At 45.0% G+C, this 71,925-nt stretch overlaps 2 protein-coding genes across 2 annotated transcripts; one reads left to right on the top strand and one right to left on the bottom strand.

Annotated features, from left to right (window-relative positions):
- Window positions 1-38,873: 38,873 nt before the first annotated feature.
- On the top strand, window positions 38,874-41,747 carry LOC112628406. Its single transcript, XM_025391144.1, is given in 3 exon segments — window positions 38,874-38,903; window positions 41,134-41,478; window positions 41,481-41,747. Coding segments are annotated over 3 exon segments (642 nt in total).
- A 12,988-nt stretch (window positions 41,748-54,735) lies between these two features.
- Window positions 54,736-59,958, bottom strand: LOC112628405 (non-histone chromosomal protein HMG-14-like). The gene is made up of 3 exons (XM_025391143.1): window positions 59,901-59,958; window positions 55,112-55,277; window positions 54,736-54,913 (listed from the first exon to the last, which is right to left on the bottom strand). The coding sequence occupies exons 1-3, from the start codon at window positions 59,956-59,958 to the stop codon at window positions 54,736-54,738; spliced, it is 402 nt and encodes a 133-aa protein (XP_025246928.1).
- Between the last annotated feature and the right edge of the window lie 11,967 nt (window positions 59,959-71,925).

Below are 71,925 nucleotides of genomic sequence, written 5' to 3'. Positions count from 1 at the left end.
CCCACATTGACTTTTTAGCTATCCTTCTTCGCATTACTTTTTATAGTGGTTGTTTTAGGGCTACAAATATGCATCTTTAACTTATCACAGCCTACTTAGAGTTAATATTGTACTACTTCATGTAACATATAATTCCTCAACACTATAGTTCCATTTACCTCCCCATCCTTCATTTTATTGCTATTCTATATATTTTATCTACTTACATGATAAACCCCACAATACAGGGATTTAACTTCTACTTTACAGCGTCATATGACTTTTAAAAAATAGGATAAGAAAAAAATTAATCCTAGTCTAGTGGCAGTCATGAGAGTGAGTCACTCAGACCTCCCTTCAAGAACCCTGCTGTGAGGAGAGCAGCTGGTGGATATCTTCCAGTTGCCACACTTGTAGGTCTGCTGGGGCATTCATACCAAGGCCATACTATCCCCCAGCCAGTGACTGAGCATAGCAGAGGTACTAGAGCCAGGCCATTCTTGGCTGATGTGGGACTCTCATGGATATTCTTTACTCCAGAGATTCTGATTGGCTGGAAAAGATTTTCTCAGAGCTGCACTGCAGTAATACTTCTACACAGTCTTCCTTCCTTCCCTGTCACTTTTCAGATGTCAGACTTACATTGCCATCTGAGGTTCTCCACATTCCTCCTTCCACTTCCTTTTATCCTTCATAGGCTTTCCCTCAGTAAATCTCATGCATGTCTAGGTCCATCTTGGCATCTGCCTTTTGGAGGACCTGAACTGACATAAGTCTGTTTTACATATTCATAGTTTTACTATTTCTGGTGCCCTTCTAGCAAGTTTTGTTTTGTTTTGTTTGTTTGTTTTTATAATCTGAAGAAATACCTCATAGTGCAGGTCTGTTGTTGACAACTTTTTTCATTGAAAACAAATCTGAAAGTCATCAGAATTCACCTCCATTTTTGAAGGATATTTTTGCTGTATATAAAATTCTGGGTTGGAAGATTTTTTTTCTTTCTTCAGCTTTTGAAATGTTGTTCAATTGACTCTAGCCCTCATTATTTATTTAGTTTTTTTTCTTTTTAGAGACAGGATCTCGCTTTGTCACCCAGGCTGGAGTGCAGTGGTGTGATCGTAGCTCTGTGTAGCCTCAAACTCCTGAGCTCAAGAGATCCTCCTGCCTCAGGCTTCTGAGTAGCTGGAACTATAGGCACGCACCACCATGTCCAGCTAATTTTTTTGTTGTTGTTGTAGAGATGGGGGTCTCTCTATGTTGCCCAGGCTGGTCTGGGTTATGAGATTAGCTAACTTTTGTATTTTTAGTAGAGATGGGGTTTCACTATGTTGCCCAGGCTGGTCTCAAACTCCTGGCCTCAAGCCATCCACCAGCTTTGGCTTCCCAAAGTGCTGGGATTACAGGTGTGAGCCCTCAGGCCCGGCCCATAAATATATTTTTTAACTTGATAAGGTACATATTAGTAAAGACTGGGTCTAGTGATTTTTTTAAAAAGAGGGATATTTATATATGCTTGTATATTTAAAAAAATTAACTCTGGAAGGCTAGACAAGAGATTGGTTATGGTGGCTGTTTCTAGGAAGGGGAACTGCCTGGCTAGGAGCAAAGAGTAGGAGAGAGACTAACCTTATCCTATATTGTCTTTCGTCCTCTTATATTTGGATAGATTTGTATTACGTATCCCCCTCCCAAATAATTCCTTTTATTTTTGGAGAATTCACATTAAAAAAGGAAACTCATCTGTTGCTATGATCAAATATGATCATGAAGTTCCCTCGTTCTTTGGGAACTTCTCTAGATCCTTGCTTCTTTGAATATGGTCCAGTACCTGCAGATTAGGCATTACCTGAGTGCCTCAGGTTAGACATGCAGACAGGCCTACTTAAGGAGAATGCGCTTTTAGCAATATGCACAGGTGATTCTGCATACACATTAAATTTAAGAAGCATAGCTCTAGACATCAGCATACTACCTATCACACTATTGTGATATTTTCATTTCTTCTCCTTCTAGGCTGTGAGCCACATAGACACGTTATCTTTTATAACTCCATTCCCTAAACTCATACAGTAATTGGTACAGATTACACACTCAATAAATGCATATAAAACGCATAAAATAGGGATTATGGCACACCTTCTAAGAGGTTGTTTGCTTTTGGAAGAGGGCTGCGCCTGAGGCTGGCTGGCTGTTTCATTCCTAGGTTTGCATTAACTATCACCCTCTAGCTAATGACAGGAAGCCCTTCATCTTGGGCCTACCAGGACTATCTGTCGTCTCAACCACATAGCAAATGCTTTTTCATCTCTTGATGGAACTGTTAACTTGTTAGGGAATATATATGTATTTTTAAGTCAGAGATCAGAGAGTGGTTTATTTGGTGACTTAGGCTGGGATGTTGGGAACATCCCAGAAAATCCTTAAAAATAGGGCAAAGGAGAATGAAATTAGATTAGGCTATGGCCATTATTCCTTGCCTAGAAGAGAGAAGGCTAGAAAGAGATCTGAAATTTGTCAGGCATAGAGTGAGAAAGTGGAAGCAAGGGGATAAGAAGGGTGGCAAGAGTAGAAAAAAGATAACAAAGATCCATATGGGAAGAATGGGCATTCTCCAACACCATCAGGCCCAAGGACAGAGAAGAGAAGGAAAGTTTGAGTCCCATCTAGTGCTTGATGCCTGCTAAGTGCCTACCAAATTAAGTGCAAATGCTTTAGCCTGCCATTCGAAACTCTCTACATAATGTCCAGATCTCACCCGTCAGCCACACTTTCCATTACCCCGTGTGTACTGCATCACTTAATATTTGTCCTCGCTGATCTGGATCATTGCTAACAATGTCCTATTGACCTGGACTGTCATCTTGTCTGATCTCCTTCTATAAAAATCCTACTAACCCTTCAAGGCTCTTTCAAAATGCCCTACTTCTTTGAAGGATTTTTTCTTTTTCCTTCAATGGATGCCTGGTTCTGCTCCTTTGTAGAGAATACGCTTTTGCGACTTTTATCTTCAAGTCTAGTTATTTGTGTACTTGATTCCTTTTATTCAACTGAAAATGTCACTTGCTTTTCTGTCTCTTTCCATTTCCTGGAGCAGAGTCCCAAAATGCAGATCAATGCCCAAGACATTTATTGGATAAGGTAGGTGAAAAGCATTTAGTTCATTGCAGTGAACTGATAGATACCTTACTGGAGCGCTTTCCTTCTAAGAAATCATCTCTCACTCTATTTTAAAACTTTGAAGACATTCTTTGTCAGGCAAATCAACTTCCTTTTCTATCTGCTGATCTTCATTGAACCACATCTTGGTCCCATGAACAATTCAACCTCCATTTCTTACTGCCAATAGCTCATCTTCAAACATGCATTTAACCTGGTGTACCAACACAGCAAACTGTTCTTACCCATGGTTTTAATCATTCACAAGTGGCCTAGGAAATTGATGACATGCTGTAATTTATAATCTTCCTGAGACGTGAATTTGTAAGAGCTTCCCCAGTATACAGGAGTGTCATTTGTAGATGAGTGTAACTAGCTGACATCCTAACACATCTCAATACAGACTTGTTTGCTATTCACTCTAGAATCAGTCACACAGGAGTGAAAGCTCAAAGTCTCAGAGAATTAATGGCCTTAGATAAGTTTGTTTGGCTCCACTGTTGGCTTATACCATATTTAGAAAAATACATTAGTTACCAACATTTTTTTTTTTTTGAGATGGAGCTTCACTCTTGTTGCCCAGGCTGGAGTAGTGCAATGGCGTGATTTCGTCTCACCACAACCTCCACCTCCCGTGTTCAAGCGATTCTCCTGCCTCAGCCTCTCAAGTAGCTGGGATTATAGGCATTCACCACCATGCCCGGCTAATTTTGTATTTTTTAAAGTAGAGATGGGGTTTCTCCATGTTGGTCAGGCTGGTCTCGAACTCCTGACCTCAGGTGACCCACCCGCCTTGGCCTCCCAAAGTGCTGGGATTACAGGCGTGAGCCACCATGCCTGGCCAGTTATCAACATTTTTGGGATACATTTGTATTAACTAATCCACAGTTTACCTTAGCATTCACTCTTTGTGTTGTGTATTCTATGGGTTTTCACAAATGTAAAATGTCACAGACCCACCATTACAGCATCATACAGAATAGTTTCACTGCCCTAAGAATGCTCTATGCTCTGCCTGTAGCCCTTCCTCCCTCCCCCAGAACCCCTATCTCTACAGTTTTGCCTTTTCCTGATCTTTGAACTGTCTCTATATTTTTGTCTTTCCTTGAAAGTTATGAAGTTGGAATCATAAAATATGTAGGCTTTTTCGATTGGCTTCGTTCACTTAACAATATGCATTTAAGCTTCCTCCATGTCTTTTTGGGGTTGAATAGCTCATTTCTTTTTATTGCTGAATAATATTTCATTGTAGCTGTAACACAGTTTATCATTCACCTGTTTAAGGACATTTTGGTTGTTTCTAGTTTTGGGCAGCTAAGAATAAAGCTGCTTCAATACCAGCCTGGGCAACATGGCAAAACCCCGTCTCTACAAAAAAATACAAAAATTAGCCAGTGTGGTGGTGCCCACCTGTAATCTCAGCTAGCTACCTGGGGGGCTGAGGTGGGAGGATCACCTGAGCCTGGAGAGGTTGAGCCCACATTGAGCCATGATTGAGCTACTACACTCCAGTCTGGGTGACAGATTGAAAGCCTATCTGAAAAAAAAAAAAAAAAAGAATAAAACTGCTATAACATTTGTGTTTAGGTTTTTGTGTGGACATATGTTTTTAACTTCCTTTGGAAAAACACCTAGGTTTTGCCTGCTGGATCATATGGTAAGTCAATGTTTAGTTTTTTAAGGAACTGTCAAACTGTCTTTCAAAATGGCTGTGTCATTTTGCGTTCCCAACATCAATAAATTAGAGCTCCTGTTGTTCCACATCTTAGCCAGCATTTGGTATTGTCAGTGTTTTCGATATTGGACATTCTAATAGGTGCATAGTGGTATTTCATTGCTTTATTTTGCAATTTCCTTATGATATATGATGCTGAGCATTTTTCATATGCTTAATTACCAACTGTATATAATCTTTGATGAAGTATCTGTTCAGATCTTTTGCTGAGATTTTACAATGAGGTTGTTCATTTTCTTATTGTCAAGTTCTAAAAGTTCTTTGTAAATTTTGGATTATAAATCCTTTATCAGATACATATTTTGCAAGTATTTTCTTTCAGTCTACAGCTTGCCCTTTTCATTTTCTTAACAATATCTGTCAAAGAACATATGTTTTTAATTTAATAAAGTTCAACTGATCATTTTTTTCTTTCATGGATTGTGCTTTTGGTGTCGTATCTAAAAAGTCATCACCAAGCCCAAGGTCATTTGGATTTTCTTCTATATTATCTTCTAAAAGTTTTGTAGTTTTGTGTTTTACATTTAGTTCTGTGATCTACTGTGAGTTAATATTTATGAAAGTCGTAAGATCTGTGTCTAGACTTGTTTTATGTTGTTTTGTTTTGCACGTACACGTTCAGTTGCTCCGGCACCATTTTTTAAGTAGACTATCCTTGCTCCATTGAATTGCCTTTACTCTTTTGTCAAAGATCACTTGATTAAATTTTTATGGATATATTTTTTATGGATATAGGCTCTGTTCCATTGTTCTATTTGTCTACTTTTCTACCAGTATCACACTGTCTTGATTATTGTAACTTTATAGTAAGCCTTCAAGTTAAGTAGTGTTCGCCTTCTGGCTTTGTTGTTGTTGTTGTTGTTTTTTGGTTTTTGGTTTTTTTCGATAGCATTTTGCTCTGTCACCTGAGCTATCAGGCAATCTTCCCACCTCAGCTTCTCAAGTAGCTAGGACTATAGGCACACACCACCACACCCAACTAATTTTTTAAAACCAGTTTTGTAGAGATGGGTTCTTGCTATGTTGCTCAGGCTGATCTTGAACTCCTGGCCTCAAGTGATCCTTCTGCCTCAACTTCCCAAAGTGTTGGGATCACAGGTGTTGGAATCACAGGCTACCACACCTAGCCTGTTCTTCTTTTATATTATGTTAGCTGTTCTAGGTCATTTTCCTTTTCATATAAATTTTAGAATCAGTTTAAAATAACTTGCTGGAATTTTGATTGAGATTGTGTTGAATCACAACACAATATATATCAGGTTGGGAAGACCTGACATCTTGACAATAATGAGTTTTTCTATCCATGAACATCAAATATCTATCCATTTATTTATATCTTAATTGATTCCTTTCATCAGAATTTTATAGTTTTTCTCATATAGCTCTTATACATATTTTGTGAGTTTTATACCTAAGTATTTCATTTTTTGGTACTAATGTAAATGGTGTTGTGTTTTCAATTTCAATTTCCAGTTGTTCATTGCTGGCATATAAGAAAGCAATTGACTTCTGTATATTAACCTTATGTCCTGCAACCTTGTTATAATTATTTATTCATTTCAGGAAATTTTTTGAATTTTCTACATAGGCATGCTGACATGTAATTTGCAAACAGTTTTATTTATTTCATCTCAATCTGTATACATTTCATTTTGTTTAAAAAATTTTTTTACTTTTTGTGGGTACATAGTAGGTGTATATATTTATGAATTACATGGGATACTTTGATGCCGCCATGCAATGTGTAATAATCATATCAAGGTAAGTAGAGTAACAATCCCCTCAAGCATTATCTTTTGTGTTTTAAACAATGCAATTATGCTTTTAGTTATTTTTAAATAAACAAATTATTTTTTACTGTAGTCATCCTATTATGCTAACAAATAGTAGGTCTTATTTATCTTTTCTAACTATTTTTTTGTACCCATTAACCATCCCCACGCCCCACCACCCTTCCCAGCCTCTGGTAACCATGCTTCTACTCTCTATCTTCATGAGTTTAATTTTTTCCATTTTTAGCTCCCACAGATACTTGAGAACATGCCATGTTTGCCTTTCTGTGCCTGGCTTATTTCACTTAACATAATGACCTCCAGTTCCATCCATGTTGTTGAAAATGACAAGATCTCATTCTTTATTATGGCTGAATAGTACTCCATTGTGTATATGTACCACATTTTCTTTTTCTATTTGTCTATTAACAGACACAGATTGCTTTCAAATCTTGGCTATTGTGAATAGTGCTGCATTATTTCCCTTTCTTGTCCTATTGCATTAGCTAGAACTTCCAGGATAAAATAAAAACACACCATATTAAGATCTGTATTTCTGGTTTGTCTTAGGAAAAAAATTAGAGAACTGGGCATGTTGCCCATCTTGGCAGCCTTTGGCTAGAATTGAGCAGTGATTACCCTTTTTAAATGGGGTATCTTCTTCTAGTTCACTGCAGTCATCACCACTTCCTTGTAATAAACACTTTATCTCTTTGTGAAAAATGACATTTGAGATTAAACTTTCTCTTTAAATTGGAAAACATGGTCCAGGGATACCAGGATCTGCACAAAAATCAGAGAAAACTCTCTATGGACATGTGACTTGGAAGAAAGTCAGGAGCCTCCACAGACAGCTCCCCATTATAAATTTGGGGGTTCACTAAGATCTCCAAATATCCCCTGGTATATGTTTATGATCTCCTAAACAGGCAGCCCCCATTTTATCTCACCTCTGTCACAGCAACTCATTCTATCCCCTAGATCTTAAAACTCAGCTGTTATGCTCCCTATCTTTGGTCTACAAAGCCTCACTCAGGTCTCACCCTTGAGCTTGGTCCATACCTTTGCCTTGCCCTCTATCATTGCCATTTGGTAGTTGTGCCACATGCATGTCACTCTTCCTGCCTCTGCAATTGTTGTTGTACAGAATACCTCAGTGTCATAGGAATCCAGTGAGGCGAACCTATGTTGTTAGTGCTCTAACTCCACCGTGATTACTCTAGAATACATTTTGTACTTCAGTTCAGTTGTACTATGGAAATTTATCACCACGATCACACCATTTATTTACGGGAACATGTATTGGAATTCCAAATGAATAACTTAAGATGAAACACCACCTGTTGCTGCATTGAGGCCACCTGCAGACCAGTAAGTGCAGGAAGACCATTTTGACAAACAGACGTCAACTGCTTCAGAGCTTGGTGCCAGGTGGGACAAATCTGGAGTTTGTGTGTAGAACTGTATCATGTCACTGTGTGTGTGTGTGTGTGTGCACGCGCGCACATGCAGCCTGTGTGCATACATGAGCATTCTCATGGGTACATGTGTAGAGGGGAAGAGAGAGGAAGCATCATCACATCCTCACAGTTCACCCACCTAATGTCCTTTGTTTTTTTGGTTTTTTTTTTTTTTTTTTTTGAGATGGAGTCATGCTCTATCACCCAGGCTGGAGTGCAATGGCTTGATCTCAGCTCACTGCAGCCTCCACCTCTTGGGTTCAAGTGATTCTCCTGCCTCAGCCTCCCAAGTAGCTGGGATACAGGCACCCACCACAATGCCCATCTAATTTTTGTATTTTTAGTAGAGATGTGGTTTCACCATGTTGGCCAGGCTGGCCTCGAATTCCTGACCTCCAGTGATCTGCCTGCCTTAGCCTCCTAAAGTGCTGGAATTACAGACATGAACCTGTGCACCCGGCCTACAGTTCACCCAATGTTCTGATTGGAACATTTTGCTTCTAAGAACTTTGGCCCTTACAGGTTTCATTTTCTTCTTTGCAGTGCCTTTTTTTCTTTGCAGCTGAGTGTCATCTGCTGCAAATAGCCAACTAGCTTCAAGGATCCCCTTTTGAATTTCAGAAGAAAATTAACTGGGTCATGGGATAATGAAGCTAAGTACAGGCAAACTTCTTGAAGCTCTAAGCAGTGGTTCTCAATCTGGATGCACATAAGAATCACTAGAGGCTGGGCATGGTGGCTCACACCTGTAATCTTAGCACTTTGGGAGGCAGAGGTGAGTGGATCACTTGAGGCCAGCCTGGCCAACATGGCGAGACCCCATCTCTACTAAAATACAAAAAAAAAAAAAAAAAAAAAAACTAGCTGAGTGTGGTGGCACGTGCCTGTGGTCCCAGCTACTTTGGAGGCTGAGGCAAGAGAATCGCTTGAACCCAGGAGGTGGAGGTTGCAGTGAGCCGAGGTCGCACAACTGCACTCCAGCCTGGACAACAGAGCGAGACTCAATCTCAAAAACAAACAAACAACAAAACCTACCAATGCCTGGGCCGTACTTCAGACCAACTGAATTAGATTCTCCAGAGTGGGGCCCAGGAAATAAGTGTGTATGTGTGTACACACACACATACACTCTCGCTCGCTCTCTCCCCCCAGGTGATTTAAATGTGCAAATTGGGTTGAGAACCACTTCTCTAAAGGTGTGATGCTCAAACCTGTGCCTTTTCAGGTGTGATGCTAGCACCCAATGAACTTACCTGAGCAAGGATCCTATGCCCACTCCCACAGAGGAACAGTTTATAGATGCCTTTCTTTTGTGACATTACAGGCATTACATTAGGAGAGAACTAGGTTTCCTTTCTCAATGTTCTTTCAAAGGAGGAGGAGGAGGGACAATTGAAACCCAGCAAAGTAATTGAAGCAAATAACTCCAGGCACAGATAACAAAAAGTTCTCCCACATATCCATTAAATAAAGGCAATTGTTGCTTCTAGAAGAAACATAATTTGTACTAAATCTTCTCCTCTCTGAAATTACCTACACATTTCTAAATTAACTTGCAGGTGCTGAGACATTTCTTGTTGAAAGAACAGTCTCCTTCCCCGACCCCCTCCTCCAAAATGATTTCCTTTTATTTCTTTTTCTTTTTTTCTTTTTTTTTTTTTTTTTGGTACAAGGTGGGAAAGCAGGAGGAGAAGAAGTTCTTTATGTGTTCAAAGGGAACACATGAAATCTTATCAAATCAGGAATCCAATTAAAATACTTTCTCTCTGACTCATTCAACAGTTGGGTAAGAGCTGGAAAGAGAGAGAATTGATGAGTATTAGTTCACTTAGAACAGATTGGTCAGTATCTGGCGTGCCTATGATGGGTCAAACCTCCAGAAGAGGGTAATTTGTGGAATAAACAACCAGAAACCAACACCCAATGTCTTAATCAAAACAGCGGTCATATCCAGTTACTGTCCCAAGTAAATCAGGAGTGAGGAAAACTGATCTGCTTTAGAAACTAAACTGATTTTCTTCTGGGGTTGGGGAATTGTGCTCCATCCTCAGGGGCTGGGATATCTAGTCAGGGGTGCTGATTCATTCTCTCTGAATCCACAGGTGGGGACCTTAGAGTTCATGACTCTGGGGTAAGGAGAAAGTGAGGAGACTGAATGACATGGTTTGGATCTGCATCCCCACCCAAATATCATGTTCAGTTGTAATCCTCAGTGTTGAAGTTGGGGCCTGGTGGGGGGTGCTTAGATCATGGGGGCAGATTTCCCCTATGGTGCTGTTGTTGTGATAGTGAGTTCTTCTGAAATCTGGTTGTTTAAAAGTGTGTGACATCTCCATTTCTTCTCTTCCTCCTGCTCTGGCCGTGTGAAGTACCTGCTCCCCCTTCACCTTCCACCATGATTGTAAGTTTCCTGAGGCCTCCCCAGAAGTCAAGCAGATGCCAGCATCATTCTTCCTGTACAGCTGGGGGAACCATGAGCCAGTTAAAACTCTTTTCTTTCTAAATTACCCCATCTCAGGTATTTCTTTATAGCAGTGCAAGAATGAACTAATACAGTGAATATCTGGGGCAGTGGGGGAAACAGAAGTAAGGCACAAGTAGGAATAAGAGGTATGAAAGATGGGAGAGGGGTACACACTTAGATCCTATCTATAACTCATTTACTCTTGTTGCACACTGACGCATCTCTGAGCTAGGAGAAGCTTACATGGACAGCAGAAGTTTGGCTCTTGCGTTTAGAGTGGAATGGTGTCCTGAGCTCTTGCTGGTCATTGATGAGTACAGGGAAGAGGGCATGGCTGTATTGATTGGTCAGCTGGAATCACCATCACATCAGGAAAAATGACTGAAGAGTCATGCTGTAAGGGTGCTGTCATCATAGCTGGAGACACATAGTCTTCTATGCTGTCATCCCCACAGCTCCTGTCAGACTTGCCCTGACAGGCCAGTTTAGTTAGAGTGGAGGGACTCATCGGGGATGCAGAGACTGGGGTCCATGAGGCACTGACACAGGCAGGACAGTGAGAGAGCTGAGGAACAGGAGGACTGGGAGCCATGGTCCCCAATATACCATCTAGTGTGCCAACCTTATTCCTTATCTCTGCGAACTTTGACTTTTCTTTTTTCCAGAACTTGACTTCAGGATTCTAAAAAAGAAAAAACAAAAAAAACAAAAAGAACTGGCAAGGTGGCTCCCTCCTGTAATCCCAGCATTTTGGGAGGCCAAGGCAGGAGAATCACTTGAGCCCAGGAGTTTGAGACCAGCCTGGGCAACATAGTGAGACCCCATCTCTATTTAGAAAACAAAACAAATAAAAAACAACAAAAATAGTATCCATGTATAGTCATATATCTAGTATATACCAGGCACACACAACAACTCTTTTGCTTATTTTCTTTTGCCCATACTAACCCTCCCCTCACCCACTCCCTGCCCTTATCTTTCCCTTCAGCTTCTTGTTTGCTTTGGCCAAGGATGGGAGATAGTAATGGAGGTCAGAGAACGACAGGACAGAAAAATAGGGGTATTTATTTTCCACATCTCCATGTCCATAGCCCCTAGGCCAAAACCATTTGTCATGGACTTACAGAATGCCCCATTTATTGCCATGATATCTGTATTAGTCCATTCGTGCACTGCTATAAAGAAATACCTGAGACTGGGCAACTTATAAAGAGGCTTAATTGGCTCATGGTTCTGCAGGCTTTATGGGAAGCATGGCTGGGGAGGCCTGAGGAAACTCATGATCCTGGCGGAAGATGAAAGGGAAGCAGGCACATCTTACAGGGCTGGAGCAGGAAGAAGAGAGTGAAGGGCAAGGAGCTACAAACTTTTAAACAACCAGTTCTCGTGAGAACTCACTCACTATTACAAGAACAGCAAGGGGGAAATCCATCCATGATCTAGTCACCTCCCACCAGGCCCCTCCTCCAACACTGGAAATTACAATTCAACATGAGATTTGGGCGGGGACACAGAACCAAACCATATTAACATCCCTCACAGCAGTACCTCCTTTGAATGAACTCACATGCCAAAGAAAGGGTGGTAGAGATGGGCCTAGAGAAAGCAAGTAGCTGCCCCGTGCCCCTCAGCTAGAAAAGAGTCAACAGTCAAACCAGAGTTGATTGTGAACTCCCTGCTGTTTCCACCAAAGTGGCTGCACCTCATTATGGCCATGGTGGATACGTCTTCTAATATCATGGCAAAATGTTTGCCCTGCACTGAACCTCAACAAAGGTGATTTAAAATGTTACCAGGAGAAAACAGTGTGTTGTGGTGGAAAGTGCACTGAACTGAATGAGGGTGGTGAGATTTGAGGGCTGTCTGAGACAACAAGTGGGTATGTTACCTCACTTCTCTTGACCTCAGTTAGTCCTCCCCAACAGAAGGAGGGCGGAGAGCCAAAGGGGAGGTTGAGACCACCCTGGTTCAGGAATACTTCCCACCCACATCCAGTTGCCATTAACCAGAGCAATTCCATGTGCAGTTCCTTCTCCTTTGCAAGGTGAATCCTCATTCCTTCTCCTTTGCAAGGTGAATCCTGATTCTGTTCACCCCCATCTGAATGGTTGTGTGCTTTGGCGAAAGAACTCCCTGAGAAGGGACCTTTATCAGTGCCTCATAGCCTGTTGAGCTCATTTCCCTTGCCAAAGGACTGCTTTTCATGGGAGAGTAAGGCACTTCTGGCTGAAAAGATGTAAGGGAAACTTGCAAGAGGCTCTCTGGGAAGGGATTCCTTGCTCTTAAGAAGTTACCCAAGTGAAAGGATTTCTCTGTTTCCCACAGAAGCCATGAGGAGAGCCATCCTAAGAGGACACCATTCTATGGATAGGAAAGGGGATAGATGCAACGAATCTGGGTCCTTGTTGTCGGCATTGGCCCCTGATTTAAATGACCCTGGAACTGCCCTCTCTCACTTAACTTCTGGTTTTATGAAATAGTAAATGTTCCTACAATCTATGGATAATGCATTCAAACTCCTATGGTTCAAACTCTTTTCTGCTGGGTCTTCAGACTGTGTTCTTATATTCACTTCTAATATCCAAGGACATTGTCTAAGGGAGATAGTTCTGTCCTGATCATTTTTTTGGATCTTCTTATTTTGTTGTCTTTTCCAAACTACTATGTATTTCCTTTAAACAGTTACCCCAGTCAGGTATGGTCAAGTATCATATAATAAAAACTCTAGACATTTAGGACTCACTATCTTCTGAATTTGCTGCCTTTACTGTTCTCTATTCTCAATTCTCCCAGCTTTAAACGTTTTCTCCATTACCCAGTATTCAACTCTCTCTCTTCCTCGGGTTTGACTTTGAGTCCTGCCTTTTCTATTTCAACTTTAACTTCCCATTGGTTAAGATCCAGGGACTGAAGATTCTACTGCCTTCCTGTGATTTCGGTAATGTCCCTAGGACTTTCCCTCCCATTTCCTACCTCCGTATTATCCTCTTGATTCCCATTTGGGTCATCTCAGGATCTTTGCTTCTAATCCTTTTTTGTTGGAGCTTCTCTTCTGGACTCTACTGCTAGCACATCTGCTTGCTCAGTCCAGAGGTTTTATCCAGTTGCTGGGACTCCGCAGTCTGTCTGCACTGGCTCTAAGTTCCCTCCCTTAAGTGCTGAGTTGTCATCAACTCTGCTTCCCAAGAGGGTTGCTCCTCTTGCATGTGCACTTTATGAAAAAGGCCAGCAGCAGCTGTTACCTAGGAAGAGTTTCTCCCTCTGCAGAGTTCTGCACAGTTGTCTCTGCTCCTTCTCTGACAGACAGAAATTTAAATATTGCTCTGAATATTTTTGATGCAAAGAGACACACTCTCAAACTGTACATACTCTGTTTTATGCTGCTGACCACCTTCTCATCCCCAGGCTTAGAAACCAGGCCTCCTTCTGTTTGGTATTAGGTATTTTAGGTATTTTGGTATTTATATGAGAACTACATTAGGAGCTGAGAGGTATGCAAAAATGTACAAAAAGTCTCCCTACCCTTGTTTTAGTAGGAGATGCCTGCCTACCTTCCAGCTCTTAAATTCCGTGCTTCCAAATAAGACAGTAAAATATTCCACTTTATGGATTGCTAACAGATTCTTGGACCGAAGCAAAAGTCACCTTTAACATACCTGATTGTATAACAATGCAAAGTACAGTGGTATAACATGTGCAATGCATTGTCTTTTCCTTCTAAAAACTCATTTTATGAAACTCCTTAATTGAATCAGGCTTGAACTTCCTGTGGCATAAAACCAAATAGAATTACACCAATGCTAAAAATGTAAATGTATCCCAGATACCACTGACTGATGTATTCATGGGAACATTTAAGCCTGAAGACTTGCATGCACGCATTTTGATGATAAAGCAGAGCCCAATGATCAAGCATTTGACATAGAAACATTTATGGGAACTTTTTTTAATTCTCTGTTTTCTTAGGATTTTAAAACTAGTTTTGACTTTGAAAGCCTAGAATGTCAGATCTGGGAAGATCTCAAAGAGATCAATGATTCATTCTTCGGATGGTGAAAGGGTGCCTGGAGGAGTAAAGAGACCACCCAAAGGCATTCCAAGTACTAATGGAGCCGAGGCCAGGTCAGTTCAGCACACCCATGTTCAGTTTCTACTTTGTGCCTATGACTGCCCTGGACATTGAGATCCAGACGTAAAGACACAATGACTGCCCTTAAGGTCCCCCCCAAAGTGTTCAGATGTCCAGGTCAGTTCTCCTGCTTTCTTTCTCAATTCCGAATAGATTTCTTGAGAAATAGAAAACTCTATATTTTATTTAATAATTGGTCAGGCACGGTGGCTCATGCCTGTAATCCCCCCAAGGCGGGCAGATCACAAGGTCAAGAGATCAAGACCATCCTGGCCAACATAGTGAAACCTCGTCTCTGCTAAAAATACAAAAATTAGCTGGGTGTGGTGGTGCACACCTGTAGTCCCAGCTACTCAGGAGGCTGAGGCAGGAGAATCACTTGAACCCAGGAGGTGAAGGTTGCAGTGAGCTGAGATCCAAATAATAATAATAGAGCATGCTTAGGTGAGTAAGAAAAAATAAACTAATATCTTCCTATCTCCTAGTCTTGAGCCCCATTCTCCAAGCAGAATCCTACACTGAATGGCAGAGGGTCAATTAGCTCTGCCCATGGCAACTTCTTTCAGTGCCCATAATTCCACTGCAGAAGCTTAATTCTTATTATTCATTCATAACACATCCATGGATAGCCACAGCCTGGTGACATTTCGGCTCATCAACCTCTCCCTGTTCCGTGGCAGGTTAGGGGATATCCTTTGGAGAATGCATGTATGACATCCTCATTTTCCTTTTTTGGGGGTGGGAAAAAGGAGAGAAAGCAGCAACCCAAGTAGGAAAATTGCACAGGGTGATGTTACTCCACTAGTGTGAAGATTTTGGCTCTGATGTTGGGACCTGCTATCTCTCTTTTTAGTGCTGTTGCCAGGCAGACTTGTTACTGACACAAATTTTCTTCCCTGATAAGTTGAACTCTCCCCGCTCCCAACTTCATTATGCCTGCTGCCGGAGCTCTGCTATAGAGAAAGCCATGCCAGACACTGTGATTCACGTGCCTAAAATATCAACTGGCCTGAGTATGCGAGTGAAGCGATAAATCTGGAAAACATAATTCAGATCATCAGATGATGTATCTGTTCCTGCACACAGGCTGCAGCAGCCATGGCAAAATGCCCTCCAACTCTGGGGGCTACACCCAGGTAGAGGTTAAAGGATTTGACTTACAGACCAAGGAAAGGTGGGTGAGGAGGGCCAGGGCTGATATGCAGAAGAGGCCTTAAAAAGACTGACATTCAGCACAGACACCAGACATGAGACTGGATTCAGCCTCTGAGACTGCAGGGAGAGGCTGGACAAGGAAGTATAAAGAGAGGTCCCAAAATCTTCTAATGTAAAGAACTTGGGCCAATGTGTAGTCCCTGAGTCTGAACATGAGAGAGAAGACAGGCTTCAGCTTCACTAGGAACTCTGTCAAGATGGTAAACAGAATTTACAGACTCTAGTAGGTGGACAGCTTCCTTAAAAGAACACTCTAGAAAAAGCCAACCAACACAGCCCTTCCTTTAGTGAACAGAGAAAAGTGCTCCCATTGAGCCACTTAATCATTCCAAAGCACAGAAGAGAAGGGCCTTATCTCTATAGCTGAGGCTGGGCCATCAGATCACAGGCTTTCTTGACCTGGGCCTGGGGACAGCTGGCTTGTTCACAAATGACGGTGCTCCTCCGGGTCTGACATGCCAGGATTACTAGTTCCAAAGTAGTTTTAGAACTGTAGGAAAGTAAGGAGGGTTCATAGCTCACATTTCTAACCCTCACGCCCTGCTTTGCCAGGGTTAGGTCCTGCTGCATCAATATGATTCTACTCAAAAATCACAGCAGACCCTTTGGGGCTTTGTGCCTGGGGATGCGGGAGAATAACTGGGAGTAGACAGGAAACAGACCTGGGATGAGGTGGAGCTGGGAGCAGCGTTGGATATCCATTTAAGGAAATTAAGCAGTGATCCAGGTTCCACCCCAAAATGTCCAAGAGTTACACCCTAGTGAGCAAAGAAAGACCCATGAGTGGATCGAAAGTCTCCACCTGACATCATGATATCAGATGAATATGACCAGCGCACCTGTCTCCAGGCATCAGCCAGTGAGAAAATCTCAATGCACAACAAGGTGAAATACTGAGAAATTCATTGTAGCTTATCTCTTTTGCTACTGTGACCTATCAGCAAAAACAATGGAAAGATAATTTTCCCCTTTCCCTTCCAGGAAAGGCAGCCAGGGCTTTGTGTTCCCAGACCTGGGTGCCTTGACCCCAGGCAGGGAATTTCCAGCTATTTGTGAATCAGGCCCACCTGAGGGAATTAAGGAGGCTTCCAAGAAGGGAAAGGGGTAAGGTATAGAAGTTTTTGTTTTTTGTGAGTAAGAGCATGCCAGGGCCTGACCCTGAGGAGGTGGTTGGATCCTGGGAACTTGGAAAACAAGAAAGGGTAGGTTTGTAGGATTCTTCAGATAGCCTGTCCCCTAGACTTTGTGACCCAGCCAGATAAGAGATGGGTGTGGATGTTCACTGATCTTAGACATTGTGGCTTTGGGAGCAGGATTAAGTGTTCTCTTAGGGTGCCTGGGGATGTGGAGAGGAGCCTCAAAGGCCATCTTTGTGGTTGCCTGGAGCAGAAATACCCAGCAGAGGCAGGGACCTTCCTTTAGTGAACAGAGAAAAGTGCTTCCATTGAGCCACTTAATCATTCCAACACGTGTCATATCAACACATGACAGAGGCTTCAAAGAGAAGAAACAGCCACATGACAAGAATGACCCAACTGATGGACAATAAGCTGCTGAATGAGTTAACCTTGATAATTAGCCAGGTCCAAGACTTATAATTCTACATGGCCTCTGTCTCCTCTTCGCAAGCTGATCATGATGCAGAATGACTGACACAGCACCCATGAACTTCCAGATCATAAGCACGTTCTGTTCTCCTTCCTACCTGGGCTGGGGTGATGGTTGCACAGCTGTGCACCATCTGAATGCCACCATCTAGTGGTAAGTCCATGAGTGTGGATACTAGGGGAAGACATGGGTTGCAGATTGGCCAGGTCCAAGGTGCTGACAAGAAACATTACAAAAGCTTTAGATTTAACTTTAAAAACTTCTATTCCTTTCATTGTCAGAATGTGAAGCCCGCAGCTGCACATCATCAGGCACCAACATGCAGGGGGCCATTTCCTTGTTTGCACAGGAAGTTCCTGCGTACTCTGTATTGCTCTAGAGTCACACCACTGAGCCAGCCAAGGTCTCGACTCTGGCCCTGACACGTGGCTGGCTTTGACTTTGCTTTCTGAGTTCAGCTCATTTCCTGGGTCATCTCCCCAGTAAAAACAGCACTGCCTCATCAAGGCAGGTGCTCAGCAAGCCATGCTTAAAGTCCCTCGATGCCCTATGACTGGTCAGTGGTCTCAGGGGATGAGATATGTGGGTGTCAGTTGTCTTCCTTATGTTCCAGTGCTGTCCCCTTCACCTCTCTTTATCCCACTTTCTAATGTTCACCCTCTCTTCTCCATTCGTAAACTCTCAAGACTTCTTTAAGGTCTACCTTAAACACCCTTCTCTGGGATCCTTCCCAAAACCCCAGGCAGAACTCACTGCTTCTACCTCTACCCTTGGTCCATGATTTTATTTCATTGTAGATTATAGTTAATTGCTTACCTATCTTCCTTTTTTTCTTTTTTTTTTTTTTTTGAGATGGAGTTTTGCTCTTGTCGCCCAGGTTGGAGTGCAATTGCAATCTTGGCTCGCTGCAACCTCCACCTCCCGGGCCCAAGCGATTCTCCTGCCTCAGCCTCCCAACTAGCTGGGATTACAGGTGCCCACCACCACACCTGGCTAATTTTTGTATTTTTAGTAGAGATGGGGTTTCACCACGTTGGCCAGGCTGGACTCGAACTCCTGACCTCAGGTGATCCACCTGCCTTGGCCTCTTAAAATGTTGGGATTAAGGCATGAGCCACCATGCCCGGCCTCCTTCTCACTTAAAAAATCCTTGGAGAAAAAAAAGCCATCTTTTACTAATTCCCTGAGCCTTGTGTAAATATAAGTGTAATAAGTATTTTTCCTTATGTCTTTTACAAATTAATTTAAAAAGAAATACTGTGTAGGTGGAAAGCCCAACCTAAGGAAATATCTGGTTTCCAAGAGATCACAAGCTATCCATGTCAAAAATTCTGGTAAAATTGCCTGTGGAAAGAGAAATTTTGTGTTTTAGAAAAATTATGGTAAAATATAGTTAAAATTTACAATTTTAACTAGTTTTGTGTGTACAATTCTGTGGCATTAAGTACATTCACATTGTTGTGCAACCATCACCACTGTCCATCTCCAGGATGTTTTTATCTTTTCCAACTGAAACTCAGTATCCGTTAAACAATAACTCTTCATTTCCTCCCTCCTGCCCAGTCCCTGGCAGCCACCATTCTACTTTCTGTCTCTATAAATTTGACTACTCTAGGTACCTCATATAAGTGGAACCGTATTTGTCCTTTTGTGACGGGCTTGTTCCACTTAGCATAATGTCTACAAGGTTCATCCATGTTGTAGCATGTGTCAGGGTTTCCTTCCTGTTTAAGGCTGCATCATATTCCTTGTATATGTATACCACATCTGACTTAGCCATTCATCTGTCAGCAGACGTTGGATTGCTTCCACCTTTCAGCTATTGCTGCTATGAACATGAGCATAAAAATGTCTGTTCAAATTCCTGCTTTCAATTATTTTGAGTATATAGCCGGAGGTAGAATTTCTGGTAATTCTGTCTTTAATTTTTTGAGGACTCATCATACCATTTTCCATGGTGGCTGTACCATTTTAGAGTCCCACCAACAATGCACAAACATTCTAATTTCCCCATACCCTCACCAACACTTGTTCTTTTTTTTGAAATGGAGTCTTGCTCTGTTGCTTAGGCTGGAGTGCAGTGGTGAGATGTTGGCTCACTGCAACCTCCGCCTCCTGGTTGAAGCGATTCTCCTGCCTCAGCCTCCCAAATAGCTGGGATTACAGGTGCCCGCCACCATGACTGGCTAATTTTTTTGTATTTTTAGTAGAGATGGAGTTTCACCACATTTGCCAGGCTGGTTTCAAACTCCTGACCTTGTGATCCACCCACTGTGGCCTCCCAAAGTGCTGGGATTACAGGCATGAGCCACCACGCCCAGCCTCTTTTTTTTTTTTTTTTTTTTAATATCCACCCTAACGGGTGTGAAGTGGTATCTCACTGTGGTATTGATTTGCATTTCCCTAATGATTAGTGATGTTGAACAAAAGATAAATTTCTTTACTAAATATTTTTTAGATAATTAAAGAAATATATCATATACTGTAGAACATTTGGAAAATACAGAAACAAATATTAAAGGAAAGTATAGGAACATACAAGAGAAAAAAAACTTTAATTACCTAGAGGTAAATACTGTTAACATTTTAGGATATACTTTCAGTCTTTTTTCCCATGTAAATGAATTTTTCTGGCAAGAATTAATTTTCTTAGCAAGAAGCCCCCACCCAACTCTGCCCCCGGAAGAAAACTTTTTGTTCAGTGAGTTATATGCTAAGTTCCCTGAGTGGTATGCTGGAGGAAAAAGATATGTTGTTAGCTTTTGATTTAATACTGGGGTTTTTGTTGTTGTTGTTGTTTCTGGTTTTTTTTTTTTTTTTTTTTTTTGCTGAGCAGGCATGAAGCAAAGAGTAAGAGTCGAATTGCTCAGGTGATGAGACTTTTAGGGCTGCTGCTATTGGAAGGAAGCATTCAACCAGAGAAAAGTAAACAGGTGAAGTGAGGCTGCTGGCAGAGGAAGAGAGCTTTGGAGGAAAGAACAGATATCCGTGGAAGACCTTGATTACATTTCTGTCATCACACCAGATCTTCAGTAAAATCTTTATTGTTTACCAGTGCATGGCAAAGTATGTTTGCTTGCTGGGAACATCAGGAAGGTGCCAGAAGACGAACAAGGATGAAGAATAAAACAAAGTCTTGTCTCAGGGCTGAAGCAGAAAGAGACAGAGTTCATGTGCTTATAGATATGGGCCTTTAGAAAGCTTGGGAGTGGGGGCCGGGCATGGTGGCTCACGCCTGTAATTCCAGCACTTTGGGAAGCCAAGGCGGGCGGATCACTTGAGGTCAGGAGTTTGAGACCAGCCTGGCCAACATGGTGAAACCCCATCTCTGCCCAAAATGCAAAAATTAGCCGGGCATCGTGGCACACACCTGTAATCCCAGCTACTCAGGATGCTGAGACAGAAGAGTCACTTGAACCCCAGACACAGAGCTTGCAGTGAACCGAGATACCGCACCACTGCACTCCAGCCTGGGTGACAGAGCAAGACTCTGTCTCACAGAAAGAAAAAAAAAAAAAAGGCTTGGGAGGGGCCAGACAGGGTGGCTCACATCTGTAATCCCAGCACTTTGGGAGACAAGGTGGGTGGACCACCTGACGTCACGAGTTCGAGGCCAGCTGGCCAACATGGTGAAACCCCATCTCTACTAAAAATACAAAAATTAGCTGGGTGTGGTGGTTCACACCTGTAATGTCAACTAGTTGGGAGGCTGAGGTAGGAGAATCTCTTGAACCTGGGAAGTGGAGGCTGCAGTGAGCCGAGATCGTGCCACTGCACTTCAGCCTGGGTGACAGAGCAAGACTCTGTATCAAAAAGAAAAAAAAAATGCTAGGAGGGTACCGAAGACACTGCTCTGTTAGCATTTCCCCCTGTGAGTTAACAAGCTTGTAAAGCATCCTGTCTGCAGCTAATTATCCAAAGTCCACTTTTTCTTCCTGGGATCTTTTGCAGTTAGATGCAGCTGTGTGACTGAGTTTTAGCCAAGGTAGAGTGGATATGGTTTGTACCATTTCTGGGCCAAGGCTTTTAAGAAGCAGGGGTGTGCCCCTTCCTGCTTCTTCCCTTTCTGCCAGCTTAATGAGGGTGGTAACAAGGCCTTAGGGGATGTGGGAGCCAAAAGGCGGAAGAAGCCTGGGTTTCTGAAAAACCAATGGAATCATATGGAACAGAGCCATCTGCTGATCAGGATCGCTTGCTTCAGATTATGATGTGAATGAAAGTTAAGTTTCTATTATTACAACAGCCTAGTCCATTCTAATATACCATCAATAGATAGAATTTAAGTTACCTAATACTCTATTGTTAGACATTCAGACTGGATAAACTGTATTTTGAGGTGTAGTATCATGTGTTTAGCTCAACTTCCCAGTAGTGGGTGCATCAGATAAAATGCCTTTGGCTGTAAGTAACAGAACACCCAATTGAAACTCATCAACAATAAGGGATTTAGTAGCTAAATGGGAGTCCATTGGTACCGTGGACTACACTGATGCTACAATGATGTGAGGACTCAATTTCTTTCCACCTCTCTTCTCTTTTATACAAATGTTGTTTGCCTCCTAGGGCTAATTTCCTGGTGATTGTAGAAGAGCTGGCTGCAATCAGGCTTACACGCTTCATTGTTCCCATGCAACAGGGAAGTATGTTTCCCACAATCAACCAACAGCAGCTCAAAGCTTTGTGCTGATTGGCTCATCCCTGAACCAAATCCTGTGGACATGTGGGTTCGATTAGCCAATTGTGGCCTTGACCAATCAGGGCTGCCTGCTGGAGCTGAAGTTGGCCTGGTCCCACACAAACTACATGACTGCCAGAAATGATGCCTATTTTTATAAAGGGACAGAGAGACTGGGTTGCCCAGATATAGAGGAAGAAGTCACTTGACTTCAGTTTTTTTCTGAAATAGAAAAAGTTCTTTTGAAGATGCTAAAAAAAAAAAGCGAAGGAATTTCACCCTTACATGGATTAAAATATGTCTCTGGAAAAATTACTTTCTGCAAAAAAGACAAGAGGATTGAAACTGTGAATGAGGTAAATGATTTAAAGCCAAGGACACAGGTTCCATAACCTGGGAGAAACTAAATGACTTGGAAACAAAGTCCAGCTCTTTCAGAAATTTTATATATATATATGTAATATATATTGCATTCTACATACATTATTTTATATATAATAATATATTATAATGTATAATTATATATATTTATATATTTTATATTAATAATATATTTTATATATGTATTATATATCATATATTATATATTTTATATATTGTATATTTATGTAATATGTATATATTTTTTAAGATGGAGTCTTGCTCTGTCACCCAGGCTGGAGTGCGGTGGCATGATCTCAGCTCACTGCAGCCTCTGCCTCCCAGGCTCAAACGATTCTCCTGCCTCAGTCTCCCTAGTAGCTGGGATTACAGGTGCCCACCACCATGCTCGGCTATATTTTTTTTCTATTTTTAGTAGAGAGAGGGTTTCACCATGTTGGCCAGGCTGGTTTCGAACTCCTGGCCTCAAGTGATCCACCCACCTCAGCCTCCCAGAGTGCCAGGATTACAGGTGTGAGCCGCTGTGCCCAGTCAGAAATAATATTTTATAAGAAGCACTTTCACAGTGAGATGGCACGATGGCACAAAGTGGAATAAAAAAAGACAGTGGTATATCCTGATGTCATGTGCAGAATATTTAAGTTCAAATGTGTGTCTCAGACTGTTACCTCCGTGTTATTGAAATACCTTGCACACTTATGTGCATTAAGCCATGAGTCAAGGACACGACCTCTATGCAAAGTTCAAGCTAGATATGCTGATCTTAGCTGTTTCCTGGACATTATACCATGTGCTAGTAGTAAAAGAGAGGTAGTTAAGTGAATGCTTTTCTTCCCATATTACATAACTCTTTACCTTTAAGACAGGAATTAGATTTTATTTGTTGGTTCAGAGAATTGGGCCAATTACTTTAATGCAACATAAATAATTTCTCTCAGCGCAGACACTCTTTGATACACTTAAAACCCCTGCCTGTCAAATCTGCACAAAGAAAAGAAATACGAAGAGATCTGCTATAATTAAGATTAAGCTCAACGGCAAAGCAGGCATTGAATTTAAAATTAATTGGTAATGTCAACCACAAAATGGTCTAATTCACCTTTTCTACTGTTCTATGGAGACAACAAAAGCAAGGGAGCCTGCTCTGCTTGTTTTTCTGTCCTACCCCCTCCCTGGTACAATCCAAATTGTCTTTCTAACACAATCCTCAACATCCAATTCAACTTCTCCTTCCTCCACCGAAACCTCCTGGGCTACTACAGCCCTTATCTCCAGACTTCCTGGCACTCACTGAAAGGGCAGTAAAGAATAAGCATAAAAGCTCAAACAGTGCAGTCAGTCAGACCTGCAGTCAACCCAAATCTCAATCTGCCAGCTATGTGACTGAGAGCAAGTTATTCATCCACTTTAAGCCTCAGTTTCCTCCTCTGAGATAATGCATGCAGAACACCCAGCACAGTGCCTGGCTAGAAGCAGTGAAAGTCAGCTCTTACTCATATTTCTTTTCTTTTTCTTTTCTTTTTTTTTTTTTTTTTTTGAGATGGAGTCTTGCTCTTTCACCCAGGCTGGAGTGCAGTGGCATGATATCAGCTCACTGCAAACTCCACCTCCTGGGTTCAATCTATTCTCCTGTCTCAGCCTCCTGAGTAGCTGGGATTACAGGCATGTGCCATCACATCTGGCTAATTTTTATATTTTTAGTAGAGATGGGGTTTCGCCATGTTGGCCAGGCTGGTCTCGAACTCCTGACCTCAGGTGATCTGCCCACCTTGGCCTCTCAAAGTGCTGGGATTACAGGTGTGAGTCACCACACCTGGCCTGTTATTCATATTTCTATATAGTCTCTCCCCATGCCATTTAGAGTCTCACAACACTGGACAGGTAGTCCAATTGGACAGTGCACAACCCATCCCTCTTGTGCCGAACTAAGGAGAACTAAAAATGCATTTCGAAGTAGAGATGGTTGTGGACCAGGTTAGGCCAGGAAGGCCAATGGCTGCAGGATGAGGGTTGCACCAGGTGAGTCTCTGTTCTAAGATGATAGGCTTGCAATGAATACCCATAAATACAGAATGAAACAACCACAAAACTCCAACCAACTTAGGGGACTAAAAGAAACTCCAGGGCTGCTGCTGTAAGAGAAAGAACTTGAACTTGAATGTCGGCACCAGCGTCCAAAAGTGCACTGCTAGTCAGAACTTTTCGTTTAATGCCTGGTCAAGCAGACATTTGGATTTTGCTGGAATTTATAAATGGGCCAGACTCACATGTGAAATTTTTGTGTCTTAGATTCTGTCTTAGTCCATCTACTACAACGAAATACCATAGATGGGATGGCTTATAAACAACACAAATTTATTTCTCACAGTTCAGGGGCTAGGAAGTCCAAGATCGAGGTGCAGGCACATTTGATATCTGGGGAGTGTCCACTTTCTGTTCACAGATGACTGTCCTCTCGCTGTATCCTTGCATGGCAGAAAGGGTGAGGAGGCTCTGAGGTCTCTTTTATGATGGCACTAATCCCATTTACTAGGGCTTTGCCTCAGGACTTCTTCACCTGCCACAGCCCCACCTCCTGATGCTCTCACCTTGGGGGTTAGGATTTCAACATATAATTTGGGATGATGCAAATATTCAGACTAGCAAATTCCAATTGGTTGGATGGGAGAGGCAACATTTTGTTACGGGAACTTTGGGGTGTCGCTTTTCTGGCCGGAAAACTCTGTGGCAAGTGGTGCCTCTGTGTGAGTTTTGCTCGAGTCTGCTGGGCTCATTCCGCCCATTCAGCCTGGCAGGCTGTGCTCAGCTCATGCTACCAGCCTGGATCCTACGCCTCGAAGGGAGATTGCGAGTCAGGTGTGGAGCAGTGAGGGGTGTGTGAGCAAGTGTGGGGTCCAGCCACTGTGCACAGTCAGATACACTGACTGCTGCCATGGGGCGGGCAGCTTCAGGTGCTGGCACAGGCGTCGGCTCTCTGCAAGGCTGCGGCTGGGCCAGCTGCACCACAAGCAGCTTCCACGGCTGGCACCAGGGAACACGGTGGTGCCCAGAAGCTTGGAGACTCCAGGAACAGCAGAGCCCCAAAGGGGGAGTCACAGCCCTGACTTGGAGAGCTCCCAGGTCTAGGCTCCCCAAAGAGCGGCGGCTCCTCTCTCCTCACTTCTCTCCTCCTTGTCACTCACAACATGGAGAGCAAGGGGCGTATTTCAGCCCTGTCTGTATTACAGCTCTTTTAGCCCCGCCATTTGGCAGGTCCCAGATTCTCATCCTGTGTCCAGGAAGAATGAGGTACATGAGAAAAGTGGAGGGTGAGCAAGACGAAGAGGAGCTTTACTGAACAATAGAACAGCTCACAGTAGACCTGGAGTGAGCAGCTCCTTTCCATAGCCAGGGTGTCCCGATGAGTGTTCAGCTCTCAGCAGAGAGGGTAAGAGGATAGGTTCTCTCTTCTGGGCAGGTCGTCCCAACGAGTGCTCAGCGTTCCGTAGAGAAGGTAGCTCCTCTCTGCAGCTGGTTGACCCATTGTCTCTTCAGCTCTCAGCAGAAAGGGTAGCTCCTCTCTGCGGGTAGGTCTCCTGATAAGTGTCCAGCTGTCAGCAGAGAGGGTAGTTCCTCTTTGCAGCTGGTCGGCCTGTCATCTCCCCATCATCTTTCTGTCTTCTGCTGGAGTCTGGCTGAATCTGAGGCTTGCATGGGCCTTACAGGGGAGGAAGTGTGTGCTGATTGGTCCATGGGCGGCCATGGGCGGGCCCAGGGAAAAGCACCATAAGCTCCCCCGGCAGTCTGTGGGAACTGGTGGCAGAGCCCCCAGGCTTCAGGCCCTCCCCAGTTTGAAGGTGGGGCTTCACTCACTGGGGATGAGCCCCCTTCTGCCCAGGAGTCTGTCTGCCTTCTACCACTATTCATGGCGCCCATGCTGTTCTGCCAGGGGGCGCCTGCAGGCCAGTGCCGGACTGTCCTCAGCCCCCCTCAGCCTCCCTCCAGTGCTTGGTGGTACCCAAAGTCCGGAGGGGGCCCAGGTGCCAAGGGGCTGGCGTGTCAGGCATGTCAGCACTGCCCCCAGTGTGTACACACTCATCTGGGCTGTGACAGCCCGGGGCTTGGCCTCGACTTTGCTCTGAGATCAGAGCGGGCACCAACAGTGGGAAGAAGGCAGGCAGCGCAAGCAGGCATTTCTGAGGGGGGGTGAGATGGTGGGGAGCAGGGGGGCTTCCTGGGCCCCCAAGAGTGCACAGATGCCTGAGTCTGCAGCGACGGCAGGGTGCCTGCAGAGTGCACCCGGGGAGCTTCCACTCCATCAACTCGGAAGGGGTGGGGCTCCTGCTTGTCCCCCGGCTCCCACTGGGTCTGTGGAGTGTGGAGTCCCAGCCACGCCTCCTTGCAGCCAGGGGCATCCAGGTCCTCACTGGGCCACTCTCTGCCTGCTCCTCCATGCCCAACCGCACCACTCCCCCACCAGTGGGCAGCTCAGCCAGCTCCATCATAGTGGCCCCTAGGGCGGTGGGCTCCCAGGGGCAGGCTCTGAGGACTGTCCACTTCCTCCTTGTGCCCTCCTTGCAGTGGCCGCGAGCGAGAGCAGCGACACGGGGCCAGGGTCAGGAGCGGTAGAGGCTCTGGGCCTGGAAGTGGGTCTCACCTAGCCACGCCAGGGTGGGCACTATGCAGTTGGCTGCCTCAGGGACGTGGGGCACAGGGGTCCCACTGCTGCCACTGCCGTTCCTGCCGTCACTGCCTGCGTCCCTGTTGCCACGGCCGACGGGATGGCAGCAGATGCTCCAGATGGCCCGCTACTGCCATCAATTTAACATTTTTAAGAGAACAACGTATTTTCAATCACCTAAAAAAATGAATCAATAGTCTGGGCATGGTGGGTAATGCCTGTAATCCTAGCACTTTAGGAGGCCAAGGTGGGAGGATCTTTGAGCTCAGAAGTTTGAGACCAGCCTGGGTAACATAGTGATATCCCGTCTTTACAAAAAAAATCAAAAAATTAGCTGGGATGTAGTGGTACACCTGTAGTTCCAGCTACTCAGAGGCTGAGGCAGGAGAACGGTTTGAGCCCAGGAGGTCGAAGCTGCAGTGAACCATCATTGAACCACTGCCCTCCAGCCTGGGTGACAGAGCGAGACCCTGTCTCAAAATAAATAAGTAAATAAATAGGCCATTTACAAAGGATTTTTATAAATTTGTTAGTTGAAACAAGTCTGTTAAGTCCTGAATTGGGCAACACAAGCTAACCAGCACTTGTACTTGGAGTGACAGAAGTTTCTTTCTTTCTCAAATATAAATATTCATTCGTTGCTTTTTCATGGCCGGTGGTAAGAGCCTGGACCACAGAATAATGTAAATTAGCATCAGAGCTCTGGCTCTGTTCCCTGCAAGGCATAGGGTCTAGAGTAAGTTACATGTGCTCTCCAAGTATCCATTTCCTTATCTATGAAATGGGGTAATAATTCTCCCTATCTAATATGAGATTTGGCCCCACCCAAATCTCATCTTGAGTTGTAGCTCCCATAATTCCCACATCGTGGGAGGGACCCGGTGGGAGGTAATTGAATCATGGGTTCGGGTGTTTCCCGTTCTTGTGACAGTGAATAAGTCTCATGAGATTTCTTGGTTTTATAAAGGGGAGGTCTCCTACACAAGATCTTTTGCCTACCGCCATGCTCTTCCTTTGTCTTCCACCATGACTTTGAGGCCTCCCCAGCCATGTGGAACTGTGAGCTAGTTAAAGCTCTCTCCTTTATAAATTACCCAGTAATATGTCTTTATTAGCAGCATGAGAACAGACTAATACACCACCTCACATGCTTGCTATGAGGATTAAATGAGCTAAACCATGCAAATAACTCAGCCTAATATCTGGCACATAATAAATACTCAATAAATGCAAGCAGTTATGATAATAACTATTCCACAATTTAGGTTTCTTGCTACCTTTCTTTAGCATTGTCTTTAAATGCTCTGACTAAAGTGTTCAATCACAAACTTTACATGGAACTTGGAGATAGTACTTTGCTGTTTTGAGGAATTGACATTTTTTTAACCAATGAATTTTCTGAATAGTGTTCTGTGGGTATTAAGAATGATAGGATGAGGACAGGCGTGGTGGCTTACGCTTGTAATCCTAGCACTTTGGGAGGCTGAGGCAGGAGGATGGTTTGAGCCCAGGAGTTCAAGATCAGCCTGGGCAACACAGTGAGATCCTGTGTCAAAAAAAAAAAAAAAGAATGGTAAGGATGAAAGTTGTCACCAAAGGTTTGTGTAGGAGATGACGAAACTAGACCCAAGGTGAGAGGGGTTGATATAACTTACAATTACTTACCTGAGAAATCAACTCTTCTTCCAAATTGAGTTGTTTTCCTTCCCTCAGCAAAACATGCTTCAGTTTATTCTCTGGCTTTAGAAAACTTCTATAAATCAAATACCTACCAAATCATCTATGCCCTTGAACTGAATCTAGGAAACTCTGAGAGACGATATTTATGCACTATATTACGGCAAGAATGGGCTAAACAACGTAATTCTCCTTGGACAGCTTTGAAGAATAGGGTATCCTTTGTTTGTGTATTCTGAGGTGATGTCATTGTCTCGCTGGTCACTGGGAGGGTGCCAGGAGTTGCGATAGGGATGGCCTGGAGCAGTGATGGATTGTACCTCTCACCTGGACCCTTCATGAACAATAGCCCCTTTGTCAGGCTGTGGACCCAGGCCTTTCTGCTTGTGAAAGGAGGTACAGTCACATGACATGCATGAGATTCTCACATCAGCCTTCCTACAAGAGGGCTGTAACCACAAAAGCCAAAAGCTGTAGCTGGGGCCAGCCTCTGGCAAGGCACTGGGAATGCAAAGGTGATGACCCAGACAGGCATGGCCGCTGGCTTCCTGAAGCTTACATTCTAATGGGAAAGACAGCATGTAAACAACTGGCAAACAGGAATTAATTACAGTTGAAATGAGCGCCATGAAGCACAGAGCAGTGTTGGGTTTTATAATGGGATCTAATGGGGAGGGAGAGGAAGAATTAGGCATGACATTGAAAACACAATTTGAAAAATATCAAAACAAGCACAGAAACATGACGTAGAACACCAGCTGTGTTTCAGTTTTAAAGATAAAGCTGAAGACAGCAGAGAAACATCAGATTTGCCTAGGGTAGGACTGATGTATGTCCCTTGACATACATCATTAGTGGTTGTCTTGCTATCAGATTAGTTTGTCACTTACAAAAAGGTTTTACCTTTATGAAAACTAAAGTGAGCAGAGAATGATGGTGTTGATACATGAATGCTGATAATTAATCTCATGCTCCCTAAGATTGCACTTTTGTGTCCTAGCTTCACCATAAAATTTGATGCTTTATTATAATGAACACATTTTTTTAAACCTCAAGAATGTAAGTTACACAATGCTACAGTTTGAATGTGTCTCCCAGAATTCATGTTTTGGAAACTGAATTCCCAGTGTGACAGTGTTGGGAGGTAGAGGCTAATGGGAAGTGTTTAGGTCATGAATCCATCCTCATGAACAGATGCATGCTCTTAAGAAAGGGCTGGCGGGAGTGGGTTCGCTCTCTTGCGCTCTTGCCCTTCCACTTCTGCCATACAATGACAAGCAAGAAGGCCCTCACCAGCTGCCAGTGCCTTGATCCTGGACTTCTCAGCCTCCAGAACTGTGAGCCAATAAATTTCTGTTTATTATAAATCACCCAATCTCAGGAATTCTGTTATAGCAGCACAAAATGGCTTAAGACAGTGGCATTTCAAACCAGTTGGAGACAGAATAAAATATCCAATACATAGCAATGGATTGATATGCTTCTTGTTTGGGGACAGAGAAAAGTTAGATTGCCCCACTCCACCTCATACCTTACTTAACAATTAATTCCTTATGACCAAAGAGCTGAACATAAAACAAAACTAACAACTTTAAAATATATTTAGCAGAATTTGAAAAAAATATCCTGAGATGGGGAAAATCCCCTAAAGCAAGATCTAAGTCCAGAAAACTTAAACAAAATAACTGACAGTTTATTTACATAAAATGGCAAATTTTGCATCTAAAAAGATACCACGAACAAAATTAAAAACAAAATGGGTATGGTGCAATGGCTTACACCTACAATCCCAGCACTTTGGGAGGCTGCAGTGGACGGATCACCTGAGGTCAGGAGTTCGAGACCAGCCTGACCAACATGGAGACACCCCATCTCTACTAAAAATACAAAGATTAGCCAGGCATGGTGGCAGGCATCTGTAATCCCAGCTACCCGGGAGGTTGAGGCAAAAGAATCATTTGAACCTGGGAGGTGGAGGTTGCAGTGAGCTGAGTTCGTGCCACTGCACTACACCCTGGGCAACAGAGTGAGACTCTGTCTCAAAAAACAAACAAACAAACAAACAAAAATCCAAAATGGCTAGACTGAAAGCAAACCCTTTTGAGTATACCTCACAAGCAGGTATTACCTGCTTGTGAAGATTACCTCCCCAGGTAATCTTTTCTCAGTAGAACTCCTTATCTTTAACACTCAGACCTCATAAAATATACATATCTCTCCAATACAATATTTTTTGAACGAATGTTTATATAGAACATTTTATTTGCACATTCCCCAAACTCAAGATAACATTTTTAAACAAAGTAGGATGTGTGGGAGGGAAAGGGGAAGAATTTTCCAGTTACTTTCCAATTATAATTGGAAGGATGTCAGAATCACATGCAGATGTTTCGAAAAGTGCCAAGTGTCAACAAAGGGATGTGAGTAGGATGTTGATGGCTACACACAAGCAAATGTCTGTTAAAAGTCACATGAACTGTTTAGTGATCAGGAAACAATGTTTTGTGAGGTGGGGTGGCTCACGCCTTTAATCCCAGCATTTAGAGAGGTCAAGGCAGGAGGACTGCTTGAGGCCAGAAGTTTGAGACCAGCCTGGTCAATACAGCAAGATTCTGTCTTTCTACCAAAAATTAGAAACTTAGCCGGGTGTGGTGGCACTCACCTGTAGTCTGAGCTACTCAGCAGGCTGAGGTGGGAGGATTGCTTGAGCTCAGGATTTACAGGCTGCAGTGAACTATGATCATGCCACTGTACTCCAGCCTGGGCATCAGAGTGAGATCCTTTCTCTAAAAAGATTTAAAGGAAGCAATGTTGTATGCATCTTATGTACTAAATAATTTGTTAAATACATTGACATATTCCCGGTGTTTTAGGAAATTGATTGGCAGTGTTATATTGATAGAAAATGGAATCCTTGTTAGTATTTTCATTCAATGTCTGGTGTTTAGGGATGGGTTTCTGATGTAATGGAGACACATTTGTATTCATAAATGGTAATATAGATAGATCAGTATCGAGAAAATACATAAAATGGTTTGTTCAAATCTAAAAGAAAAAGATGAAAAAGAAAAAGATTTAAAATCACTAGGAAATGGGTAAAGAAAGGAAACAGACAATTCACAAGACAAAAAAAATATGAAATTGTGAAATTAGCCAATAAATATGAACAGTACTCAACCTCAGTGTAAGCAAAAAATACATTAAGTATATTCACTTGATCTTAGCCAAAAGGCGCAGAAATGATATATTAAGTATATTCAAATAATGAATTACCCTTTTAAAATTCATCACACTTACAGAAGAGAAAAAGTTTGATAATATTGAGTTGTTGAAGATTTCGGAAATCAGGCACTTTTACGTTTCTAGTGTTTGTGAACATTGATGAAGGCATTTTTCAAGGCAAATTCCTAGTATCTATTAAAAACTGCAATGCATACATACTTTAACAACTTATTTCTAGAAACCTATCATTCTGAAATACATATATTCACAAAGATATGTGCATCTATGTGAATACATACTGCAGCATTATTTATAATATCAAAACATGTTGAAAAAATCCAAAATGTACACCAAGAATTTAAATACATTATGGTATGAAACACCATGCTATTGTTAGAGAGAGTCGGGTAGACTTATACATACTGAGATGAAAGGTCTCCAAAGCATATTAAGTGAACAGAGCAAGTTGCAGAAAAATACATACAAAATTAGATATTTATGTGTATGCCTGTAGAGATATGTCAGCAAATACATAGGAAAGGAGACTGAAAGGATCCACACTGAACTGTCTAGAACAGTTGCTTCTGGGAGAGAAGTAGTTGTTGGAGGAGGTGCTGGACAATGGTATTCTCTATTACCAAACATCCAGTTTCTTGCCTTGCAGTGCCCCTCTCTGCAGGAGGATATTTTCCCACACTGTTGACCTCAGGAATGACCATATTACTTGCTTTGGCCAATAGTTGATGTTGGTCATTTTTGTGCAAAGTTTTAGAAGTCAGGGCACCATTTGCCTTGTCTTTTTCCTTCTGCCATGAGATTGGTGATATTCCAGATAAAGGTTAGGTTCTTCTATCAGTTTTGGTTCTGGAGTCAAGATGATAAAAAGCAGAGCTGTAGTGGACTCATGAAAAACATGCATGGCTGAGCATGGTGGCTCAGGCCTGTAATCCCAGCACTGTGGGAGGCCAAGGTGGGAGGATCACTTGAAGTCAGGAGTTTGAGACCAGTCTGGCCAACATGGTGAAACCCTGTCTCTACTAAAACTATAAAAATTAGCTGGGTATGGTGGCACGTGCCTGTAACCCCAGCTACTTGTAAGGCTGATGTGGGAGGATCGCTTGAACCCAGGAGGCAGAGGTTGCAGTGAGCTGAGATTGTGCCACTGCACTCCAGCCTGGGCAACAGAACAAGACTCCGTTTCAAATAAAAAATAAAAAATTAATCAAGGCTGGGTGCAGTGGCTAATGCCTGTAATCCTAGCACTTTGGGAGGCAGATGTAGGCAGGTCACCTGAGGTCAGGAGTTAGAGACCAGCCTAGCCAACATGGTGAACCCTGTCTCTACTAAAATACAAAAATTAGCTGGGCGTAGTGGTGCGCACCTGTAATCCCAGATACTTGGGAGGCTGAGGCAGGAGAATCGCTTGAACCCAGGAGGCAGAGTTTGCAGTGAGCCAAGATTGCTCCACGGCACTCCATCTTGGGCGAAATAGTCAGACTCCGTCTCAAGAAAAAATTAAATAAATAAATAATTTTTAAAAAGAAAAATAAAAATAGAAAAAAATGTAGTGTGAACAAGAAGAAAACCTCACACCTGTAATCCCAGCACTTTGGGAGGCTGAGGTAGGAGGATTGCTTAAGGCCAGAAGTTGAAGACCAGCCTGGGCAACATAGGAAAAATAAATAAATAAATGAGTAAAGCCACTGAGGTTTGGGGACATTTGTTACTGTAGTATAACATGGCCTACTGTGACTGGTACCAATAAAGGAAAACTTCCACAGGTTTTCTTCCGTATTTTTTTATTGTATGGACATTTTTGGATACACATATACTTATGTATTACTTATAAACTAATTTTTAAAAATTGACATCTCAGGCCGGGCACAGTGGCTCATGCCTGTAATCCCAGCACTTTGGGAGGCCAAGGTGGGTGGATCACGAGGTCAGGAGTTCGAGACCAGCCTTACCAACATGGTGAAACCCCGTCTCTATTAAAAATACAAAAACTAGCTGGGCATGGTGGGATATGCCTATAATCTCAGCTACTCAGGAGGCTGAGGCAGAACTGCTTGAACCTGGGAGGCAGGGGTTGCAGTGAGCTGAGATTGTGCCACTGCACTCCAGTCTGGACGACAGAGCTAGATTCTGTCTCAAAAAAAAAAAAAAAAAAAAAAAAAAAAAAGGAAGAAATGACATCTCAGCAAAATTACAAATGCCCTTCAGGATTGTTGACGATTAGAAACTGCAAAAGCAAAATCCTGGAATTCCAAGGGCAACTTTGAAGTGCCTGCCTGAAACATGACTGCACGCCAACGCACTATGTAGACCTGTGAGGAGGTAAGAGGTGTGTTGTTAAGCCAGGTACCAAGAAATATAGTGGCTAACTAGACAGGTGAGAATTCTTCTTGTGTATATTAGAGGAAGGACATTCGGGCAGTCAGCATTCCACCTTCTAACCATAGTGCTGAAGCGCATCTCAGTAAATGGTGGGATCATAGTGTTTGCTTTTGTAGGCATTATGAGATGTTGTTCTTCAGTAATAGGGGTTAAGTTGCAATGATTGCTGAGTCATTGTTGTCTGAATGTGCCCACCTCTTCAAATGCGTCCGTCTCTTCAAATGTGTCCTCAACACAAAGAATTTGAGAACCCCTGGCTTAGGAAGTAGGGCAGGTAATTATGCGTAGACTCTTCTTTCCTGGTGGCTGCTGCCCCTCGCCCAAATCTAAATGCTCAGCACTTACTCCTTGATGGAGCACCTGTTCCATGGGGGCCAGGCCTATGCAAACCTACCCCCAAAAGTCCAAGGAAGCTGAGAGGCCAAAGAAAGAAGCTGACATATCCAGTTCCTCAGAAATATGTACTTAATAGGGACTTACAAACAGAAGTCATGTCTGTGTCTCAGGCAGCGGTGAGGCAAGATGGTGGATCCTGTACCATTATTCTCATGCCGAGGGCTTATATGCTATTGGGAAAGGGTATATGTGATTCAGAATGGATGTGTAGAACAATTGAAGTCCTATAACATTAAGGTTGTTTTGACCTCAGGGCAGGATTTACAGTAAGTACCTACTCTCACGCAAGGAACATCAAATAAACTGGAAATCTTAGAGGACTTCCTAGAATAAGGGTTAATCAGAAGTTAAAGTGATGGATTAGCATCCAAGATGGAGTTGCTTTGGCCTCCACAGCACCTCCTCTTTGTCAGGCACTGGAATTGCCATTAGCAATACAGACGCAATTCTTGCTCTCAAATGCATAGCCTAGTAGAGGAGACAGATCAGTAATATATACATAAAGTTGCAGATAACAGTAATAGCAGTAGTAACCCTTTCTGAAAGGGGTAGTAGTTTTCAAGCATTTATAGTTTACACACACAAACCAACTCAGCAAGCCCAGTATAATTTCCCTACTTTTATAGATGAGGACATTCCTTAGGTTCTGACAAACCATAGGTGGAGGCTCAGTCTCAAGTTCTTCTCGTCTATACTAACTGACTTCCTGTGCAAAAGGATGAGTAAATAATAGCATCAGAGTGAAACAAAAGGCTGTGAGGCGCAGAAGAGGAAAGCCTTGAATCAAAACTTTAGCCTTCAGAGCAGGATGCAACAATCTAGCTTTTTGTTTACTTTGTTCCAGTGGTTAAAGCAGACCTCGGCGAGTGGAGCGGCCTGGAAATCTGACTTTGGTTAGCTATGGTTAGAATTCCTTCTATTTCTGCCTGCATGCCCGCCCCCTTCTAGTACTGGAAGTAAACATCTTACTTGCTAGAGGGATGGGGTTAGGGAGAAGGGAAGTCCTCACAATAGGTCTGCTGTTGTGTAAAGAATTCTACAAGATGCAGATTTAGACCAAGGCAGTGGGGGCAGTGGGGGAAGGGGTGGTGTCAAGGTCCTACCCATCAAGTCCCTTCTGTGGCTGAGGCTCGGAATTGATCACATATATTTGTCATCAGCTGAGTGATCTGTTTAACATTTTTCCTGGTTAGGCTCTCCGCACAGAGAAATATCCTGGGAGATCAAGTTCAGTCAGGTCTGTTCTCTGTTACTTAATGGAGTTTAACCTGAACAAGGGTTTAGCAGGGCTCCCAGTCCCAACACTATTTTCACATGGGCTCATTTTCCCACTTAGCAGGGTGAGTGAGAACAGTGAGTGAAGGTTTCACCGAAAGAAACCAAAAATCCAAGCAAGAGGCCTTGGTGGTGGTCTTCTGTTCTGGGCTCTGCTTTGGGGCTGAGGTCTCAGCCTTTGCACCACAGGATCCACAGGACCCCATGGACACTCAACAGAGCCAGTGGCTTGTTAGCCAGGGAAGAGAAATTCTAGACAACCTACTGAGAGGTGGCAACGTGCTAGCAGCCCTCGCTCTTGGCGCCTCCTTGGCCTTGGCATCCACTCTGGCAGCGCTTGAGGAGCCCTTCAGCCTGCCACTGCACTGTGGGAGCCCATCTCTGGGTTGGCAGAGGCCGGAGCCACCTCCCTCTGCTTGCAGGGAGGTGTGGAGGGACAGGCGCGGGTGGGAACCGAGGCTGCGTGTGGTGCTCGCGGGCCAGCGTGAGTTCCAGCGGGCGCGGTCTCCGCAGGCCCTGCACTCGGAGCTGCCAGCTGGCGCTGCCGGCCCAGGGCAGTGAGGGGCTTAGCACCTGGACCACCAGCTGCGGAGGTAGCGCCGGGTCCCCCAGCACTGCCGGCGCTGAGCTCAAATTCTCGCCTGGCCTCAGCTGCCTCACCGAGGGTCAGGGCACAGGACCTGCAGCCTGCCATGCCCAAGCCCTCCCTCCCCCATAGGCTCCCACACGACCCAAGCCTCCCTGATGGGTGCCGCCCCCTGCTCCCTGGTGCCCGGTCCCATCGACCGCCCAAGGGCTGAGGAGTGCAGGCGTGGCTTGGGACTGGCAGACAGCTCTGCTTGCAGCCCCCGTGCGGGGGAGGCCAGCTGGGCTCCTGAGTCTGGTGGGGACTTGCGGAACTTTTATGTCTAGCTAAGGGATCATAAATGCACCAATCAGCACTCTGTGTCTAGCTCAGGGTTTGTAAATACACCAACTGATACTCTGTATCTAACTAACCTAGTGGGGACTTGGAGCACTTTTCTGTCTAGCACTCTGTGTCTAGCTCAAGGATTGTAAACACACCAATCAGCACTCTGTGTGTAGCTCAGGGTTTGTAAATACACCAATCAGTACACTGTGTCTGGCTCAAGGTTCGTAAATACACCAATTGGTACTCTGTATCTAGCTAACCCAGTGGGGACTTCCAGAACTTTTCTGTCTAGCACTGTGTCTAGCTGAATGATTGTAAACACACCAATCAGCACTCTGTCAAAACGGACCAATCAGCTCTCTGTAAAATAGACCAATCAGCTCTCTGTGAAATGGACCAATCAGCAGGATGTGGGTGGGGTCAGATAAGGGAATAAAAGCAGGTTGCCCGCGTGAGTGTGTCTGCACCCTGTGGAAGCTTTGTTGTTTTGCTGTTGTGGTAAATCTTGCTGCTGCTCACTCTTGAGTCCATGCTGCCTTTATGGGCTGTAACACTTACTGGGAGGGTCTGCAACTTCGCTCCTGAAGCCAGCGAGACCATGAACCCACCGGGAAGAAGGAACAAACTCCGGATACACCATCTTTAAAAACTGTAACACTCAGCGTGAGGGTCCACGGCTTCAATCTTGAAGTCAGCCACACCAAGAACCCACCAATTTCGGACACACTATGGAGTGGTGAGCGGCTCAGCTCTGCATTGTGAATGGAAGTCAGAGGAAAAAGAGATTTATAAGAGTCTTTTAACAAGTGGCCCAGCTGACTACAATGGTAAAGACAGAGAGAGGTTGAATGTGGTGACTCATGTCTATAATCCCAGCACTTTGGGAGGCCAAGGCAGGAGAATCACTTGAGTGATTCTAGGGGTTCTAGGTGTTCAAGACCAACCTAGGCAACATAGTGAGACCTTGTATCTACAAAAACCAAAATCGTCAGAGGCGGTTGAACCAGAGCAATTCCATCTTGAATAGGAGTTGTGTGAAATAAGGCGGAGACCTCCTGGGCTTCGTTCCCAGACAGTTAAACATTGTAAATCACAGGATGGGATAGCGGTAGGAACAATATACAGGTCACAAAGACCTTGCTGATAAAACAGTTTGCAGTAAAGAAGCCAGCGAAAACCCACCAAAACCAAGATGGTAATGAGAGTGACCTCTGGTGGTTTTTACTGCTACACTCCCACCAGTGCCATGACAGTGTACAAATGCCATGGCAACATCAGGAATTTACCCTATATGGTGTAAAAAGGAGAGGCATGAATAATCCATCCATTGTTTCGCATATAATCAAGAAATAACCATAAAAACAGGCAACCCCAGCTCTCGGGGCTTTTCTGCCTATGGAGTAGCCATTCTTTTACTCATTTAGTAAACTGGCTTTCACTTTCCTCTGTGGATTTGCCTTGAATTCTTTCTTGTACGAGATCCAGGAACCCTCTCTTGGGGTCTGGATTGGGGCCCCTTTCCAATACAAAATCAGCTGGGCATGGTTGTGCATGCCTGTTGTCCCAGCTACTTGGGAGGCTGAGGTGGGAGAATCGATTGACCCCAGGAGGCTGAGGCTGCAGTGAGCTGAGATTGCACTATTACACTCCAGCCTGGGTGACACAGTGAAATCTTGTCTCAAAAAAACAAACCAAAAACAGAAAGAGATGGGAAAAAAACGGGTGGAAGAAGCAGTTACCTTGTGCCTGGGAAACAAACATGGAATGTTTTGTGGAATGTGAGAAAACTGTACGAACATTTCAATGGAGCAAGAGGTGGTGAAGATTTCTTTTTCTTTTTCTTTTTTTTTTTTTTTTGAGACAGAGGCTTGCTCTGTCGCCCAGGCTGGAGTGTAGTGGCATCATCTTGGCTCACTGCAACCTCTGCCTCCCGGGTTCAAGTGATTCTCCTGCCTCAGCCTCCCAAGTAGCTGGGACTACAGGGGCCCAACCACCATGCCCGGCTAATTTTTTGTGTTTTTACTAGAGATGGGGTTTCACCATGTTGGCCAGGATGGTCTCGATCTCTTGACCTCATGAGCCACCCGCCTCAGCCTCCCAAAGTGCTGGGATTACAGGCGTGAGCCACCGCACCCGGCCTGTCGGTTTCTTTAGAGCCGTGATTCAATGACATGTAGCGTCAAGTTTGTGTGAGTGTCACATTTTCTTTGAATAGTGTTAAAAATGACTCTAAACTTTTGAATCATCAAGGGTCAGAAGAGGCCACTTAACTTTTTCCATTATACTCAGCTGCTCTTCTTAGGGGACACTTTGTGCTCTTGTGAAGTGAGCAATTGAAGTTCCAAAGGCCAGTGTGGTATGCCCTGTTTCTGACCTCTTAACCTGTAGGTGTCTTGAGGAAGAAAGTGGCTTAAAAAAAATCTTTGTTTCCTCTGTGCCTGGAAGGGCCAGGAGGGGGTTGAGGGCAGGCAATGCCAGGTGGCACTCACTCTCAGGATTGTGCAAATGAGTTTCTCCTTAAACTTTGTCCGTTCAATGCCTCATTGGCCCCAGCCTAATCCTGGCCCTGGGGTCAAGCACAGTGCAGAGAGGACAATAGGAGCTCCTTGGCCAGGCACAGTGGCTCACGTCTGTAATCCCAGCACTTTGGGAGGCCTTGGCAGGTGGATTGCTTGAGGTCAGGAGTTCAAGCTCAACCTGGCTAACATGGTGAAACCCTGTCTCAAGAAAAAAAAAAAAAAAGAAAAAAAGAGAAGAAAAGTAAAGGAGCTCCTTTGTTGAATGAATAAGGGCATAAGCAAATAAAGTGTACAGGGAAGGACACACACAGTGGAAAACTCTAGATACTGAGCGTTTTCACAGCCTTTGTCCAGCCTGTGTTACGAAAGGTTCATGTTGAGGTAGATTAACTGGGCCTCCATATCATCTTAGCTCAGGCTGCTGTAACAGGGTAACATACGGTGGCTCAGACAACAGGCATTTCTCTCTGAAGATTCTGGAGGCTAGGAAGTCCAAGATCAAGATGTTGGCAGATTCAGCTCCTGGGGAAGGCTCTCTTCCTGCTTTATAGATGATTGCCTTCTCACTGTGTTCCTCATATGACAGAGAGAAAGAGAGAGAGAGAGTAGGTGGTCTCTATTCCTTTTCTTATAAGACACTAATCTCATCATGGGAGCCAACCCTCATGACCTCATGTAAACCAAATTACTTCACAAAGGGCCCACCTCCGAATACCATCACACTGGGAGTTAGAACTTCAACAAATGAATTGGGGTGAGGCAAGGCACGAACACTCAGCCCATAATGTAGTGCATTAAAATTACACATTTTGGGTGACTGCTTTGGCACAAAAGTTTGATCACTGTAATAGAATTCTAAAGTGGCCCCCAAGATTCCCTCACCCAGTGTGTATAACCTGTGTAATCCCATCCCTTGAGTGGGTGGGCCTGACCTAATCAGGTGAACTCTTTAAAAGAAGGTGTAGAGGTTAGAGATCAAAGAAGAGAGACTGGAGGCATGAGAGGAATTTTTCTTCAAGGAGCCAGTAGCTACATTGTAAGAGGGCTACAGGATGAGAAAATGGGAGAGGCCTCCAGGAGCTGAGCAGTCCCCAGTAACAGCCAGCAGGAGGTGGTCAACTCAGTCCTACAACCACAAGCAACCAAATTCTTGATGCCAACCTCATGAGACTCTATGCAGAGAACCCAGCCACACCACACCTGCACTTTTGCCTCACTTTCTTGCTGGCTGTCACTGGGGGCTGCTCTGAGCTCTTAGGTGATTACAAATTTGTGTTTCATTAAGCGGCTAGGTTTATAGTAATTTGTTACATAGCATAGAAAGCTTATCTCCTTTCTACAATGGATCAGTCCACCTCTCCTGGGTCCACTGTCTTATTAAAACTAGCTCTCATTTGGTTGTTGATTACATTTTTCCCTCACATTAATATATAACCTCTTCATTTTAATCCATAACCGCCTTCTTTTTTCCTCTACTGTTTCCTTTGGGAATTTACATAGCAATATTGAATCTACTACACACATTGTTATTTGAACACTCACAGAAAACTATTATCTTCCCCCCGCCCTCTACAAAGCATCTCCAGGGCACATATTATTGTGAGGCCTCGATTTTCATCCTTGCAACCAGTGTTCAGAGCTCACAGAGCTTATCATGTTTATTATATAACAATAAGACATAAGCCAAAACAACTTGCTGCTGGGCTTTTAAACATAGCAACAGCAGAAATCTTTTCTGGGCTTGAGGAAGAGCCACTTCAAATGTCTACTAATTTCAGCAATTTTCTGGTCTATGGAATGAAAAGTCTAAAACTGGCTCTGAAGGTATTTAAGTACACTCACAGAAAGCCCTCTCCTCCACCATCAGACACCATGACGCAAGGGGGCAGGTGGGGAGGAAAGCGGCACGCTCCCTGGTTGTTGGGATTCACAAGCTGCCTTTCAAAGGACTATTGCCTGGGTGGCGAATGCTGTTGGAGGAGGAAAGCGAAAGGCATGAAACGGGGACCCTTCAAAGTGGCCACCATGGTAATGTCACTCAGTGGCACAGGGCTTGTTCCTCCCTTTTGTTCTCTTTTCTAGTAGGAGGACCATCAGCAGTTGTATTCAAATGAAGAGCTCATTTAGTTGTAAGCACTAAAAACCCAATCTGGTTTAAGCACAGCAGGTTTCTTGGCTGATGTAGTGGATTGAGCCAAGGCTGTGTTGTTTCCCTTGACCTCCCTGTTTGGTTTCATTCTCAGGCAGCCACTCCCCACACAATGCCCTTCGCTTTCCCACTCCCAACCCAAATCTCTGGCCTCACCCCATGGAAAAAGGGTGCCTCTTTCCTCCATTCCAGCCATGAATGCTGGGCTGACCATTTGAGCTTTGGTCACATGTCCTCCCCTTAAATCAGTGCAATGGCCAGGGAGATGGAACCCACTGTTTGGCCAGCACAGGGCATGTGTGTCTACTTCTAGAGCAGGAAGATGAGGCCACAAGGATTGAACGTGGGGGAAGGCTGGGTCCCCAGAGGAAAACCGGGGTGCCATTACCATTGGAGGGTGGAGTGGCCACTGGGTGAACCACGGATGGCCTCCAGCAGTGGGACCTATGCCAGTACCAGATAGAGCTGGGAAGACTTGAAGACCAGAGAGTCCATGGGGAGCAGAGGCTTCTCCCCAACTCTGTGCTTCTGCTGAGTCACCCAGCATCCTACACGTTCATCTGTGTGTGTGCACCTCTCAGCCAGGTTGTCTGCCTGGAAGTAGAGTCAACGTGGAGGTGCATAGCACAGTGTTTCTCTGCCTCAGGCCCTGTAATTTCCTCTCTTGGCCCACAAGAGGTAGGAATTTCTGTGCCCCTGTCCGTGTGTTCCTCTGAGAGTGGACTGCCTCTTCTCCCTTCACAAAAATCTGAGGGCTGTAGAAGACTTCACATGGGGGGCCTGGCCTGCTGTGGGTGGGAGTCTGCCTGCAGTAGGAAGTGGGAAGCTGGAGTAACCTTGGGTCCCAGGCCTTTGGAAGCCCACATTGTCCCGAGAGCTGTTGCTTCTCTCCATGGGCTCGTGGGGTTATTCCGTCTCCACTCGTGTCCTATTGGATCTGCCACCCAGCAGGACCTCTCCGTATCTACTTCCTATGGGTTCTCCCCAGAGCATCTTTCAGGGGTGCCATGACTCCTGCTTTCTGGATTGAGGCAGTAGGAAGGGCTCTCTCCTGCTTCTAATTGAACACTGGCCTATGCCAGACTGACCAATTACTCCCTGATCATTCAAAGTGTCTCCTCCCCTTGGGCAGGTTCCATTTCTGCTTAGCCAGAGAGATTTCCCTATTCCATCAACGAGTTAAACCCTCTTTGATGGGGAAGGCAGAAGATTTTCCCTATGTGGGATACATACTTGGAAACTTGGCTCTTAGCAGTTGGATGAGCTATATGCAAAAGTAAAGTGCCAATTAGTTTTGCTGAATTTTATTAATATTGGGGGTCCATTATAAAACCACCCATTAGGTCTATAACAGCCCAACTTAAAATATATCCTAGTGGGGTTATCTATTTGATTCATGATGCTTAAATCAGTAATTTTATACTTAACATAGAGAATGTGATTGAATGATACATTTACGTAGCAAAGTTGTACTTATTAAATATTTACTCAGTGTAAGGTACTGAGCCAAAGAATACAAAGATACCTGACACTCATTTCTTCTCCTCCAAAAGTTTATAATCTACTAGATGGGGCAAATGCATAGCACAAAAATAGCTAAATGTGGTTCTGTGTCAGAATCAGTCTGTTTCTTTAGAAAGACAGTTTATTTGAAGTTCACCTAACTTCAAGCTTGAGCAGTTTTTACTAACACTAACTAGGGTTTGACTCAGGTGTCTGGTATTAAAAAGGGCTACTCAGAAGCTCCAAATACCAGGAAAGGTTCTGGATACTGGGGAGGGGCTATAGAGTTTCAGGGATTCTTTTGCTTCAAAATTAAGTAAGAATTTTTTGACTGCTCTGAAGGAAGCTGTGTGAAACCCAGTGGGAAAACAAATGACTAAATTATTCTTGATCTTTTGGCATTTAACAGAGCAAAATGCAAGTGGAAAGGAAGCAGGAATATCAGATGATTAATGGCACGTTAACGATCTGAAGAACGTGTTGGTCCATAGAGTGTGCAGAGAATCCATTAAAGGGAATGTATTATGTGAAGTCAGAACAGATGGATGTCACATTGAGTCAGCAATGATGAGGGGACAGGTGTTGGACATTGACAGGGTCTGCTACAGTCACCAGAGAGAAGCTGTCTCAAAGACTTGAGCTCCAAGTCTAAACATCTCTGGAAAGGGCCCTGGTTTGGCCTATCTTTCGTCACAGGTCACCCTTGGACCAATCACCTGGGGCCCAAAATAGCTGATGATTCTGTAGTAGCCATAGGAGCTACTGGGGTGGGAACATGTGGGGAAAGTAACTGTGAGGGGTGTGTACTAACTGGGGAGTTAGTCCTAGAAAAAGAGTGTCCAGTATGCCTGACTTTAGCTGGAGACATTTCTGTAGCTCAGCTTTAATTTTCCAGTATTCAGCATTGAGTTACTCTTGTTGCTTCTAAGACTCTGACATGAAGTCCCAGTTCTAAAAAAAAAAAGCCGTGGATGAGACAATAAAATGCCCATCTGGATTGTTGCAACAGGGTATTGTTTTTCACCATGTGCCATATGAGTCTTGCCCCAGTAACTCAGTCCTTCTAGAACTGGACTTCTCAGAGACAGGGGTTCGTATGAATCTGTTCTCATGTTGCTGATAAAGACATACCCGAGACTGGGTAATTTATAAAGAAAAAGAGGTTTAATGAACTCACAGTTCCACATGGCTGAGGAGGCCTCACAATCACAGTGGAAGGTGAAAGGCACATTTTACATGGCGGCAGGCAAGAGAGAATGAGAGCCAAGCAAAAGGGGAAACTCCTTATAAAACCATCAGATCTCATGAGACTTATTCACTACCATAAGAACAGTATGGGGGAAACCATGCCCATGATTCAATCGTCTCCCACCCGGTCCCTCCCACAACACATGAGAGCTACAATCCAAGATAAGATTCAGGTGGGGACACAGCCAAACCATCTCAAGGTCCTTACCCTGAACCTGGGCCTATGACCCAGCTCCACTCTCACTGGTAAACTAACCTGATGCTAACTGCAGAACTTCCCGCTTTCCTGGAATCCCAGCTGCTGTGCTTTTAGCTCCATGTTTGTCTCTTCCTGCTGCAGTTAGCTGAGCCATGATGACTGCCTCACAAAGGCTGCCTGCAAGGCAAGGCTCAGCGTGAAGGCTTTGCATAGACTTGACCCACGGAGTGAAATAGTAAGAGACTGAGAGAGTCAGGTTCCTGGAGGCAGCCAGCACCAAAATTGTCTGGGAGGGCAGGGTGACTCCGAAAGACCGTCTGGGGGAGTTCTCACACGTTCCTGACATCTTCGTTTCTCCATACTTTTGGCACAGGGAATTTGAGCTGGCTGGAGTGGGTGGACGAGGTGGAATAAAAAAAAAAAATGAAGACAGCTTTAGACACCAAAATTACAAAATCTTACTGTGGATTCTATCCTTTCCTGGACATTTGGCTTGTTTAGGAGGATGCTTGAAACCCACACGCACATGCGGATTACACTCAGACCAACACGTTGCCCTCCAGCGCTTTCCAATGCTGGATGTGACCCTTCAGAAACCATCCTGGGGAGGGTCTTTGCCATCTCCTCCCCTCCCCAGAGCACTGTGGGGTAAAGGAGGGATAAGAGTGAAGCTTGGCAGTAAACTGGCAGTGTGTGCCTCTTCTTACTTAGATCATTGAGACCCCCTCAAAGGATGTGAAAAGTTAGCCCAGCATCTGTGAGGCTTGCTGGACTCCAGAAATGACTTCTAAGACCGAGGCTACAGGCTAGGCAGGAAAGCCTTCTCTGCTCTCTAGGGAGTAAAGAAGTCATCAAGACGGCACAGTGGCTCACACCTGTAACCTAAGACTTTGGGAGGCTGAGGCAGGCATATCCCCTGAGCCCAGAAGTTTGAGATCAGCCTGGGCAACATAGTGGGATCCCCGTCTCTACAAAAAATACAAAAATTAGGCCAACGTGGTGGTGCATACCTGTAGTCCCAGCTACTCTGGAGGCTGAGGTGGGAGAATTGCTTGAACCAGGGAGGTGGAGGCTGCAGTGAGCTGCGATTGCTCCACTGAGCCATTGCACTCCAGTCTGGGTGACAAAGCAAGACCTTGTCTCAAAAAAAAAAAAAAAAAAAAAAGGAGTGATCAAAACATCTGGTTTTTAAAACTGCAGGGAGATGAGGAGACAATGATCTCTAAGGTACACAAGTCCTTGGTTTTTAGAAAGAATCACTAGACTTTTTTAAAAAAGCAAACTCTCATAGTTAATAACAATATATTGTATATTTGAAAATTGCTAAGAGAGTAGATCTTAAGTGTTCTCACTACAAAAAATAAGTGTGTGAGGTAATGCATATGTTAAATAGCTTGATTTAGCCATTCTACAATGTGTGTGTGTGTGTATATATATAAACATCATGTTTTATACCATAAATATACACAATCTTTACTTGCCAATTTAGAAAAGAAAAAGCCAACTCTCAAAAGAGAGGAGTGGTAGAGATGGTACAAATGCTCTGTCCAGTTCTTTGTTCTTTGTTCTTTTTATTCTGAGCATTTTGGTGGAGACAGCATGGCCCAGGAGGAGGATGGGGCCGGAAGGCAGGCTGTGTAGGGGGGATACTGGCTGGGTCCTTTCCTAGCTGTGTGACCTCAGGCAACTTATATAACCTCTTGAGCCATAGTCTCTTTATCTAAAAATGGGCATAATAAGAGAATAACTGTTGTGAAAATGAAATGAAAGAATGCATGTCGGCTAGGCACAGTGGCTCGTGCCTGTAATCCCAGCACTTTGGGAGGCTGAGGCGGGTGGATCACCTGAGGTCAGGAGTTCGAGGCCAGCCCAGCCAACATGGTGAAACCCTGTCTCTACTAAAAATACAAAAATTAGCCAGGCGTGGTGGCGCGTACCTGTAGTCCCAGCTACTCAGGAGGCTGAGGCAGGAGAACTGCTTGAATTCTCGAATTCAGTTCTTGAATTGAATTCTTGAATTGCAGAGGCAGTTGCAGTGAGCCAAGATCATGCCATTGCACTCCAGCCTAGGCGACAGAGTGAGACTGTCTTAAAAAAAAGAATGCATGTCAACTCTTAGCTCATTACTTGGCTCATGGTAGAATCTCAGGAAGACAGATGTTTTGTGAAAGGGCAAGGGTAGAAGGTGGAATAGGATGAAAGCAGGCATCTCCAGAGGGTGTCATGAATGGCCCTCACCCCTTTTAAGCTCCGTGAGCCTCTGGCTTTGTCCTGCCCATCCTGGAATCTCCAGTACCAAGCAGGGGCCTGGTGGACAGTGGGCTCTAAGGAAATGCTTGTTAGACTGAATAGAGCCTTGGCTGAGCCCTCATGGAGGAGAGATTTGCAGAAATGGAAGGAAGGCAAGTGAGAGAGGAAAGGACAGAGAGACAGGAGTGAGGCCAAAGGCCACACATTGGGACAAAGATTCCCAATGATAAAATCTAACTGTGCCCTGTCTTTAGAGCCCCCATAAAATGAAAGGACTTGCAATGGAATTGTTTCAAAAGTGCTTTGGAAGCCAGATGGGAAGCTTATGTAATTGTTTTTACTTGCAAGCTCAAGTGAAAATAATGAGCCCTTTTCTTGCCTGCAGGGGAAGAAGGTTTTGGTTCAGACATCCTCCACCTTTCTCTGTCCATCACGGCTGGGACAGAGCCCTCCCATGTGCTCTGCAGATGCCCTTCGGAAAAGCTGCCTCTTCTATGGGGTGCTTCTGAGCAGCTGGGGAACAGGCATGGGGGCAAGTGCTGGGAGGTAGGGCAGCAGGGGGAGAACTGGATGCTCCACCCTCACAACAAAACACATCCCACATCTCCTCCCAGAGGCAAAGAGACATCAAAAGAAGACCAAATTCTGAGGCTGGGTGTAGGATGGTAGGGTGGGGACTAGGGAGAGACTTTTAAGGCTTTTAACCCTTAAAGAGTAGTTATAGATATGTAGTATATGAAAGCTGTTGGAAAATGTTAAAGTGCTGTACAAACACAGTCATCATTCGATATCTGAGGGGGATTGATTCCAGGACCCCCTCACCCCAGGACACCAAAATCCAAGGATGCTCAAGTCCGTAATATAAAATTGTGTAGTATTTGCATATAACCTACACACATCCTCCCATATACTTTAAATCATCTCTAGATTACTTTTAAAACCTAATAAAATGTAAGCACTATACAAATGGTCATTACACTGCATTGTTTTTTAAAATTGTATTATTTTTATTGTTGTTTTTAAATATTTTCAATTCAATTGATTCAATCCATGAATGCGGAACCAGCAGGTAGGGAAGACTGACTATATAAAGCTTTGTTAGTTATTAGTGTAGGGAGAAGAAAAAATACCAGAACACGAGGTAGGGCAGGATTCTTGTGCCTGCCTTGCTGCTCACCCCTTGATGGGCAGGACCCCTGCGAACCTCTCTGGATCTTCATTTTTCACCTTCAAAACAAGGTTCATCTCCCTGATCCTACTCATGGCCAAAAATGATCCCCAGCTTTTTCCTGCTCCCAAGGCACGTGGCCCAGGTTTTTACTTGACCTGTATTTCACTCTGTCTAGTGCGTGATTTTTCTCAACACTTCAGCTAATTGTTTACACAGCTCCCAACTCAGCAGATTATAAGCTCCATGAAGGCAGGAACTGATAGGGAACATAGTCAATAATTTTTCATTTTCAGTCATTTACTTAAATATTTATTGAGGTCACTAGACACTGTGATAAACTCCAGAAATATAGCAATGAGCAACTCAGACAAAATCTCAGCTCTCTGACTTTGCTTTCTGGTGGGGAAGATAGATAGTAATGATAAAACATAACATAAGAAAAGTAAAAGACAGCAGGGCTCCTGTGTTGCACACCTGCAGGGGGCACTATTTGCATGAATGTAATATTAATGGCTCTCTCTAGTGTTGTGCAAAGGCAGCGGCTCTGGGGATGCTATATCCCTAGGGTCTGGCCTAGTGCTTGATATGCGGTAAGCATTCTGTAAATATTTATTCAAGAATAAGTGAATGAATAAATGAGTGGTCTTAGTGTGGTAAAGTCTTTTAGTATCTAACTATATCCATGTTTCTCTCTTTTAGCATACATCTGCTGGCTCCTTGAAGTTAGTAAAGCCATGTGACTGATTCTGCCCAGTGAGAGGTAAGCAGAAGTGTTGGAATTTACTTCTGGGTGGGTACCTGACCACCTCCAGCTGTTTCTTCCCCTGCCGCAATGACTAGGGCAGGTGCAAGATAGTGGATTCTCCGTCGCCCTGAGCCCCTGAGTGATTTTGTGGAGCAGAGCAGACCCTCGTTGGATATGAAACATTTGCAAGATGAGCCTTTGTTATGTTAAGGCCCCAAGACTGTGGGGTTGTTTGGTACCAGGCATAGTCCAACCCATTCTGACTGATGGTCTCACTCTCATATAAACTGTTTGAGGGTGGGGCTATAGGATTCAGCTTAGGGGCAATCTGTAAATGTTCAAAAAGAATTGATGGAAGAAAGAGTAACTCACATTGATTAATAAATATTATCAGTCTCTTTTCCCTCTGCTTGAATTCCTCAGCTCTTAGAAAACTGGATGGCTAGATTGTTCATTTCCAATAGGTGGGTTTCCTTTGACTCCGAAAGCCCTCTCTGTGGCAGGTGAGGCAGTGCTGCCCTTTTCCACACAGCAGCTTCTTTCCATGCGACTCAAACAATCTAGAGGAAGGACACAGGAAAACCCCCAGAGTTGGAGCAAATGGGGTCTTTGCCTACTCAAGCCTCTTCAGTGTGGCTTGCATGAGACAGAGATATTTGCAGCTGTGCTGTGAGTCCAGACATAAGTACAGACAAAAATTCTCCACTCCCCACAGGGTGGGGAATACACTGCTATAGATCTCTTTCCTTAGACCAGGGGTCCTCAGACCCTGGCTTGCATCTCAGTCTGCCGGAGGGCTCATTCAAACAGATTGTCAGTGCCCACTCCAACATCTGTGATGTAATTTGTTTGGAGTGGGGACGGGGAATGTGCATTTCTAATAAACTCCCTGATGAAGCTGATGCTACAAGTCCAGGGACTGTATTTTGAGAAACCATTGCCTAAGACTGATGCTCTGCCTTTCAAAGTCAAGAGTAAATGCGACACCTGTGAGACTAGCGCTATAACCTGTTATTAGGCATTAACAACATGAGATCAGCTAATTTTTTTCAGATTACACAGATAAGAAGGGGAGAAAAGATGGAGGAAAGAAAAGTTTCAGGAAGGAGTGGGCCTAGGAAAGAATACAGCTTTGAGGACTGCTGCCCAGAGGAGGAACTGATGATATCTTAAAAGAAGGTCCTGCGGTTGAGAGCCAGAAGGAACCTGGGGCCAATATGGGTGCAGAGGTAGCCATGGAAAGACAAGTTTGAAGGCTTATCATTGCATAGTGAAAAGAGGGCTGGACTTGGAGTCCAAACGCCTGCAGGCCTCTCCCATGAGACCTTGTAGCTGCTGGCAGCAACCAAGGTGAGCCACTTTGTTAAGCTGTTAAGCAGACTTAACAGCTTGTCTGTGGGGAGAGCCTGCCAGGGTTAACTCAGCCTCCAGCCTTAACCTCTTTTGCATGAGGAGATAGGTAAGCCCTTCCCAGGGCCCCATGCCCAGTGCACTGTCTGTACCGAGCCTGTGTTCCAGCATCTTCCTGATGGCTTATTATCGGTGGTCCCCAGCAAAACAGAGTTGTGCTGTGCCAAGGGTTAGCGTAGGTGGCTGTGACTCACTCAGCCTCATGGGGAAGCAGATGCTGCCACTGTAACCAGCGCTGCCAGGGAAACAGGCTAAATAAATCCCAGATCCTTGTAGAGGGCAGAGAACAAGCTGCCTGCAGCCAGTGAGCCAGCAGCTCTGGTTCTGTTCTGGTCCAGCCACTGTAACAGCCTGTGTCCAGCTCTCAGCTTCAGGGCTAACTGGGGACTAGGATTGAGAACAGCAACAACAGAGCCTGTGCAGAGGCTGGAGCATGTGACAAGAGGTGATGTATTAGTCCGTTTTCATGCTGCTGATAAGACATCCTCGAGACTGGGTAATTTATAAAGAAAAAGAGGTTTAATGGACTCACAGTTCCACATGGCTGGGGAGGCCTCACAATCATGGTGGAAGGCAAGGGAAGAACAAAGGCATGTCTTACATGGTGGCAGGTAGAGGGAGAATGAGAACCAAGTGAAAGGGCTTTCCCTTTATAAAACCATCAGATCTCGTGAGACTTATTCACTGCCACGAGAACAGTATGGGAGAAACCACACCCATGGGTCATTTATCTCCCACTGGGTCCCTCCTACAAAATGTGGGAATTATGGGAGCTAAAGATGAGATTTGGGTGGGGACACAGCCAAACCATATCAAATGATCAGAAGGCTGTGTCTGATGATGGGTGCCCATGCACAGCTGCAGGACCCCAAGCTACGCCTTAGGCACTAGGCTGACGAGTTCACACAGATCCTCTGAAAATCTGTGGGATATTTGTGCTTACTGGTGGGGTGGGGAGAAGAGATGAGAAACTCACTCTTTTTTTTAAGACAGGGTCTCACTCTGTCACCCAGGCTGGAGTGTATTGGTGTGATCTTGACTCACTGCAACTTCTGCTTCCTTGGTTCAAGCTATTCTCATGCCTCAGCTTCCTAAGTAATTGGGACTACAGGCATGGAACACCACATCTGGCTAATTTTTGCATTTTTTGGTAGAGATGGGATTTCACCATGTTGACCAGGCTGGTCTTGAACTCCTGATCTCAAGTGATTCACCCGGCTTGGCCTCCCAAAGTGCTCGGATTACAGACTTGAGCCACCGCGCCTGGCCAAGAAACTCACTCTTGATTCTCTTCTCTCTCCTATTTGGAAAGGAGCAGCTCCCTCACTAGACAATGTGAAGCTGCCCTCTATTCCAACTGGCCAGAAATTGACCCCCTGAGAAGTGTCTGTTTTGTCATAAACCAAGAAGAGGAAACGGAGGACAGAAGGTGCAATGAACTAGCCAAAGCCCCACAGAGGCTTTTAGAGGCAGCGTCAGGCTGGGCTCCTGGTACCCTGGACACAGAACCTCATCATTTCCCACTGGACACTGCACCCCATGGAAACAATCATATGGGCCATAGGGAATTTGCTTTACCGTGAATATCTGCTCTTACAGGCAGTGGGTGGTGCCATCAGTAACATACACTGCTTTTTCCATGAGCAACAGGGAGTCTCTAGCCAACTTTCTCCAACTTCATCAACTCCTAATCCAGGCTAATGAATCCCTGGCTCTACCGGTCAGATAGTGGAAATCCCGAGTTTTTAGGTTTGCCTAACATCCTATCATTGCAGGGTCAGGAACAGAGCCAGAGGTGGGCCTCTTGGGTTTTCAAACCAGGCCTCCCGAGGTAGTGAATGTCCAAACTCATCAGTCCAACCTGATGATTCTCAGGTAATTTCCCCATCAGTCCCCACTCCCTATTCCCAGCCAAGGCTCACAACAGGGCCTAGTGGTATTAGCACATTTTTATGGCCCCAGGTCTCCCTGAGGCCTTAAACAGGAGACAGGAGGGCAAGGTCAGGAAGGACAGTGAGGCCTATCCAGTGGCCCTTATTCCTCCTGTGAAATCTAAGGGGAAGGTAGAGAGAGAAGGTCCCTCACAGCCCTCCCTGAGGTAAGACTTGACTCTGGAGGCTCGGCTCAGACACTGGACCAGATTGAGGTCTAGCCAAAGCAGAGAGGAGGCAAAAGCACCTCTCCATAAGACACATCCACCAGCATGCCATGTCAGTTTACCATTGCCATGGCTACACCGGGAAGTTACCACTCCTTCCATGGCAATGACCTGACAACCCATAAGTTACCACTCTTTTTCTAGAAATTTCTGCATAATCTTCCCCTTAATTTGCATATAATTAAAAGTGAGTATGCACATGACTGCAGAACTGCCTCTGAGCTGCCACTCTGGGTGCACTGCTCTGCCTAGGGGTAGCCCTGCTCTCCTGCTGCTGCACACTGCTGCTTCAATCGAAGTTGCTGTCTAACACCACTGGCTCACCCTAGAATTCTTTCCTGGATGAAATCAAGAACCTTCCTGGGTTAAGCCCCAACTTGGGGGTTCATCTGCCCTGCATCACCCCCAGGCCCCCAGCAGCCACCTCAAGCCTTCCTTGCTTCTCAAGCCCCACACAGCGGGCTATGAGGACCTTCTCTCTCTACCTTCCCCTTAGATTTCACAGGAGGAATAAGGGCCACTGGATGGGCCTCACTGTCCTTCCTGACCTTGCCCTCCTGTCTCCTGTTTAAGGAAAGCCCCTTCTCCTGCATCCTGATCCCTTCCCTCCCTGCCATGTCTTTGCTCCGTAAATTATCTCCCCTCTCCTAATTATTCAACATCTGCCTTTCTACAAGTTCCTCCTCCTCAGCCTACAAACATGTTTATGTCTCTCCCACATAAAAGAAAAAAAACAACTAAATCAAGGCTGCGTTCCTCCCTGGTGACTCTCCTTCTCTACCTGAAATGCCTCTTATCAGAGTAACCTGCACTTTTTGCCTCCCCTTTCTTACTTCTCAATGGGTCCCAATCTCTTTCTGTAACTTGCTGTGTAAGCTTGGGAAAGTGACTTAACCTATCTGAGCCTCTCAGTGTATTCATCCATAAAATGAAAATAATCATACTTTCTTTGCAGAGTTGTGAAAATTTAATGAAATTCCACACACAAAACTCCCAACAGAGTGCGTGGCACATGGAGGATGTTGAGTAAATGGAGCAGCTGCTTTCACTATTTCCATCCAGTGCTGTTTGAATTTTGCCCTGTTGCTCTCTTGAAATTGTTCCTGCAAGGTCACCAAGAGCCTTTTATATATTTTTTTGTTTTTTTGTTTTCATAATTGAGATTTTATTGGTTGAGGATCAGTACAGACATTTCAATTTGTACACAATTCTTAACATATGTAACAAAATTCTAAAAAGTCACATAATTCTTTTTTAAAGTTATTCCAGTGACTTTCCAGCTTAAAATTTGAAAGTAAATTTTCCTTAAGAGGCTATCAAGTACCAGTATCTTCACATGTTGGTCAGCTGTTACATACGGCCCACAGTTCGCAACTGAATAGCATGTACACTACACATTCAAATTTGTAATCTTTCACAGCACAGTAACAAAGTTATTAGGAAAACAGGACTAACAACCAAAGATGTTACAGAGTGCGCACAATTCTGACAGGGAGCGCCATGATCAAAGAGTGGTTTTCTTTAGGAAACAATTCTACTAGAAAACAACATGGGACTAGAAGTAATTTAAAATGTTCAAGACATTAAATGCAGGACTGACTCCATATTGCCATTTAATATGCTTTGTATTATAGGATATAAAAACTAACCCCCCATGTATGGAATATTAAGCTGACACCCGAGACAGTCAAAGCCTCCCATAATTCAATATCCCACACTATTTTCTGGTTGTACCAAAAAATAAACAACCAGCAAATGATTTCACCTCTTAAAAAAAAGCATTTACGGCCGGGCGCGGTGGCTCAAGCCTGTAATCCCAGCACTTTGGGAGGCCGAGGCGGGTGGATCACGAGGTCAGGAGATCGAGACCATCCTGGCTAACATGGTGAAACCCCGTCTCTACTAAAAATACAAAAAACTAGCCGGGCGTGGTGGCGGGCGCCTGTAGTCCCAGCTACTCGGAGGCTGAGGCAGGAGAATGGCGTAAACCCGGGAGGCGGAGCTTGCAGTGAGCCGAGATCGCGCCACTGCACTGCAGCCTGGGTGACACAGCGAGACTCCGTCTCAAAAAAAAAAAAAAAAAAAAAAAAAAAAAAAAAAAAAAAAAGCATTTACACTTAAAAAATGGGATGAGGTCGGATTCCCTCCTTCTTAAAAATGTTTCTAGAGCTACTAAAAAACTTGCATTTAGAAAATAGTTGATAAAAATATTCCTCTGGATTGTGCAAGAAGGGAGACATGGACCATTGGTAAGACATGGTATATGGTACTAATCAGACTTGGCTTCTTTCTCTTCTGCTTCATCAGAGGCTGGGCTCTCCTCAGTTTTCGTTTCCCCGCTTTCTGCAGGTAAATCTTCTTTAGTTTTTTGGTTAGCCACTTGGGCCTGTTTTCCCTTTGCTCCCCTTTTCCCTTTTGTTTGCACCTTTTTTGTCTGAAGATATATCCTGGAAAAAAGCACCATGCTGTATGCTCAGGTTGACTGTCCTGCTACAGTTAATCCCTTTATTTCATATAACGAGGAACTAAAAGGATCAATTTTGAATTTATCATTTTCATATAGGTGTTGAAGAATCTAAGTTTTGGATAGAAATTAATCACCCCGTGAAGAACATGTAGAGCTTTGCAGATGGTGGTTTCAATGCTTCGCTGCTGCCTTTTTCGGCTTCGCTTCCGCTTTTGCAGGAGGTTTAGCTGACAACCGCGCGGATCTCCTCTTGGGCTCTTCCTTGGTGGCCCCTTCGGCGGAGCTGACCTTCCTTCCTCTTGGGCATCCTGGCAGCGGGGAAAGGGGCGAGCCGGGCCGGGTGCCTGTGGCCCGCGGCGCGCAGAGAGATTTCGCGAAACTGGGCTGCCTGGCCCTTTTTTTTTTCTTTTCTTTTTTTTTTTTTTTTTTTTTTTGCTATGGAGTCTCGCTTTGTTGCCAGGCTGGAGTGCAGTAGTGCGATCTCCGCTCACTGAAACCTCCACTTCCCGGGTTCAAGCGATGCTCCTGCCTCAGCCTCCTGAGCAGCTGGGACTACAGGTACCTGTCACCATGCCCGGCTAATTTTTTTTTTGTATTTTTAGTAGAGACGGGGTTTCACCATGTTGGCCTGGATGGTCTCAATCTCCTGACCTCGTGATCTGCCCACCTCAGCCTCCCAAAGTGCTGGGATTACAGGCATGAGCGACTGCGCCCAGCCAAGAGCCTTCTAATGACCTGTTGCATGGGATCCCCCTCAGTGCCCATCCTGCTTGGCCTCCCTTCAGCATTTGTTGACTTTACCCTCAGTCTAGAGTTTTCCTTTCCCCACCTCTTGTCTGCTCCTTCTCCATTGCTTTCCCTCACTCTTCCTCCACCCGTCCCTGCAATATGTGCCCAGGTCTCTGTCCTTGTGGTTCTTATTGCACATTCCCCTGGGCTTTCTCATCCATGTCTGGGAACTACATGAGTCTTCCATGTATTAATCTTCAAAAAGAAGGAAGAGTCCTGAGTTGTCATTCCCTTTTTCAACAGTCCTCAGTGGCTCACAGGGATCTCCAGTGCTGGATCCCGGGATATGCTAGGGTTGGCTCTTGAACATCCACTGCACCCCTCGTCCTTTAATCCACCTGCAGTGGATGCAGGGAGGGGCCCCTAGATCCCTCTGTAGCAGTTACTCCCCCTGTTGCTGGGCATGCTGCTGGCACACCACCCTGAGCTGTCAGCCCTCTTTGGGAATTGTCTCAGCTGAAGGGATTCATTTTGTCCAACATTACACCCTTTCCCAGAGCAGCCTGCATCTCGTGGCATCAGTGTGGGAGTGTAAAGTCTTGAGCCCCGTGCCCTAACTCAGGAAATCTCTGAGGAGTCATTGCAGCGCCAAAGCTCCTCAGAGGTCAGCTGAGGCCTTGGTGGACACTGCATCCCAGCCCAACTTCTCCTGCCCAATCCTGCCCCCTTCCCTTCTCTTCCCCTCTCCTTTGCTCCCCTTCCCCAGATGTTACCCCTGGGAGCACTCAACAAACTCCCTGCACATTTATCTCCATCACAGTCCACTTCTCAAGGACACAGCCCCGGACACTACCCACATCACCCTATTTGCCTCACTTGATGAATCCCCCTGCTGCATTCTTTCCTTCCTTGATTTCTTGGTTCACACCATCCCCTCCCATTCTCCTGTCCTTTCCTCCTGTCTCTACCTGTCAAAATACTCCTTGTTCTTCAAGGCTCAGTTCAAATGGCATCTTTTGCATGACGTTTTTATTTGATGTTCTCTGGTTTACCTCTCTCCACCTCTAAGGTAGAAGATACCACTCCCGTCTTTTTGCCTGGGCTCTGAAATTGCCCCAGAACCAATTTGTGATGGTTATTTTACTTTTGAGGCAAGGTCTTGCTCTGTCACCCAGGCTGGAGTATAGTAACGACCTCAGCTCACTGCAATCTCCACCACCCAGCTCAAGCAATCCTCTTACCTCAGCCTCCCCAAACAGCTAGGACTACAGGTGTGTGCCACCACACCTGGCTATTTTTTTTGTCTTTTTGGTAGAGACAAAGTTTCACCATATAACCCAGGCTGGAAAAACTCCTGAGCTCAAAAGATCCACCCATCTCAGCCTCCCAAAGTGCTGGGATTACAGGTGTGAGCCACTGCACCCGGCCTGTGATGGTTAACTTTAATGTGTCGACTTGGCTGATCCATGGAGTGCCCAGATAATTGGTCAAATATTATTCTAGCTGTTTCTGGATGAAATGGACACTTAAATCAGTAGACTGAATAAAGCAGTTTGTTCTCCCTAATGTGTGAAGGCCTCATTCAATCGGCCAAAGGCCTGAATAGAACAAAAAGGGTGACCTCCCAAGTAAGAATTCTTCCTGCCTGACAACCTTGGATCTGGGACATTAGCTTTATTCCTTGCTTTTGGACTTGAACTGAAACATTGGCTCTTCCTGAGTCTCAGGCCTGCTGGCCTCCAAACTGGAACTGTATCACCTGTTCTTCCGGTTTTCACGCCTCCAGACTTGGACTGGAACTAAACCATCAGCTCTCCTGAGTCTCAGCTTGTCACCTCATCCAGCAGATCTTGGGACTTGCCAGCTTCTGTAATTGTGTGAGCCAGTTCCTTATAATAAATATCTTCCTCTGTCTATATATGTACATCCTATTGGTTATGTTTCTTTGGAGAACTCTAAAAAATACTATGGGAATAATGGATTTGGTGTGAAAAATTAGTGTTGTCATACCTGTATAAGCACCTGAACAGTCCCTATACGTAGTTATTTCAGCACAATGAATGTTAGCTATTATTATTATGTGTGTCTTATTATTCTAGAAGTAGGGTAATGTCTTAATAATTTTTATCTGACATATCAAGCCCAGAATAAATATTTGCTGATGGAACCCAATTATCTCCTGGCTTAAATACTCCCACCCATGTATTACTATGATTTCAGCTCTCACTGCGTTCCCAACTGTTTCCAGGGTCTCTCTCTCTCTCTCTCTCTCTCTCTCTCTCTCTCTCTCTCTCAGAGATAGAATCTTGCTCTGTTATCTAGGCTGGAGTGTAGTGGTGCAATCATAGCTCAATGCAGCCTTGAACTCCTGGGCTCAAGAGATCCTCCTATCTCTTCCTCCAGAGTAGTTGAGACTACAAGTGTGTCCTGCCACCACTCCTAGGCTAATTTTTATGTTTCTTTTGTAGGGATGCAGTCTCACTATGTTGCCTAGGCTGTTCTTCAACTCCTGGCTTCAAGTTATCCTCCTGCCTCAGCCTCCCGAAGTACTGGGGTTACAAGTGTGAGCCACCATGCCCGGCCATTTCCAGGGGTGTTTAAGGAGATGCCTCCCATGTGTCCTGTCTGTCAGTTGCACTCATGATGCCTAGCATCTCAGCTCTTCCTCCTTGTCCCAGTCCCTCCCTCTCACCCTTGCTGGTGTCCACCATAGGCACATCAACATCTGTCTCATGTTCCCCACATGTCCAGTTGTCGGGGCACCAGAGGGGAGGTGGCTTCCAAGCAGAGGGGTAGGGGAGGCTCTGAGCCACTCACCTTCTCTTGAGCCCCAAAGAAGCTATACTTGTGCTCAAAGTTTCTTGAATAGCCTCCTTCAGCTTCAACCCTTGCCCTCCCTCCCTACCTCCCACCTCCCAACTGGACTCTAAACGAGTTCACAGGACCAACCAAAAAAAGAGATGTCTGGTCTCCTCTTCATCTCCTCTGGCCTTTTCTCTACCAAAAATTTGGTGTCTTCCTGAGGCTGCAGAAGAAAAATTTCCAGGAATGGAGACAGGAGAGCAGATACCGACGGGAGTGGGTAGTGGGGAGAAGAGCAGGGGGTTCGATTGTGCGGGGGCAGCAGCAGCTGCTGCACAAAAGTCCCCAGACACACTTAGTATATTCTTGTGGGATGCAGCAGAATCCCACCAAAAGACGAGCGAGAGTGAGACAGAGTAGGGACAGGACTCAGCCAGCCCCCACTAAAGTATTTTTCCACACATGCCCACTGACCACCAGGTCTTGATGCACCATCCCCACCGGCACTATACCCGCTGACCAGAGCTTGCAAGGTGTCTGAGGAAACTAAAATAAGCAATATTCCACCATAAATCTTACTCAAGGGAGTTAACTCAATCGCCCACATGTGCATAGGCCAGGAAAATGACCGATTCTAATCCCTAGCCTCATTGCAATTCTAAAATCTCTGCCCAGGAAGGGGTTTTTATCCACCACTTTCTGATCATGTGATGCGTGTGTTAGCATGATTCGTTACTGCATCTGTGCATCCTGTGCTCCACCTGGCACATGGAATGATGTTCACCCACCGTGTGAATTATGCATGTCACCATCCGTAAGACACCGTAATGCACTCCCCTTGGGGAGCCAGCTGGAGAACCCTTCCTTCTGCACTGTCTCCCTTATGTCCAATCTCTCTGGCCATAAGCCTTGTCTGGAAAACTTGCTTGACCTCATGTTAATTTCTGTTGCATGGGAGCCTAAGACCCTGTGGTCGGTAACCAGGGTAGAGCCATCAGGGACTGAAAGGGGAGGCTCTGATTCTTAGTCTTGGAGCTGATGGGTCTTTGAAAGATGTGGAAGGAAATGCTTCCTTTGACCAGAGTCCATAGCTAAGAATCACCAGGTAGGGAGAACTGGCTCATCTCCTAGGGGAGGTAGAGAGGAGGCTCCACTTACACAGGCTTTGCAGGGTCAGATTTCATGGTTGAAGGCAGCAGGCCTCCCTGCCCAGGCACTTGCAGCTTTGTGAGTGGCCAGTCTGACCATCATCCTCTTCCCTTTGGAGCACTGGGCACATCCAGAGCCTCTGCACATTGTGAGACTTCATTCCCACTGGAGTCTGCCCACTGGGAAGACACAGAAGCTCTTGACTCAAGGTGCTGCTGGAGATGGCAAGGCCATTCTGTGATGCCAGAGCCCAGGTTGTCAGTTTGCTTTCCCCTAGATTTCAGTACCCATCTCCTGTCCCTGGGCCTGAACAGGCTTCTGGAAAATGTACAGAAAGGCCAGCATACTTACAGCCTCACACAGATCTCCCCAAAGCCCTCTACATACACCAAAATGTAGACTCCTACCTCATGGTCTAGAAGGCAGTCCCTCTCATGCAAGACTACTTGTCAGATGATCAATCTGTCTGGCTGGAGTAGTTTTCAGAACAGAAGGCTCTCTGCTTGATTAGGAAGTCTGTAGAATGGACTTCGGTTAATAGGAATGTTGTATTAGGCCGTTCTTATATTGCTATAAAGGAATACCTGAGACTGGGGAATTTATAAGGAAAATAAACTTAATTCACTCACAGTTCTGCAGGCTGTACAAGAAGCATGGTGCTGGTGTCTGCTCAGCTTCTAGGAAGGCCTCAGGAAGCTTACAATCATGGCAGAAGGCGAAGGGGGAGCAGGCATGTCACATGGTAAAAGCAGGAGCACACGTGAATGGAGTGGGAGGTGCCACAGACTTTTGAATAATCAGATCTCATAAGAGCTCACTTACTCTGGTGAAGACAGCACCAAGCCACCGGGATTCGTCCCCATGGGCCAAACACCCCCCACCTGGTCCCACCTCCAGCAATGGGGATTACATTTTAACATGAGATTTGGGTAGAGACAAATATCTAAACTGTGTCAAATGTCTTCCTGATCAGGGTTTACTAAGCCAGATTTGGAGTGTGTCTGGGAAAAACATGAGCTGCATACATATCTATGGTTATTTTTCTGAAGAGGTTTGTTTTCAGGAGGTTTAATATTCATACATTTCCTTCAAGGGGGTAGGCATGCAGGAAGAGAGCCAGGTTGGTGGTAAAGGCAATGGTTACATTCTTGTGAGCCTTTAGTTAATGCCCAGAAAATCTACATCTTATATAAGATAAGGGGAATGTTTCCAGAGAAAAAAAATGAGTAAAAGAAGAATCAGTTATACAGACATCTCTGGGTAAGGGAGGAATGATTGCTCTCTTGGTTCTGCACCTGGGAATGTATGCTTGTAATCGACATTATCAGCCTGGAATGAAACAGACTTTCATTTTAGGAGCTAGACTTAGATTGTAGACCTAAAGTTACATTTGGCATGTCCTTGTTTATGGGAGGCCAGCAAAAACAATAGTTTACTTATGAATGAATGATCTATGGGGGTGGTCCTTTGTAGATAGATGCCTGAGGACTTACCCTTCTGTGGGGATCTGGCTAATGCAAGATGCTACTAACAGCTACTTGGAAGGGGGTTCTGCCTGCTTAACCTCTTTTCGCACAAGGAGCATGGGAGTGCTGAGATCTTTTAATTTTCCTTTAGACTTGTAGCTTCTACCTACCTCGTTCTACTGTCTGGTCCTCAGAAGAAAATATCTAATCCATTATCTAATTGGTCCTATGGGAGGTAAGGGTGGAATTGTTTAAAGTGGATGTCTGGGGAGGCTAAAGGACTTATGAAACAAGCTACAAGTGGAATTGGGTTAGAACCCAAGTGTCTTAATTTCCCAGGTCAGTTCTCTTTCCATCATTCTGTATTTCATAATCCTTGACAATTATTGTTGAATACTTACTGTGTGTGCCTGGAATACTGGGTGGGTGTTGGAGTCATAGGAGACCATGACCCTCTCTGCAGGGAGTTATCCGTTCAGCTCAGGGGATGTTCCTTGTGGAATAAACACACACACACACACACACACACACACACACACACACACTCTCTCTCTCTCTCTCACACATACACACACACACACACACACTCTCTCTCTCTCTCTCTCACACATACACACACACACACACACACTCTCTCTCTCTCTCTCACACACATACACACACACACACACACACACACACACACACACACACGATTCAAAGCACTTGAATCCTGGCCTCATTTTCACCCAGGAAGGTCAGCCTGGAAAACCATGCTTCATCCTTGCTTTCAGCTGCTCCCTCCAGCACAAGCCGACAGACAGGGAGGAAGGGAAGCCCAAGAAGGGAAGAGCCTGAACTCAAAAGGAAGAAGAAAGGCCGGAAGAAGAGTTTGAAAATGACAGCCGCCAACCTTGGCTTGGAAAGAAGGTCCAGAGCCCACGGGGGGGTGTGGGGGAGGGAGCGGGTAGAGCCGGTCATGCTCACTAAGTGCCAAAAACAGTGGGGATGTAGGGGAGCTGGGCCTGAGCCCCAGAACTGCAAACTGGAAATGCTCAAGCAAGGCAGGCCCCAGTCATTTCCAAGGACCTGGACTTCTGGGCCAGGCTTCACCACTACCAGAGATGTGCCTTCATCTTTCTTAGAGGGAAGGTGTTCTGACCAGCGCCCTGCTGAGTCCAGCACCAACAGCAGTGCTTAGTAATCCAGCTGCATTCCCCGCCCCGCCCCCCACCCCCGGGATGGTAGTACTTACACAGCTGAGTCATTTAGCCACAGAGAGACCCAAGCCCTACTATCTGAAGCTTGTGGATGCAAACGCTGACATCCTCCCAGATGCTCAAAAGTGGAACAAGTAGGGACTTAGTGGTCCAAACAGCATTTACAGCCCAGCCTACCTTCTTTCATGGGAAGGGAGCTGGGAAAGGGAGCCGTGGCCTCTCCAAAGGCTGCACTTGGCTTTGGATGTCTGACTGTCAAGGAGCTGAAGTGCTCGTGTCAGAATCCAGGGCTACCAGTGTGGATCTGGAGAAAGTCAGCTCCAAAGGGGAGGAAGCAATATTCCTAAGTAACAATTCTTAATCAGGATTCCCAGACAGTTGAGACATGGAAGATAGATAGGACTCTAGTTTTGTCTCTGTCATGGACAGCTGTATGGCCTTGGGAAGTCACTATACCTCTCTGAACTTTGGTTATGTCAGCTCTCACATGAGACATGATCTACTCCACCTCCTTTGAAGGTGGTTGGGATCTGACATATATGAAAGTGCTTTGAAAAAGTTTAAATGAGGGCTACCCTCTTTGGGTCCCCTCCCTTTGTATGGGAGCTCTGGTTTCACTCTATTAAATCTTGCAGCTGCACTCTCTTCTGGTCCGTGTTTGTTACGGCTCGAGTTGAGCTTTTCGCTTGCCGTCTACCACTGCTGTTTGCCGCCATTGCAGACCCGCCACTGACTTCCATCCCTCCAGATCCTGCAGGGTGTCCACTGTGCTCCTGATCCAGCGAGGCACCCATTGCCACTCCCTATCAGGCTAAAGGCTTGTCATTGTTCCTGCATGGCTAAATGCCTGGGTTCCTCCTAATTGAGCTGAACACTAGTCACCGGATTACACAGTTTTCTTCCCTAACCCACGGCTTCTAATAGAGCTATAACACTCACTGTGTGGCCCAAGATTCCATTCCTTGGAATCCGTGAGGTCAAGAACCCCAGATCAGAGAACATGAGGTTTGCCACCACATTGGAAGTGGCCTGCCACCATTTTGGAAGTGGCCCGCCACCATCTTGGGAGCTCTGGGAGCAAGGACCCCCAGTAACATTCTGGTGACCACATTTTGGTGACCACGGAGGGACCTCCAAAGTGGTGAGTAATATTGGACCACTTTCACTTGCTATTCTATCCTAGCCTTCCTTAGAATTGGAGGAAAATACTGGGCACCTGTCGGCCAGTTAAAAACAATTAGCATGGCCACCGGACTTAAGACTCAGGTGTGAGGCTATCTGGGGAAGGGCTTTCTAACAACCACCAACCCTTCCAGGTTGGGAACGTTGGTCTGCCTGGAGCCAGCTTCCACTTTCAATTTTCTTGGGGAAGCCAAGGGCCGACTAGAGGCAGAAAGCTGTCCTGAACTCCTGGCAGTAGCCGGTTGAGATCATGATACAACCAGAAGTGTCTACTCAACCGTCACTCATGCATGCGCCCATACCTTTCCTTCTGACCCATATCTCCTGGGTCCCGACCACAACTTTCTTGAAAGTGTAGCCCCAAAATTCTCCTTACCTCTGAATCTACTTCTTCTGATCCCTGTCTCCTAGGTACTAATGGGTCAGACTTTCGTTTCCTTTACCAAGCTGTATCTCCAAAAGGATCTAAGGAAGCTCGAGGCTGTGTCCTTAGGCACCTAGGCTATAACTCAGGGAGTCTTATCCCTGGTGTACCTCCTGATTTAGGTATACAGCTCTTGACATAGGCAGTTATGTGGGACCCATTCCCCACCACCCTTGCCAGGGGCCCAAGTTTGTAATAGCGGAGAGAGAGAGAGATGGAGAGAGACAGAGACGGAGAGAGAGAGAGAGATGGAGAGAGAGAGACAAAGAGGGAGTCAAAGAGAAAAAGAAAGAAAAAGATAAAAATAGTAAAAAAAAAAAAAAAGTGTGCCCTATTCCTTTAAAAGCCAGGGTAAATTTAAAACCTGTAATTGATAATTGAAGATCTTGTCTGTGACCCTATAACACTCTAATACCACTTTGTTGTCAGTATAAATAAGGGCGTAGCCCAAAAGCACTGAGGCCACTGACAACCCGAGGCTTACCTATCAAAAATCCTTAACCCAGTAACCGCAGATGGGCCAAATGCATTCAGTCAGTAGCAGCACCTGCTTTGCTAAAAGTAGAAAAGTAACTTTTAGAGAAAACCTCATTGTGAGCACACCTCACCAGTTCAGAATTATTCTAAGTCAAAGAAGGAAAAAGGTAGCTTACTAACTCAAAAATCTTAAAGTATGGGGCTATTCTGTTAGAAAAGGGTAATGTAACTCCAACCCCTGATAATTCTCTTAACCCAGCAGATTTCCTAACAGGGGATTTAAATCTTAATTACCATACAAAGGTCTGACCAGACCTAGGATAGATGGTTCCTCCCAGGTGATTGAGAAAAAAACCACAATGGGTATTCAGTAATTGATACGGAGACTCCTGTGGAAGCAGAGTTAGAAAAATTGCCTAATAATTGGTCTCTTCAAACATGCGAGCTGTTTGCACTCAGCCAAGCCTCAAAGTACTTTCAGAATCAAAAGACTATCTCAATCCTGACTCAAAAGGTTAGCTACACCCTTTCTGAAACGAATTTGCATAAGAACTCTTGTTTGTGGGAATGCATCTTGTTGAGGCAGCTGGGTTGTTATGAAATACTCAGGAACCCAGCCCAGCTCTAGGACTCACCCCTTAGCGCAAAGGCAATGTTGGGCACGCTGGTAAAGGACCACTAGAATCCAGCAGCCCGGACCCCTTTCTTTGAGGTCAAGAGAGGTGGGAAAACGGGTGCAGGACTGCTACATCGGTGAGCATAACTAATCCGATAAGCAGAGGTCCCTGGGTGGTTACGCACCCTGGAAAGGAAAAAGCTTTAGGACCATAGAGGATGCTCTAGGACTAATGCTCATCGGAAAATGACTACAGGGTGCTGGCTTCCCTATGTTCTTTTTTCAGATGGGAAACGTTCCCCCCAAGGCAAAAACGCCCCTAAGATGTGTTCTGGGGGAATTGGGACCAATTTGACCCTCAGAGGCTAAGAAAGAAATGACTTACATTCTTCTGCAGTACCGCCTGGCCACAATATCCTCTTCAAGGGGGAGAAACCTGGCCACCTGAGGGAAGTATAAATTATAACACCATCTTACAGCTAGACCTCCTTTGTAGGAAAAAAGGCAAATGGAGTGAAGTGCTATATGTACAAACTTTCTTTTTGTTAAGAGACAACTCGCAATTATGTAAAAAGTGTGATTTATGCCCTACAGGAAGCCCTCAGAGTCTACCTCCCTACCCCAGCGTCCTCCTGACTTCTTCCCCAACTAATAAGGACACCCCTTCAACCCAAATGGTCCAAAAGGAGATAGACAAAGGGGTAAACAATGAACCAAAGAGTGCCAATATTCCCCGATTATGCCCCATCCAAGCAGTGAGAGGAGGAGAATTCGGCCAACCCAGAGTGCATGTAGCTTTTACTCTCTCAGACTTAATGCAAATTAAAATAGACCTAGGTAAGTTCTCAGATAACCCTGATGGCTATATTGATGTCTTACAAGGGTTAGGACAATCCTTTGATCTGACATGGAGAGATATAATGTTACTGCTAAATGAGACACTAACCCAAATGAGAGAAATGCCGCCATAACTGCAGCCCGAGAGTTTGGCCATCTCTGGTATCTCAGTCAGGTCAATAATAGCATGACAACAGAGGAAAGAGAACGATTCCTTACAGGCCAGCAGGCAGTTCCCAGTGTAGACCCTCACTGGGACACAGAATCAGAACATGGAGATTGGTGTCGCAGACATTTGCCAACTTGTGTGCTAGAAGGACTAAGGAAAACTAGGAAGAAGCCTATGAATTATTCAGTGATGTCCACTATAACACAGGGAAGGGAAGAAAGTCCTACTGCTTTTCTGGAGAGACTAAGGGAGGCATTGAGGAAGCATACCTCCCTGTCACCTGACTCTGTTGAAGGCCAATTAATCCTAAAGGATAAGTTTATCACTCAGTCAGCTGCAGACATTAGAAAAAAAACTTCAAAAGTCCGCTTTAGGCCCAGAACAAAATTTAGAAACCCTATTGAACTTGGCAACCTCGGTTTTTTATAATAGAGATGAGGAGGAGCAGGCGGAACGGGACAAATGGGATAAAAAAAGGCCACCGCTTTAGTCATGGCCCTCAGGCAAGCGGACTTTGGAGGCTCTGGAAAAGGGAAAAGCTGGGCAAATTGAATGCCCAGTAGAACTTGCTTCCAGTGCAGTCTACAAGGACACTTTAAAAAAGACTGTCCAAGTAGAAGTAATCCTCCCCCTCGTCCATGCCCCTTATGTCAAGGGAATCACTGGAAGGCCACTGTCCCAGGGCATGAGGGTCCTCTGAGTCAGAAGCCACTAACCAGATGATCCAGCAGCAGGACTGAGGGTGCCTGGGGCAAGTGCCAGCCCATGCCATCACCCTCACAGAGCCCCGGGTATGCTTTACCATTAAGGGCCAGGAGGTTAACTGTCTCCTGGACACTGGTGCAGCCTTCTCAGTCTTACTCTCCTGTCCCGGACAACTGTCCTCCAGATCTGTCACTATCCAAGTGGTCCTAGGATAGCCAGTCACTAGATACTTCTCCCAGCCACTAAGTTGTGACTGGGGAGCTTTACCCTTTTCACGTGCTTTTCTAATTATGCCTGAAAGCCCGACTCCCTTGTTAGGGAGAGACATTCTAGCAAAAGCAGGGGCCATTATACACCTGAACATAGGAGAAGGAACACCCGTTTGTTGTCCCCTGCTTGAGGAAGGAGTTAATCCTGAAGTCTGGGCAACAGAAGGACAATATGGATGGGCAAAGAATGTCTGTCCTGTTCGAGTTAAACTAAAGGATTCCGCCACCTTTCCCTACCAAAGGCAGTACCCCCTCATACCCGAGGCCCAACAAGGACTCCAAAAGATTGTTAAGGGTCTAAAAGCCTAAGGCCTAGTAAATCCATGCAATAGCCCCTGCAATACTCTGATTTTAGGAGTACAGAAACCCAACGGACAGTGGAGGTTAGTGCAAGATGTCAGGATTATCAATGAGGCTGTTGTTTCTTTATACCCAACTGTACCTAACCCTTATACTCTGCTTTCCCAAATACCAGAGGAAGCAGAGTGGTGTACAGTCCTGGACCTTAAGGATGCCTTTTTCTGCATCCCTGTACATCCTGACTCTCAATTCTTGTTTGCCTTTGAAGATCCTTCAAACCCAACATCTCAGCTCACCTGGACTCTTTTACCCCAGGGGTTCAGGAATAGCCTCCATCTATTTGGCTAGGCATTAGCCCAAGACTTGAGCCAGTTCTCATACCTGGACACTCTTGTCCTTCGGTACGTGGATGATTTACTTTTAGCTGCCCGTTCAGAAACCTTGTGCCATCAAGCCACCTAAGTGTTCTTAAATTTCCTTGCTACCTGTGGCTACAAGGTTTCCAAACCAAAGGCTCAGCTTCGCTCACAGCAGGTTAAATACTTAGGGCTGGCTAGGCATGGTGGCTCATGCCTGTAATCCCAGCACTTTGGGAGGCCGAGGCAGGCAGATCACGAGGTCAGGATCGAGACCATCCTAGCTAACACAGTGAAACCCCATCTCTACTAAAAATGCATAGCCAGAGTGGTAGTGGGCACCTGTAGTCCCAGCTACTCGGGAGACTGAGGCAGGAGAATGGTGTGAACCCAGGAGGTGGAGCTTGCAGTGAGCTGAGATTGCACCACTGCACTCTATCCAGCCTGGGTGACAGAGCGAGACTCTGTCTCAAAAAACAAACAAACAAACAAACAAAAAATACTTAGGGCTAAAATTATCCAAAGGCACTAGGGCCCTCACTGAGGAGCGTATCCAGCCTATACTGGCTTATCCTCATCCCAAAACCCTAAAGAAACTAAGAGGGTTCCTTGGCATAACAGGTTTCTGCCGAATATGGATTCCCAGGTACAGCAAAATAACCAGACCATTATATACACTAATTAAGGAAACTCAGAAAGCCAATACCCATTTAGTAAGATGGACACCAGAAGCAGAAGCAGCTTTCCAGGCTCTAAAGAGGGCCCTAACCCAAGCCCCAATGTTAAGCTTGCCAACGGGGCAAGACTTTTCTTTTATGTCACAGAAAAAACAGGAATAGCTCTAGGAGTCCATACACACGTCTGAGGGACGAGCTTGCAACCCGTGGCATACCTGAGTAAGGAAATTGATGTAGTGGGAAAGGGTTGGCCTCATTGTTTACGGGTAGTGGCAGCAGTAGCAGTCTTAGTATCTGAAGCAGTTAAGATAATACAGGGAAGAGATCTTACTTTGTGCACATCTCATGATGTGAATGGCGTAGTCACTGCTAAAGGAGACTTGTGGCTGTCCGACAACATTTACTTAAATATCAGGCTCTATTACTTGAAGGGCCAGTGCTGTGACTGCACGCTTGTGCAACTCTTAACCCAGCCACATTTCTTCCAGACAATGAAGAAATGATAGAACATAATTGTCAACAAGTAATTGCTCAAACCTACACCACTCGAGGGGACCTTTTAGAGGTTCCTTTGACTGATCCCGACCTCAACTTGTATACTGATGGAAGTTCCTTTGTAGAAAAAAGACTGCGAAAGGCGGGGTATGCAGTAGTCCTTCAAAATCGAAGAGCTGTAGACTTGCTAACCGCCGAAAGAGGGGGAACCTTTTTATTTTTAGGAGAAGAATGCTGTTATTATGTTAATTAATCTGGAATTGTCACCGAGAAAGTTAAGGAAATTCGAGACAAATTTCCTTTTTAAGCAGAGGAGCTTAAAAAACAGTGGACCCTGGGGCCTCCTCAGCCAACGGATGCCCTGAATTCTCCCCTTCTTAGGACCTCTAGCAGCTGTAATACTGCTACTCCTTGTATCTTTCACCTCCTTGTTAAGTTTGTCTCTTCCAGAATCAAAGCTGTAAAACTACAAATGGTTCTTCAAATGGAGCCCCAGATGCAGTCTATGAGTAAGATCTACCACGGACCACTGGACCGGCCTGCTAGCCCATGCTCCAATGTTAATGACATCAAAGGCACCCCTCCTGAGGAAATCTCAACTGCACAACACCTACTACTCCCCAGTTCAGCAGGAAGCAGTTAGAGCGATCGTCGGCCAACCTCCCCAACAGCACTTGGGTTTTCCTGTTGAGAAGGGGGTACCGAGAGACAGGACTAGCTGGATTTCCTAGGCCGACTAAGAATCCCTAAGCCTAGCTGGGAAGGTGACTGGTTCCACCTTTAAACACGGGGCTTGCAACTTAGCTCACACCCAACCAATCGGATAGTAAAGAGAGCTCACTAAAATGTGAATTAGGCAAAAACAGGAGGTAAAGAAATAGCCAATCATCTATTGCCTGAGAGCACAGCGGGAGGGACAAGGATCAGGATATAAACCCAGGCATTCGCGCAGGCAGTGGTAACCCACTTTGGGTCCCCTCCCTTTGTATGGGAGCTCTGTTTTCACTCTATTTCACTCTATTAAATCTTGCAACTGCAAAAACACACACACACACACACACAGAGAAAAATTTAAATGGAAGGATGTTTTCTTATTCTGAATGAATGTTCTAGAAGGGTACCAGGCAAGGTCTTGCAATGAGGAATATTTTGTTTTCCAGAGAATGTGCTTGTTTAAATATAGCTGTGTGAAAGCAGGCTCTGGAACATAGGACCTCGGCCTTCTACTGTGCCTGTCTCTTGGTGGGATGAATGAAGCTTGTGAAATACAGCTGGGGAGTTTTAGGGGGAGTCTGACCACTCCAAGGAACCTGCTGGCGTCGCAGCAGAGATTCTAGGATGCTGTGCAAATACCAGTGGAGCTCCTGCACTGATGAGCGCTTAGTTTTAAAAGGCAAAGGCCCTACCCGGGAAGATCTTGGAGTGCAATGGATGTGGCAGAGGGTCTCAGAAAGCAACACATGGTAAGTGCCAAAGCAGAGGCTTATGCCGATTGCTAAGTGTTTCAGAGGAGATTAATCAACACTAGAGAAACCAGGGAAGGCTTCAAAGAAGAGGAGCCAAGTGGCCTATACAGATGCCAATGGTGGTGACAGACTCATCTGAGCCAAAGCCAGGGCAGAGAATTCCTATTTGAGATCATGGGAAGAAGTTGGGTCTAGGAAGCTGCGAACCAAAGGAGCCACAGGCGGAAAGTTCTGCAGAAGCACGAGCAGATCACCAGCCGGGGGAACAGGGGCCAGAGATTACAGTCAGTATCCCTGAGCCTAGAGCTGGGACCACGTGAGAATGGAGCCCACTTACAAACAGCTCGGGAAATCCAAAGCTTCTAGGTTGACCCATCTATCTATGGCCTGCATTTTTTCCTCAGTTTCACAGCCACCTGGTGTAGGGCACATGGAATGATCCTCCTGACTTAAAGGACCAGGTTCAGCACAGACAGTGACTAGAACTTCCAAAGATGGAGATGGGAGATGATGGGTGGGAAGCTAGGGGCTGAAATGCCAGTGAAGGCCCCTGTGTGATGACAGGCCCAGCGTGGGATGGTAGAGGCCACCGTCAGAATCAGGGAAGCCTGTGAAGTCCGGTGTGATTTTATTTGGTGAAGGTGGGGGTTAAAATGAAAGGCAAGGATGGAAAGTCAGGGAAGGCTGGCACTTAGTGCACACCCAGAAATCTGGACTTTATTCTGCAGGCAGTGGGGAGTCATTGGCTGGTTTTGAGAATATCTCATATGACTGATTATTCTGACAACAATGTGGGGAAACTCAGGTGAAAAACACCTCTTGGCAAGAGGAAATAGCAACCTTAACAAGAGCAGAGGTAGTGGAGAATAAAAGATTTCAAAGAAATTCTGGAGGCAGAATCAATAATACCTAGTGATAGGTTGAAAATGGGAATTGGGCATGAAGAAAAAGCCCAAGGAGATTTTAAATTGCAAAAGCTCATGTTGAGGAAGATGGTGATATAAACAGAGAAAATATAGAACTCAAAATTGGAAATATGAAAAGCAGAGGATGTTTATGAGAAAAGATGATGAATTCAGTTGTAAATATGTTGAAATTGAGATAGGTGTCGGGTCACCTGCATGCCAGCATCCATCAGATATTTGGAAACACAGGTCTCCAGCAAAAGAGGGAGGTATATTGGAGATGAACAACAAAGTCATGGAAATAACTGATATTTAAAAGGAGAGAGTATAAAATAAAAGGAGAAAAAGGCTTGAAAAGAAAACCATGAGACATGCACAAGCATAAGTTCTCAGGAAGGAAAGAAGAATCAAGGAAGGAGGCAAAGAAGTTGTGGCTGACCAAGGAGAAGGGGAAAACTGAGTGCTCTGTTCCTGATACGGAGGGAGGCACTACAGAAACAGGGTCAAATCATTAGTCAAGTCTCTTTGATTGTAAGGGAGTGAAAATCCACTCCAACTAACATCAACGTCAAGTGGATTTATTGGCTTGAAATTCAACCAGTGTGGAATAGTGATATTGGCTGAAGCGGCACTTGTTGTTTTGCAGCCTTCCAATGTTAATGTCCCCTTCTCAACAGCATGCAGTTTTCCTTTTGAGGCATTTACTCGTCCCTGAGAGACGCAGTCTGGTGGGGCCCATCCCTAGCTAAGGATCAGGCTTGTGCCTCCA

This window comes from Theropithecus gelada, chromosome 7b, assembly GCF_003255815.1.
Source record: "Theropithecus gelada isolate Dixy chromosome 7b, Tgel_1.0, whole genome shotgun sequence".
Taxonomy (NCBI): Eukaryota; Metazoa; Chordata; class Mammalia; order Primates; family Cercopithecidae; genus Theropithecus; species Theropithecus gelada.
Note: the sequence above shows the minus strand (reverse complement) of the source record. Positions and strands in the feature narration are given on the sequence as shown.

Coding starts and splice junctions, on each gene's coding strand:
- LOC112628405 (XM_025391143.1), bottom strand. CDS start 59,958: ATGCTGGCCTTTCTGTACATTTTCCAGAAGCCTGTTCAGGCCCAGGGA. Junction 55,278..59,900: donor GGCCCAGGGACAGGAGATGG/GTACTGAAATCT, acceptor CGCGGGCCACAG/GCACCCGGCCCGGCTCGCCC. Junction 54,914..55,111: donor CCGAAAAAGGCAGCAGCGAA/GCATTGAAACCA, acceptor GCTTTTTTCCAG/GATATATCTTCAGACAAAAA.